Source organism: Trachinotus anak, unplaced genomic scaffold, assembly GCF_046630095.1.
Source record: "Trachinotus anak isolate AG129_WGS33_773 ecotype Australia unplaced genomic scaffold, CSIRO_AGI_Tana_v1 ptg000010l, whole genome shotgun sequence".
In the NCBI taxonomy this organism is placed as follows: Eukaryota; Metazoa; Chordata; class Actinopteri; order Carangiformes; family Carangidae; genus Trachinotus; species Trachinotus anak.
The window spans coordinates 23,974,867-24,046,955 of NW_027273861.1; the positions used below are offsets into that span (position 1 = coordinate 23,974,867).

A 72,089-nucleotide genomic window follows, 5' to 3' on the forward strand; every position below is an offset into this window, starting at 1 on the left:
AGTTCACGTAGATTGAAACATTAACCATGAAGAGCCTCATTAAGTCTTCTCCTAACTACGTGTAGTGTTGAGATTTTGATTTGCTCATCCATCCATCCATTAGCTGTATCCCTTATTCTTTGTGGGTTGCAGCGGGGGGGGGGCTCTTAGGGGGGCTCACCCTGGACAGGTCGTCAGTCTATCACAGGGATGACATATAGACACAAGCAATCATTCATGCTCACAATTTAGAATCACTACTTAACCTAACCTGCATGTCTTCGGATGTAGCGGGAAGAATGTACGTGGAGAATGGCAGGTTCAATCCCTGTGAGACGGCAGTTCTAACCACTGTACCACCATGCCACCCTGTTTTGTTCAATAATAACTTCTACTTGACTCCTTAAAGAGTTATGAGGCAAAGCGGCAGAATTTGCTTTTGTGATGAGACAAAAGGTTGAATATTCTCTCTGAGCTGTTTAAAAGTTCCTTTTTGTTCGCGAACCTTTTGTCCTGCAGTGATAAGCATATACCATAATAAACAGGGTATGATACTGCTGGCGCCAGCTTCTATTCTAAAACCGAATCTGTAGTGCAGCAATAGATAGAAGGTAACACCAGATAGCTTGAGGTAATCTGTATGAAGTATGAGGTATATTCATCCCCTGCACCAAATAATCCGAGCTGTTTTAAATATAGAGTAGATAACTGTTGGCCTGATGGTATTCTGGAGGAAATGATAGACGGTGAAATGAAGCCAAAATGAATGGGCTCTTAGTTGAACAGACCTAAATTCATTTCACAGGCCCAGTGGAATGAAGTTATCTGAATCAACTGTCCTCCGTGGCTGCCTGAGGGATATTGGAGACGGCTAAGGTCACATTATATGGGGTGGGGGAGGGTTTAGCTTGTGTGAGACTGTGAAGTTCAGAGCCAGCCTGACAGTCAGCAAATGTGCTACAGCACGATCTACTAAGATGGGAAGCAGAATGGGGAGAAAACTGCAAATCCTGTTGTGTATTAAGCTCGCTACATTGCCAAAAATGTAAAAATCAAAGAAGCATGCAAGCGGACCCAAACAGCCGTCCCAAAAAAGGTTACATCTCTGATTCAGGAATGAGTCACCATCAATGTGGACGTGAACTCCCTTTTTGAACAGAACGCTGGCATTAGAAAATGAAGAATGACAGCGAAAAAGGCCAAATATCACACGTGACACCCCTCTTCCTATTGGAGAGACATTTCCTGCGCCTGTCCAGACAGTCACAGAGCTAAAATGAATGTGATGCTCTCCAGACACTCCCAGGTCTTCTAATGAGACTGTGCTTAAGGTGTAAATTAGTTACACAGCCTTGCTCATCACAGACACTGGAGCAGCAAATCCACTGGGTTGCTCCAGTTCCACCAGACATGATGGAGACCCATTTCATGAACATCACTCATTAATATGCTAATGGCAGTCATTAATGGTTGATAGCGAAATTAATGGAATTACAGTACTTAGCGGGTCATGGCCGAGAAGAAAGGGACACTGTATCCGACAGTCATTCCAGGAAGCAAAAAAAAAAAAAAAGTATTTCTGGTGAAATGTTAAGTGTTACAAAACACAATCAAATAAAGTGGTTAGCAATTATTATGTTTTGTGCGCTGTTAAATAAAGGGGAGCACTCTTGGTAATATTTGCTAATATAAATATACTAATCACTTATTAAGTTGTTTTTAAATTAAAGGAAAACCTTGATTGCTCCAACCGGTGTGATGATTATTCAGCACCATGGACAGCGCCCATCCATGAACATATATCAAAACAAAGACAAGATGCACTATGATGGGAACAACACAGTAATTTTTTTATTTTTTTTTCCCTAAAGTAGCAAACAGATGGATGAATACACTTAAGGAAACAGTTAAAGTTAATGACATTTCTCAAACAAGTTGCCACTTTTTGCGGCACCATCCGGAATCGGAATTGACATTTTGTAGGAATATGAAACGGGACTCTGTGTCACACTGAATCTGGCACAAATGTCTGCAGGGAACGCGACATAAATCAACTTCAGGACCATGGACAGCTCCGGCACAGCACAGCATACTAAATGGACACTAAAATACACGGGGAACTGGGTTAATTAGCACCACACTGAGGCTGCTGTGCCTGTAGAATTCAAAGAGCTGATTGCTTTCACAGACTCATTTCTGCTGTTTCTAGGTAGATTTGGTGTCTTTTCTTTTAATCCCAGTAGGATCATGAGCTAACAAAAGACCCCCAGACACCACCCACATTGTGTTGTATAAGATACAGCAACCTTACATGTCACATTCATTAATACTAATCTTCTGCAAACAGGAAACAAGAATTGCAACAATTACTGCAGTTTGATACTTTAATGTTCATACTAACTATTTAGGATTCACTTTGAGCCCTCATGGGGTTAATTCCTACTTGTCCAAATCATTGAGGGATTCAATTTGAATTTCAGGTGAAGTTCAGATAAAAATACCCTCTTTTTCTCACTGCATATTAATTATTCCTTCCAGAGCAGTAAGAGCCAAGAAAAGACAACAGGATCTGCCTTCCTGACTGATTCACATCCTACACACTCTGGCGCTGGTTTTGATCAATGCAATCTGAAATGAAATCAGGTGCCTGGGCATACAGTTTAAACAGTGGCTGATCCCTGTTGCAATAATGTGTGCTGTCATAGTCATTATGAAAACGCCAGCATCTATTCCTTCACTCTGTAGCTATGGTCTCTGCTGCATGGTGATTTTTTTTATTTTTTTTTTATCTATTTTTTTTTTTTTTTTAGCAGAGCTGCCTCTTGCAGTGCCACTTAATGACTCATGGTTCATGCATAGGCATGCTCCACAAGACAGAACCAAAGAGGATTAGGCATTATGCTGATAGCAAACTAATGTGACACCTCAGACAGATAAGGACTTAAATGCTGACGTCCTCTCTTGAGGTGCTTTTTTTTTTTTTTTTTTTTTTTTTGGAGTGGACCAGCCAAGCAGTGATGGGGAATTTTCAATTACTTCCACTGCCAATGTCTTTATAAATAACTGATTAAAAGAACTATATTAGGGCGTAAAGTTAACGACAGGAGTGTCATTTCCCTTCACTTTTTTTTTTTTTTTTTTTTTTTTTAATTTAAAACGAGAAGGAGAGAGGGAGGCTGTTAACAAAACGCTTGTTATCATTCTCGCCACGTCGCCTACCTTAGCCTACCGTCCTTTGGCAGCTATTACAGAGGGCTACTTGTGTCTTAAACATGTGACTAAGTGAGAGAGGGGGCACAGGGGAGAGCTGAAGCGCCCATGCCTGTTATCTGCAAGCTGGGCGCCTGCCTACAGTTTCTACAGGATCTGGGCTCCACCGTTCCTGCGCTCCTCCACACAGCGATGCGGAGTAGGCGGGTCAAGTAAGGGAGAAAAAAAAAAAAAAAACACGGCGCTGTAGGGTGGAATTCATAACGGGATATTTAACCGTCTTCCGTGGAGCGGGTGTCCGCGTCCCGGTAGCCGCATTCCGTCGCATCTGTCCGACGCTGGACCCCCGCACTGGCTCCTGGCTGAAACAAATGCGCAAACGCGTCTTTTTTTAATCGTCTAATCGACAGCCCCTTTGCGCTCCTTGAGTCTCTCTCCTCCTCCTCCCTCCTCCTCCTCCTCTACTCGTCTCTCCTCTTGACTACATCTCCTGCTGGATGATTTCATTTTGTAAAGTCATTATCCCCAGAAAAGGTCAAAGCCTCTGCTTCTAGGAACGCTGAATTACACTGGGATAACACAGATTTCACCCCCAGCGCGCCGCGGCTTGCTCTCTCAAAGTTTCTCACTGGTGTAGAACCGTGCGACGGATTTTGTCCGGAGCAGCCTTCCTCACACAGCACTTTCACCTCTTTTTTCGGATCCCTGAGTATTTTTTTTTCTTTTTCTTTTTTTTTTTTCCTTTTTATTTGAGTGTTGTTTTTTTCCCGTGGAGTTACTGTTGAACCCTTACAAACTGTGAAATGAGTTCATCTACAATTCCGGCAGTTGAGAGCCACCGAGATTCAGCAGGAGAATGGGAAAGACTGAGTTAAACTTTACCTGCAGTTCCAAACCACGGTGAGTTCTTGTAATGATGCAATTATTCGTTTCCCCCTCTTAGAGGATGTGTGAATGTGAAGTAGACTTCCTCAACATCTGAACAACCTACCTGTGGATGTTTTCTGTTTTGTGCTTGACCTGGATAGGATTGTAAAATCTGCTGTGCTGTGACATGTGTGAAATGTTACCTGAGGCATGATCACAGTGCAACCACAAACTCCCACGGAAACACAAATAGGCACACACGCACATGCACATGCGCATATATATATATATATATATATATATATATATGCTGCTTTCAGGAAAGCATACACAATATTGCTTTTCATGCCTTGTCAGTAAATACATGAGTACAATCATACTCATCTCTTTCCCTTTCTCACTGTTTGCTTCCTCCCCACCTCTCCACCCCCTCTTACCCACCGCCTTTATCTGCCTTTCCAACAAACATCTCTAATCTATATTCCTTAGGGTGTATTGGAATTCTCGCCTGTAGAGGATCAGATCTCTGACATTGATGTGTGCACAGTATACACGGTCTGCCAAGCACCAGCGAGGCAGAAAACCCAGCTCGCTCTCAGCCTGAGAAGAGAGAGAGAAAAAAAAAAGAAAAATGGGAAAAAAAGGGAAAAAAGTCCCACTGATTTCATAATTATACATTTCACCCTTAAGCATCACCCTCAAAGAAGGCACATGAGTCAGGGCAGCCTGATAGGATCCTCAGTGGAGGCTCTGATAATGAGCCAAATGCCCTGGAAGAAAACAAATAACATTTTAAATGCAATCATACTGGCCTAGGGGCAGACTGGCAAAGGTGCTATTAGTGGTATTTTAATTTTGACTTCATATTAAACCAGTATCTTAGAGTAAAAAAAAAAAAAAAAAAACACTCCAGTGGCAGGAAGATAGTTTTGTAGCCAAGCTTCATGGTGAAAAAAAACAGTGAATCACTGCTGTAATTCTCATTGCCACTTGCCAGTGTTAGGCAGAAGTGCCAAAGCCTCAGACTGTTTATAGGGCCACAACAGGGCCACTGTTCAGCAGTGTCCTCATCTATCCTGGGAGACTGGTGAACCCAACCGTGTCTAGGCCTGAAAGGCACACTGTCTCCTCCCATGAAAAGAGAGATTTCTCTCCCGGTAGTGGTCCCCTGCCCCGCAAAAAGATTAGAAGTTAACAGCTCGACACAGATTCCAGATTCTACAATTTCTCACTGTTGGGATGTCTGGCCAGGCTTAGATGTTTATATGTGTCTAATTTTCTGTGTGTGTTTCCTGATGTGCGTGGATGATGGGACCAGCTGCCTTGTGATGGACGAATACTTGAGAGGAGGCAAATTTGAGCTTGAAAAACTTTTTTTTTTTTTTTTAAACATGGCAACTGTGATGGAGCAGGGAGCCATCTATAGGCCTCTAATGCCAACAGGAGGAATTACATGTCTGAGAGGGCGTCATGTTCTTACAGTTTAGTGTTGAGTGGCTCATGAGACTGGATGAGGCATCATCTGTAGGTGTGAAGGCTGGGAATAGACGAGGGAGGAAATGAAAGGATCCCTGCAACCCTCCTCCCACAGCCACTGTAAACACGCCACAAGGGAATGAAAAGACTCTGTGGAGTAAATACAGTTTCAGTACCATGCAAAATGGCTTTCCATCACATAGTTTTGTGGGGTATGGGGGGGGGGGGGGGGGGGGTTGCTAACAAGTGTTCGACTTAATGAATGAGAATGAGGGCCCTTGCTGTGTGAAATGCCACTGCAGTATATTAGATCATGACTGCTGTTTGCTGGGGAGTGGGAGTTGGAGGAGTGAGGTAAAATCAAGTCTGAAGTGAGACGAGAAGGGAAAGCAAGAAAGAAAGGAAGGAGGATAAAGAGAAGAAGATTGACTGTGCAGTTTTTGGTGGTATTTCAGGGTCAAGTTTTGCCAGGTTCTGCTCAATATCCACAGCCCATTATTTTATGATAATGAGCAAACCGGGGAGTTTGACTTCAATGTAAAATGATGGAGAAGCGCGGCTGGAGGGAGAGTGGGGGAAAAGTGGGAGAGATGAGAGGATGAGAACAAAAGCAAAAATGGAGACAATCATTAAAAAAAAAAAAAAGAGGAAAAAATGTCTCATTGAGGGATTTGTGACTGAATACAGCGTTAAAACAGAATCTTTCAGATTAAGAACGACTGGGGCATGAAACCGAAAATCTCTCTCTGAGGCAACTGGTAATTAAATGTTGAGTGTGAACATATTCTGTAAAGGCACACATAGAAACGGACAGACACCAAGCTGCTCTTAGAGCAAATTTGCAGTCAGCCAGAAATAATAACATACTCATTTTCACATTTGTTTTGCAAATCAAGTGCAGATTTCTTACTGAAACAGGCAGGCGCCAGACCACGTCTCAGCGTGTCCAGAACAACTTGCCATGCAAACGTACCTCAGATAACTTATTCCTAATATCAGCAGCAGGGTTGGTTTATGACTGTTACATTAGGGTGGTCAAAATGAGCAGTAGGTAGCCCAGAGGTTAAAGAAGCAGACTAGCCTGAAGGTCTACGAGCAGTATATCAGTCATATATTAATTTCTTTCTATAGATCTACAGTATCTATGTTAAGTTTGTTTTAAATACGAATGCATAAAGTTTTGAACATGCTATGGATTTGTTAAACAGAAGTAAGACATTTATCGTAATCGATAAAGTTGTAGTCATCTTTACCTAAAATCTTCTTAGTGTTTTGATTATCAGCTCCATAAGTGTTAAATAAAACATACTGTAGTTTTAAGTGATGACAAGTTACACTAAAGAGTGAAACTTGTTATCGAAAGGAATTCAAGGAATTGAATTTTACACTACAAGGGATTAGTTTTTAGTTAGTTTTAACTCCTGGAAAGGGTTAAAAGAAAATTTGCGGGAACATTTTCTATCATTAATGCAGAAAATATGATTTCCTCAACTGAGTGATCGTCTCAGCTTTCTGTCACATCGTCCATCGTGGACCTCCTACCTGTAACCTCCATCACGCTAAGCAGAGGCCCTACACAATACGCCAGAGAGTCAAACACAGATCGATAAGTCCCTGTAGAGTTTATTCAACACCAAACAGCACTTATTTATATTTTTGCAGTGTTTATTTAACACCTTATGATGCTAAAACCAGGAGAATTTTGTCCTTCCACTCCCCCTCCAACAGACACAGTGGACGGGTCTACTTTAGCGGCCTGTGCCCGAACACAAAAAGAAGAGTGGGTGGGCAGTGGGTGACATTGGGGGCGGGCTGTATGCTGCCTATCCAATCAGAAGTTAACACACCAGTGCCTTTTCTATTCTTCCATTTTTTTTGTCTTAACTTTTTAGGAGCCCACCCCTGCCCACAGCTACACCCAGCCTGGTTGTAAGGTTGTATTTTTGCCATCAAGCAAACATGGTGAAAACACCACTGCTATGTGACCGATTATACAAACAGGTGACTTCCTTGTTCTCTTTCAGAATATGGCTAATCATTTCGTGTTTTCTACATTTTAGGGATATGCTAATAAACAAGACAGGAATGGAAAACTAAATGAAGTAATTTTAAAAATCCAAGGTTTGAGCATTTTTTAAAACATCAACATTCTTTGCAACTCCTGAACTCTGCTCTTGCAGAAAATTCTAATTTATAAAGTTGTGAATATGACCTCAGATCATATTTAGATAGCTTCATTTGATGAATAAGGTTTTCAGTACTCATCAAGACATCAGAAGTTACAACCAGTTTGAAGTTGGTGTACAAGACCATGGTATTTTATCCTGCAGTACAAAAAGTTGACCTTCAAATAGCTTGACATGAAAACTACCATTTGAATATGCTTCATACTTTCTTTATCCTCTAGCCTGTCACTAATATAGTGAAAGGAAGTGATGTTTAGGTTGAAAATGTAACATCTAATGTGTTCCATTCACGGCATTCAAGATGTCGACCGCACAAACAAAATAAATAAAAGGCCAGAGCGAGGGAGTGAGAAAGGAAACAGTCCATTTAATTTAAGAGCAACCTTTGCCGCTGTTTGTACAAGGCCACCAGCAGAGGAGGTCTATTTGTGTTTTACTGTGATTTATAGAAGCTCAACTCTCAGTATTTTCTCGGCCACTTGGTGATACGTGGCCATATAAAACGTGCAAGTGAGAAGTTTACAGTCTGGGAAGCAATCATTAAGGTGACTTTTCCCCTGTTTGCTTTCAGCTTTGCCTTTTTATGTAGCTTAAAATGATTTACATCAGCCTTGCAGAAGGACCCTTGCACACTTGCACACTCAGTTTTGAGTTGCTGAAACCTGAAATGTATAAACACATACAAACAGACAATGATAGAGACCACCACCAGAGTAATTGATTGAATCTGCCTAAATAATTAATGTACTATTTCTGTCCCAGGCCACCAATGACAATATAATAGTGTGACAATTATATATATACATACACACACACACACACACACACACACACACACACACACACACACACACACACACACACACACACACACACACTTCCTGCCTGTACTAACATAATTATATTTATAATCAACACTCAAAAATCAAGGTTTGTTGTGAATTGATTTTAACGAGGGGCATCTTTTTTTTTTTTTTTTTTTTTTTTTTTTGGATAATTTTTTTTCATCTTTGCATAATGATGTGAATTTTTGATGGCAGTGCGTGAGGTGACCGGGGTTATTGGTATCCATAATGAATTGTCAGCGTAATAAAAGAGCACGGTTTGCTGTGTTTTTTATCAGTTTATTGCTGCCTTCGCCTCACAATAGCAAGATAAAAATTTGGCTGAAGGATTTGTTGGCATGATCCGTTTCCGTGCTGGCCTAGAAGATGTCTGCTTTGGAGTTCCTCCACCTTAATAAGCGTCTGTCTTCTTTTGTAACAGTGGTAGAAAGATTAAATTGGATTTTACAAAGACACTGATTCTGATTTGATGTGTGCTTGTGCTCCTTTAAATACAACAATACACTGTAGCACTGTAAACTCCCACGGTGTATTTGTTGCAATAAAACTGGCTGGCTTATTGGTTTATCTGCTATCTGGCTCCCCTGTTGATCAGCTGCTGATCTCGTATGGAGAACAGAGTAATTTTGGACTGGTTGGATTTCTGTCCAACAGTAGCAACCATATCATTGCAAACGGATCCTTTAGCACATAACCCAGAACCATTGCTTGTACCCTAATGTCTTGTGTGGGCTCCTGGAGAGCCTAGAAACAGCTCTAAAAAGATGCTCAACATAGTTTTATATTTGATGACTTTTCATTTCCTCCAACCTGAACAACCATATAAGTCCTTTTTTTCAAGCCCCTGTTATGATCAATAACAGCCTCTCCTGAAATAATGCCCATATGTTGGCAGGCATACTGGACCTTCATTGGCGTGGTTATGATAATAAATGGTCACAGCTTGGTTAGGTTTGGGAAAAGATGGCGATTTGGGTTAAAATAAACATTTCCTTAACATTTAACAATCTTTGTTGTCATGGTTACAATAATAACAATGTGGATCTAAAGGTCATAGACAGATGAAACAACACAAACTATATTCACATGGGAATTGAACACTGCTCTCCTGTCTCATTCCTGTGTTTTATACACATACACTAGTGGGGAAGTAAAGCCAAATTAAACAAAATACAACAGTTAATAAAGCTGCAGTTGTGTTGTCTCTATCTTCAGATATTTCTAAATATACCTCCTTATACAGTAGTCTGCAGGATTGTAGCAGCAGACTATGTAAATAACAAATGTAAATAAGTTGTTTATTTTTTTTTTGTTTAACTTCCCTAAAACTCATTTACATACAAAGAGGATTATAAAAGATAAAGAATATTGCAACTAAAATGCAAAACATCGCACTTGAAGTCCAACTTTACAGTGATAAAACCAGGAGTTATTAAAAAAAAACTGATTTAATGTGCATAAAATTATGGTTTATAGTCTTCACTTCTTTAATCTGAATTTGGACTTGCAGACCAAAGTGCTGGATTTTTTTTAAGGAAATATGTCTTGGGAGATAGTAGGGAGAGGCAAGTTTTTGTTCGTGAACCTTCCATCACTAAATTATATCCACAACATCTCCAGGAGGCTCAAAAGTGAATTCAGGAATCCACAGAACAACACCTACACAGCAGTTTGTTCAGAAAAACATACCCTCACCCTGAACTCTACACCTTCATTTGACCGGCCCAGCAGTAACCGAGTGCTGCTGTTCATGTATTATCTCTGAGTCTTCATTCCGGACGTTTATATATGCATGTTTGTGGATCTCTACATGCATGTTTTCATGAGCGCTTACATACTGACATTTTTTTGTCTTTGATGTCTTCTTCCCAGGACACCATGGGAGCTCATCCTTTGTATTTGTTTGCAAGACAGCCGGATGAGTGCAACTGGCAGTCATATTATAATTTCACAAAGGCTGTGTTTTACCCCTGGCGCTAGTATGAGAGGTATTGTTGACAGTTGTAGGAGGCAAGATAACTGGGTTAATTAGGGCCAAAAACCTCATTAGTCAGCACGGAGGGGAAGATGTAAAGTTTATCAGTTCCTGTTTCCGTACTTTGAGGATGGTTTTGGGGTTGGCTCGCAGACAAGTTACAAAGTGGATCCTGTTGAAGAAATTCTAATGAAATGTTTTAATCAAATCCTCCCCCCTGCAAAGCGTGCCCCTCCCTGCCATCTCTTTTTTCTTCCATAGTTTTCCTTCAAATGTGTTCAAAGTCTGAGATATCACAAAAAGAGACTCATTTCAATTTGCATACACTCAGTGCCAGCAAAGAGGATCTGCTCTGGTGACTGTTCCAATCCCGGATGCGGACACACACTGCAAGAAACCATACACACAAACATGCATCTACACACACACACACACATACACAAGCACAAAGCTCAGGTAGGTGACAGCTACAGCTTTGGCATTCTACAATAAGCGAACAGATGTTTAGGGGCCGGATGCTCTGTTTTGTCCTCGTCTCCAATGAAAACGGCTGCTGAAATTCTCAGAAAAGATTAGGCTTGGGAGTTCCCACATCTCATCAGGCTTACTGTATCCTCCAAAAGACAAGGGTGAGAGTCGAGATCCAACACTGCCTTCAGTGGGCTTCTACCTCTGGAGGAAACATGCATTTCTGGCTGTTACGCAAAGTTACAGAAAGTGCTGCAGTACATGTCTGAAAGACTCGCTCCAAAATTCTGTACAGACAAAATGAGCCCATTCATGAAAAATGTAGATTGGCAGGGAAGACCAATGAATGAGATTGTTTTTGATGTTCTCTTTAATAAAGGCTACACCAGGCCCACACTGTGCAAATACCCTAATGTAACTACCAGTAGTGCTTGTAATGAAAAATACCTTTCACTCACTGTTTCATCATTTCATTGACTTTTTTTAAACATTTTGCCTCAGGGAAGACCATTTTAAGAAAGAGTAGGTTATGAGCATGTTTTCCTTTTTGTTTGAGTGGTGGACCTCCAATATGACTCCCTTTATCTTTTCAAACAGAAGTTATGTTTGCTCTGACTCCCTGAATGAACATATTGTGGGGAGTGCTGTGTGACCTGTTCTAATTGAGATTAGTCTCAAGCACAATGCCAGCTAACATAGTCCACGGAATTTCAGTCAAACTACATTCATATGATTAAATGGATATATTTATCTTGGGCTTGCAACAATTTAAGTAACAAATGTCGCAAATAAGAGCTATTTGTAAGTTTTGTTATTGCTACATAGCCAGTGTTAGCATTAACAGCTGTTTACTCACCAGTCTTGACAAGAGCTGCAGTCATTGTTGTGTTCACAAGATGAGGTAATAATATGCCCTCCGAGCAGTGATAGTTGTTCAGCGCAGACTGGACGCTACAGTGACTCGGTATCAGAAAGTGTCAAGATTGTACGACCACGCCGGGATAGCATGCTATCTTCAGTAGAAGAAACAGATGATAGAAATAGAAGCGCAACAAGAGGGTTGCTTTCTTTCACTGGAGACGGCTCTTGGTGAGTAAATCAATGAAGTTTGAGTCTGAACCTTCTCTAATGTAGCAGAGTAGAAAGTAAGGTTATGGAGTCTGAAGTGGTGGATGGGTGTGTAACCTATCAGGCATTTGTGCTGGATATCAGAAACTAGAACCATCTCTTTTTTTTTTTTCTTTACCTTAAGATACGTGAGCTTAACCATAGTTCATTTGTCACAGGCACAGTCTTTCCTTACTTTTCTTACCTGAACCATGCTGTAGCTGCCACGCACAGATGTGATGGAGAGATTTTTGAAACACTCGTATTGAATATTAAAAGACATTGGCACTGAATGTAATCCATGGTTTTGCAGAATCATCTGACATCAGCATTCTAGCTTGGTGAAAATGCCTACCTGAATGTCTTCAACCTTGCTCTTTGCTAATGAAAAAAAAATAAAAAGAGAGAGGAAAAATAAAGATGTGAGAGTAGAGGCTGCTGCACTCAGTTGGTAAAAAAACACCTTGATTTGTTAGGCTCTGAGAATCGCATCCAAAATGAAATAAACTATCAAGATGCAACTCCTGTGAGTCCGACACTTATCTTGTTTATTTAGTTCTGTGGTGTTGTCTTTGCTGATAGTTTGTATTTGCTGAAAATGTTCAAAACTCACTTTCATTTTAACATTATTTGGCGAATATACAGTAAAGTCAGTTAAAAAGTGAGTAGCATGAGAAAAAACCAGAAGGCAAACACAGCACTCTTTGTTCACCCATTGATCTGCTGAGCTTTTTGGTCAAGTAATGACAAGATAGGAAACCTTGTATACAATGGGAGTCATCACAGGCAACTCGTTAAGTATTTTTTGCTGCTGAAGTGCTTGATATTCAGTGGTGCTTACTGAATAAAGCCTGTCATTATGACAGGCAGTGGGCGTAAAAGTGTTGTAAATTTTGATCCACTGTTGGCTGTGCTTCACTGGACTGCCCATTTGTTTAACATCCCCTCTCTCCATCGAACTGGCAGAACAAAAAAAAAACAAACAAACAAAAAAAAAAAGACTCCCAAATGGATATTTTCTTCCCTGCAGAAATAAACAGGACCTTGTCATAGGTGTCGTTTCAAAGATAAATTGCAATCCCTGTGATTTCTATCTACTCGGAGAAACGTCATGTTTCCAGCACAAATGTTTCCGAAATATATGAAAGAAAAATTGTGCGTCATGTGACAAGGCTGAAGTGATTGTGCACAGGGGCACACGCTGACTGTCAATTCCACCAGAGAGCTCTTTCTAACCTTGAAGGTCCCATACCAGGTTGTTTCAAAAGCAGGAAAAATGCTTATGGAAGCTCATAAGATTTTTAATTGAACTTAAAATTATGATTACCTTGGTGCTCAGAGAATATATCTGGCAATGTTTACAATAATTTTTGCATTAGATTCCACAGACCAACACTCACTTGATAGCTAAAAATCAACATGGGAAATTGGTAATGGGCTGGAGCTGCTTATATGATGACCCATCTGTCCTTTCACTGATATTGGCCTTGGCATTTGCCTATTCAAGGAACCAAGTCTGCATTATATTCATCATTTGCACTCTCCTCACAATTCCATTGAGAGGACCTCACAGGAACAAACACCGCTTTCATTTTATACATAGGTTCCAAACAGCCTCAGGTTATCGCTGGCCCACGTTGTACAAAATCATATTTGAGTGGATCCACTGGAGCCCTGGTGCTTGCCCACTGCTTGAATTGAAAATTCCTTCCTGTTGTATCACTCAACATTTGATTTGTTCTTTCTAGATTATGCGAGGGCTTCCTGCCTGAAGGAGGAGTGTTTTTTATCATTGTTTTATGAAAAGCGGTGTTTGCATAAGGTTGGAAATGTGACATAACGCCCTGGTAAAGTGAATGGCACGTATCTGATATCACCCAGGCAGCTGATAACAAAGGCTTAGTGGATTGCTTTGTTTGGGTGATAATGTGATTATAAGGCTGGTGCAGACCTGTCTGAAAACAATGAATGTTTGCAGACAGGACTGTCACAGCAAGTGTGCTAAAAAAACATAGAGGATGTGAGTCAAAAGTGGGTTTTTAGAGGTATTTGTGAATGCAGAGGAGGAGGAGAGTGGGTTGTTTGAGGAAGGAGAGACAAAAGAAAAAAGACAACAGAGTGTGAGAGGAAGGCAAAGTGAGCAACAGAGAGAGAAGCCAGTGTTCTCCTGCATCAGCTTTTTGGATAGCTGCCTGTTGGATGATAGGATTAAAGAGTCTTTTAATTTGACCTCTATGCTCTATTTTGATATTAACATGCCACACACTCCCCTCTGAGCAAGGTCACTCTATACACTACATGCACCATGTAAGGCAGAGCACCTGGGTTTAAACTATAATATTTAGTCTGTTAGGCTAAGAGTACTTTTGGATTCAGCAACAAAACATGCAAAGCTGGTCTGAGGCCAGTTTTACTGCAGCATAGACACATTGTCATGCATTATCACACAGAAACCTATTCTCAAATTTGCTACTATATGATAGTAAGTCAAAACTCAGCCGCAACTCAGGAGTCCCGTTCTGTCGAAACACACACAAAGTGGGACTCTGCTGGAGCAATAGTGAGTGAGAAAGAAAAGTGCAGCGCTCGAGCTCGAACAGAGAGCATGGGAAAAGATAACAGCAAAGCTGGGAAGACAGAGATCTCTCTGTCTCAGTGCCAATAAACTATTCAACACTGCTGGAATAAGAGCAGAAATTGCTAAAGGACTCGTTCACAGTTTAACTGCATCAACAACAAAAGAAGTTAAAACAGAATTCCGGAGAGTTTGCGCCGTTTCACTGTTGGGTAACTTTATTCCTGTCCCTATTTCACCATTTGTCGCAGTGCTGTGCTGTGTAGTACCACATTTAAGCCTGCATCCAAATTCATGCTATACATGAGATCAAGTGTAATGTGTAAATATTAAAACTGCAGACTGAGCCAGACATTAAGGGAAGGACACACATCGCGATTATAGTGTTGATTATGATTTGGCATCGTGACTGATTGGACCAAGTTGGACTGAGCCTGTCACAGTCTGGCCCAGTTGGTGCTGACAGTTGGGATGTAACATAATACATTGTGCAATTATAATTATTGTCCTTCTGATCAAGTCTCATACTCATACTTAAAAGGATAATTTTTAAATTTGATTTTTTTTTTTACAACTGGAATCAACACCAACCAAATAAAAAGCGAATGGTAAAGCAGTGTGGTACTACGAGTAGAAATTATTTTTTAATCCACTTCATCAGGTTTCATTGCATCGTTTCATTCTCATAAAGCTCTCTGTCCCCCAGCTGTCTCTGAAGAGTCCTGTTTCCCAAATTTACTGTGCCTGTCCCCCATCTCATCTAAATCCTTTCCGTTGTTTCTGTGCTTTATCATCGCAAAAATTAGCAAGACAAACTTTTCTTGATGTATGTACATTTCTGTCTTGATACAGGAACAACGGATTGTCAGGCTTTCCCAGCTCTAAACATTATATACTTGTGGTCAAATGAATGTGGGAATAGCTATGTTCTTTGTAGGTTTTAATAATTTTAAGGTATGTTGACTGCTCTGGACTAAATTCAAACTTTTAGACCATGTAAAAACCTTAAACAAGTTTGAAAGAAAAACATTCAGATATTATGAAACGTCCCAAATCCAATTGGTTCAAGACTTGAATTGAGGATTTGGGACTTGACTTGAAACCTGACTGGAAACTTAACATGGGCTTTTCCAAACAGGCTCATGTTTTATTAAAAAAATTAGAATTTTTAAAAATAATTTTAAAGATGGGGTGCTTTAAAAAAAAAAACAATAATAAAAACTGAGCATTAGAATCCAGTAGGGTTGTGAACGATAAACCGATGCGACTGGATATCTGGTTCAACAAGTGAGAGATACGGCTGCATCGGTAGCAGCCTCCTCAATCGATACGGATTATCAATGAATTCCTAGATGAATCGGTTATAGAGTCATGAATCGGGTATCGCGAGACTTTGAATCGGTTGGCGGCATTACACACGCACCAGGTCTCTAAAACAATGCGAGAGCTGAGGCTGCCCGCGAAACGCTGTAGCTGCCTGGCTGGTATTAGCATGAGTGATAAACAAGGGACGACATGGAAAATGGAGGAGGTGGAGAACGAAAGCGTCAGCCTGACCGAAGGTGATAATGCACCGAGCAAGATTTTCAACGCATCGGGGAAACAAAAATCCAAGGTGTGGGCTGTTTTTGGGTTTTATAAGAAGGAAGGGAAGCTCGAACAAAGTTTGTTGTTACTATTCTGTGCTACTTTTAACTCTGGAGTTCCCAACCAATGATTCAGCCAGACTTTTTTTTTGGTCCATGTCTAAAAATAAATACATTGTGATTTTGTTGTTCCGTTTTTTTTTTTTTTTTGCCATTGACAGTCTTTTACATATTTAAAAAGAAACTATTGTACTGTCACTTTCATAGACTTGGCTTCTTTATTATATAAAATATCTACGACAAATATTAACCATAGAATCAAATCGTATCGTTCTTACACTGTATGGAATCGATTCGTATCGAACACACACAGTCTGTAATAAAAGGATATCGTTTTTGAATCGAATCGTAACCTGTGTATCTAGATGCATATCGAATCGTTTATCACAGAGAGATGTGCAACCCTAGAATCCAGTCATCTTCAGCTGCACACAAACATATAAAACTATGATACATGTACATGCATGCACACTCCTACACACACTGGGTTTAGACAGGCCAAAGCTGGGGGGCAATGACAGTGATGTCAAACTGAAATCAATCTCCAAATTGCCTGCACGTCTCATCTTATTAAAACCACTAAATTCTGTCTGCATGCTTAACTCTCATTAATTAACCCTTATGTCTGCGTCTTTGTGTGGACGAGTGGATTGCAGTATTTAACATTTTCTATCTGCTTTGGCTCTCCGTCCACCTCCAGCTGTTGCGTTCTCTTCCCCATTCCGTCGACCGTGTTGTCTGAGAGTAATGATTTTTTGAAACCCACACACATGCGCATACACCCACACACACAGTCATATGGCTGAGTTAACTTGACAGATTGTCATCACAATACTGTAATGGGACTCAAACTCCCTACACTTCAACACACACACACATATGCACACACAGCAAAGCAGCATGTCACCGCGGGGGGAATATGATTGACAGGGCTCACGATGGTGATGGAGACTAATGTGAGCCCTGGACAGCAGTCTGAACAGCAGGTAGTCTGATAAAACACAGCAACTGAGACGTTTTTTGTTAGCAACTGAAGTCTCTGTGTGTATGTGTGTGTTTGAGGGCATCTCTCCCTTGATTTGCATGTGAGTATAATGGTTAAAGGCCCTGTAAACGATCGTCACTGCCACCAGAGACTACCGGCATCTCAGACCAAAACGAATGCTTTCTCGGCCACATCTCCGGCCTCCATTTGGCCCCAACCCCCCTCCCCTCCTTTCACATTCTCAGTTAGCAAGTTGTTATGAAGCCCACTGAAGGTGCCCATTAAACACACAACAAAAAGCACAACTAAATAAAATTACCGTGTGCACTAGAGCCACTAAAAAAAACAATCTAACGACAACCATTAGCCCACGCTAGCATTGTTGTGATATGCTAAAGAGCAATGCTGACAGTTAGCCTTTGAGCGATAGCACCTTTAGCCGAACAAATTCATAATAAGGGTAACAGCAAGTTAGCTAATATTATTATGCTTACTCTTACTGGACACCAATAAAACAGACATTTTGTAGCATCATCTTACACATGGAGGAGAAGAAAAGCCAGTTCTGAGTCAAGCTGTAGCCCAGCATTGGCTCCGTGGTTGGACTGGGAAAGAAGTTCAGCGGTGGACTTATCAGGACTGGCAGCACAAATGACACTGACAGAGCTGGTAAAGACACTGAAGGAGCTGGTAAAAACATTTTGGATGTTTTGATGGTCCACTGGCCAACCGAGATTGGAGCCGGTAGTCCCCTTGGCCAGTCTGTCTGTACTCACGTCGTGCCATCTCAAATGTGGGCAGTGCCTGTATGTTTTTAAACATGGGGAGGAAACGTGACTTCTTTTTCTACTCAGGATGCTATGACTGCACTATATCTTTACATAGTTGTGTTCTGCTATATTACTGTTTAAAATTGTGTGAACTGAATCTTTAATAGATCTGTTGCAGTGTTACAGTAAAGAAAGAAGGTATGATGAGTACACTTTTGAAAACAGCAGCATAGCAATAATTCATTGAGTTAAAGGGATGAATTCACAATTAGAGCCATAAGTCCTACCAGTCTGGAAGCACTTGTCATATGAAAGACTTTTATATCAAAATATCTCTGTAAATCTCAAAGTGAGGCTGCAATAAAAATGTGTAACATTACTGACCAAGCCAGCAAAACTTTTATCTTTTAATCCAAATTAAGTTTCTCTGTGAAATATGAAAATCCCACTTGCATGAAGAGATGAATAAGAACAAAAGGGAAATTTTGTCTGTCTGGCTAAATTGTTCAGTCTCTCCAAAGAAAGATCACAGTGCATTTAACTTAAAAGTGCAGTGAATTTCTTTTTAACAGTGGGGTGGCTCATTAAATCAGAGTGTGTGGCTTTAACTATTGATCATCTATTAATCACTGATTATTCTTTCATTAAGTTTTACAAATCAATAGTCTATAAAATGTCTAAAATTAGTGAAACCTGAGTCTATTCAGTTTACATTTCGTAATTCCAATGGTCTAAAACCACTTTTCCCTTGTAGTGTAAAATGTATTATTGAAGGGTTATTCTTGTTTAGATTAAATTAACCTAATAACAAAGAGCAGATAACAACAATTCAGCTGGAGTCAATGTGATCGTAGTTTGTATTGAATTTTTTTTTTTTGCCACATCCCATGTGTGTAGGGAACCCTCCCAGAATGCACCTGGGCATCAAACTCAAATATATGTCTGATTGTGTTGTGTTACTGTTGTTGTTCATTATTTCCTATAATATTTCTGCACATCCTTTTTTTTGTCAGGCAGTTAGTTATTGTCAGTGAACGAGACTGAGAAGTTGTGCACATGATTATTTACTTATCCACTTAATGTCTTTGAGCAGAGACCAGTTTTTGCATAGCATGGTAACATGATGATACCATGCTATAATATTGTACATGATCACAAACGAAACAGTGGATGGCAAATTTCAGAAAGTCAGTGATATTTACCAGAACAGCAGAAAATCCTCACATTTGAGAAGCTGCGGCGAGTTAATGTTTTTCTTTGATAAATTGCATAAATGATCAATTAATTATCAACATCGTTTTGTTTTCCTGTCGCTAGACAGTTAATTAATGGATGAATAACTTCATCTCAAGAAAGTGTGTAGTTTACTGGTCATGTCACATCATTTCTATTCAGTGAAGTCCCTTCAGGCCCATCTATATCTTTCTGCCACATGGAGCTGTTAAAGTTTGAAATATTATAATAAATAATATTATTTATTTATTCATTATTTTATTTATTGTCTGTATTTGCGGTTGTCTGTCATTTATGCTGGATATGCGTGTTTGTTCATGTACCTAAGCTGTGTGTTTGTGTTTTTCTTTAGGTGTTCGGGGGGCGTTCAGGTGATGCAGGTCCCCCGGTCATCCCAGTGGAGGAGCCAGCTAATGACGAGTGGCTTTGGCCACTGAACGCCCCCCAACCACCACCACCCACATCCCTCCCTCGCGCCCTCCATCTCTGATGGCTCTATGGGGCGTCGTCAGCCTCAGCCTTCACTGCTGGGTGTGTTTATGGTCCCCAATAACAGCAGCAGCAGCAGCAACAGCCAGCCTCCCCAATGACAAGCCTGGGGGCCCTCTGGACTGGCTCCTGTCTGATAAGGGGCCCTTCCACCACTCCCCAGAGTACACTGACTTTGTGGAGAAGAACCGGCAAGGCTTCTCCACCAGATACAAAATATACAGGTAAGTCATGACTGCAGGATGAAGAGGCACTTTAACCCGAATTTACTACTGCTTTACCATTACCTCTATTATATGCATGACAAATCTCCCAGCAGGCACATCAAACACTCTCCATGGTTGTCCTGAGAAAGACTGGCTGTGTGGAAATAAAGACCACATATGATTATGTTCATGTGTTTACATACTGTATTTAGATTAGTATAACTCACAGAGTCGCAGTGTTTTGTCGTTAACCACAGTCTACTCTCAAAAGCACTTAGAGCTGTATTGTGAGAATCAGCTCATTTACCAATGAACAAACACTTTATTGTTGACTTTAAGCTTTAGCTAAGACTTCAAGTGTTCCAGTGAAGTCGCTGGTAACTCTGGCTTCTTCACTTTAGGTACATGAGCGAGCATGCTAGGTAGATGACCATGTTCTTGCTATTACTGACACTACAATCAGAAACTGGTTAGCTGAACCAATGGTTAAATCATAAATCTACAGTAATGCACAGAAGTGACCCATGCCATCTGTGTAAATATGCTAATTTCTTTTCTTGCCAAGCATGAGATGAGTTCATTTGATAGCTTAGCTTGGCATAAAGACTGGAAACCACAGAACAGATAGCGTGATTTTGTCCAAAGCTAATAAAATCCACTTAAGCACCTGCTCTAAAGCACACTAAATAAAGTTATTTCTTGTTCTTTCATCCATAATAGAAATAGTTTTGCAAACAACCCTACATGACACAACAGAATTTTTTTATTTTACACTTCAATTTTTGCAAAAATTAAACAAACTATTCCTATTGACTTTGGGCTGTGTGCATTTCTCTGTGGACTAAGCGCTTTGATACTTTCACAGTATTAATATAGAACCTAGACCTGCTTTATAATAAAGTAAAAGATATGGAAATTTCACTTCATAAAATATGAGACCTTTAATTTCATTAGCATTGCATTCATTGTGTGATCCATATGTTGGTTTTTAGAGGGAAATAATATATGTAAAGAGATTTTTGATAATGAAAATGAAGATTCAACATCATTCTGTAATGTGGAAAGAGAGAAATCCTATGTTTTCTAATAATTATTCATACTATATACATACAGCATACCATTTGAGATGTGTAATAGAGAAAAATATAGATTTGGAGAAGTGTTCTCCATAATTAATGCAAACCATGAATTTCAACCTGAAAGCCACACCAAAATTTTTAAAAATCCTTCCCTGACCCTTGTTAAAGCGCTTTCGTGAAAATTATATTGCTGCAATGAAATGTACAGCAGTTAAATCAGGTGAAGTTGAATTAAATGATAAAGATGAGGAAGGAAAGGTAGTTAACTTTCATCTGCCTTGGCTGAATTAACTTGCAAGTGTACATCTGTTGTGATACATTGGTTTAGTAACAGATTATAGTTGAGGAAAAGGTCATTGTAAGGACATTTTTCATAATGTAATAAGGTTATCTGTGTCTATTACCAGCAAAATGATGTAAGGGAGAAAATGCAACACAACGATATATAGCTGATATTTAGTGCACACGTTGGACAGTATGCTTTATGAAAACCACATTCATGGATATTTAGTGGGCAGACTGCATTATTTGGCCTGTGTTGTCATGCAGAAAGGTTTCTCACAGCCAGTGTTCGCGGGATATCTGGCACATGCTTCGACAGAATCGTGATGTATTACATGCAGACATGTTGCTATCACCCTGCTGTATATCACATTCTGCTGCCGTCAAAGGCCTCAGGGAGTCACCTGATGGGGTGGTCAAGTGAAATATGCTGATTAGCACAGGGAAAAAATGATGATTTGTCATGACAGCAACACAGTCTGAGGTATTGGCATGTGACCGAATTAGTGAAGGCTGTGTCATGAATCATATCCATCGTCATTTAGGAGGATGTTGTCCAGGCTTCTGGAAATAGACGGACAGGGTTCCTGACATCTATAGATCGGTACAAGGATGCTTTATGGTTTTAGTGATCAGTTGCCGCGTTAGAGCTTTTTAATATTTCCTTCTCTGGCAAAAGGCAGTGGTCTGTTGGAGCTGAGCTACACGGGCAGCAAGATTAATAGTCTTATCATGTGGCCAAGTGATTAGTGAGCTCTTAGTACTTATTACTCTGCATTATCACAGAATCCCCTGAGAGGTTTCTGTCAGCCGCAAGGTTGTGTTTGAGGCCCTCTAGATTACCACAATGCGGCATTGATTAATAGTGATGATATTAAAAGGAAAAACTAACCTAAAAAGTAAATAGCCTGTAAATCTTCCTAAATTGAATTCACTTGGATTCCGTCCCATTCGATTTTAGAAAAGGAATCTGATGAGGACAGGAAAGGATGCCGCTTCTGTTTTTCTGTTTTGGCAAATAATAGCTCTCATTCAGTACTGTTGCTGGTGGTGGTGGTGGTGGTGGGTGGGGGGGGGGGGTAATTTTGGGAACAAACACCTGGAGCTGGCTCATAAAAAATTCAGTAAGCTTGTTTTATTAAAGAAAGTGGGCCCCTGCAATATTCTCTCTAGGGGGCCAAACTTCGCAGCTATGCTCCTGCTGTGTGTTATTCTGAAACAGACATCCTTAAATTTCCTAATCAAGCTGTAACCCTCATGTCCCAGAAAAGGAAGTCAAGCTCCATGGCAGTGATTCCCAACTGCCCCGGCTTATAACAGGCAAAGTGTGCCTCTTTGCCACTCCTCACTGCAGGATGAAAATACAACTGAGCAGCTCAGCCTTTTCAGCCTGATTCTTTTGAATAATGGCAGTAACAGATTTGGAGCTCAGTACTGGACTTTAAGGTTGATATGTAATACCATTTATAACAAGAAAATATGACAAACCTGGCAAACTGTACAGGGCCTAAATAAGATACAGGGTTTTCTGATTATTTTTTTTTTAAAAGCATAATGTCAGGTAATAAATACACAAGACTAAATATCTGGTCAAGCATTCAATACCAATGGAATTGTTGATGGTTTCTCATTCTTAATGCTGCAGAAACTTCTAGTATTGATTTGTCTGCTCACACAGCGAAAATATTGAGCTTCGATAATAAGCTCTGAAGTGATAAAACATTCAGCATATGTGTTTCACCAGGAAAAAAAAAACAAAAAAACAAAACAAATAAAATAACTGATGGATTAAAGAAAAGTTAGAAGAAATAAGTTAAGATTTGTGTTGCATAAACATGTTTCCTGTCCCACATATTATTTCATTACCTCTGATTTGTTTCGTGACCCTTTTTAAGGTGTTTTTCTGGAACTACTGTTCTGTTGAGTTGTAGCTCCAGTCAACCTGCACGACCTTTACACTTGTATGAATTTGAAGGATTTTTTTTTTGTTTGCTTTTGTTAACCTAAAATTAGCATACTGTTGGTTAGAAATGAATATCAAGGACTTATCTAACATGAACCTAAATCTACCACATCCAGATTTAACAAGGAGAGTTCAGTTGAATCCAATATTCTTGTGTATTTACCTAAATGATTGTCAATTTATGTCTGAATTTCTAGATAGAAAATGACAACTGAATCATTAGCAAACATATCTAATAGTATATGTTTATGCTAAACTGACTTTTATAAGATAGCTCCATTATTGTCACAAATAAGTGTTTGCATCCCATCACTATACTGGAATGATTTAAAAATCAAATTATGAGATATAAAAAATGCTGCTAATACTTAAAAAATCTGAAGCAAATATTCATAAAAATAGAACTGTTAGTTATGATCATTTTAAGCATTTTCTTAAACAGAAATGCACAGAAATTAAAGTGGATGTGATAAAATAAGCAAAGTGATAAAATTTAAAGCAAGGTCATGAAAAATCTAAAGAATGTAAAGTAATAGGCTTTAAATTAATTGAAACTGACCAAAGCTGCTGTTCTGTGGTCAGCTATGAATAATCACATTTCAAGTCAATGTGGTATTACAATTATTTGGGAGGAATATAATTTTCAGGTCAGTTATCAAATAATTCACAAAGTTGCTTAAAATTAAAATGAGATTTAAAGGTGCAACACATAAGTTTTTGCTACATCGCCAAAATTATCAGGTGTTTCCAGTCAAGAAGAAAAGTTTAGCATCAGACTTCACTGGGCTGTCTCCAGTGGTGGAAAGCAATGCCAATTTTAACTAATTTTTCTTCTATTATTATCACTGCTCTTGTTCAACTGGAATTACATGCTTACTAGCTACCTGTGGCCCATCCCCAATCGTAACACTACTTTGTGATATTGAGTCACTGCAGTGTCCAGTCTGCTCTCAATTCAGCATGAGATGATGAATCTCTTGTGTTGAAAGTGTCACGATGGCTGAAGCTCTTGGCAAGTAGCCGTTATCACCGCCACCTGCTCCTGGCAAGAAACCATGTTCCTCAGCATAGAAAAATTACATATAGCACTTTTAAAGTGCAAAAACAAGATTAGAAGTACGGAATCAAACCTGAATAGCAATGTTCCTGAAGCTGGTGTGAAGATAGTAATCGCTGGTTACCATTTTAAAATACTTCAGAAAAGAATCCTGGGTGTTCATAAAGTTGTAAAGTACAGTACAGATAGTGTCAGTTAGCGCCACTGTGCATCAGCAAAACGTGAACTAAAACAACAGGACTGTAATAATTATGTATAATTAATTTGTTCTACAAACTGGAGCATGAAGGAAATGCCCACCCTTTGAGTTTAACTTGATCAAAAGAAAACAGCCTAATGTTTCATATAGGAGCTACTTCAAATACAATGAACAACAGCAGATTTCTTTAAACCACAGGGGAGTCTGCAGGTGTTCTGAAGACAGTGAGGGTGAGTGTTTTAGAGCAGACTCCCTCAGTACTGCTTCTCAACCTCCCCTGCTAGATTCTTACTGATGCTCTTTGTCTCATCTCCTCTTCTGAAAATCCCTCAGAGGTTTCAGCAGCTCCATGTTGCTCCTCGTGGTAAATGGGCTGGTTGAAATAACAGTAATGAAAAGTAGTTTTTCAATTTTAAATGCTTTTCCAGAGTTGTAACTCCAAATATCAAAAACAAAAAAAAAGTGTTGGTCTCTTTGCACTTCCTGACTTTCATAAGAGACACCATTAGACATTCTACCCATAAGCCTGCTTCATTAATTGCTCAATTTTACTTTAGTTCTCTTTTTTATTCAATTTGTTAACGCTGCAGGCAACTCCCCAGTTGAGCTGTCTTGCTAAAGTTTGATTCAATAAAGATCATAAAAGTGTAAAAAGAGGTGATGATTCCAGTGTAAATGGAGGAAAGCCTCATTACGGTTTCCCTTCCTATCCTCACTTCAGCCATACTAGCAGCGTGGATGGATGGCAACATTAGTCTGTCAGTGGCCACTTTGGTCTAAACAACCAATGAATGTATTGTCATGAAATTCTTTACTGACATCCATGGACCTCCAGAGAATAAATCCTACTGACTTTGCATATAGTAACACCTGCTAACATCTGGTTGTCTCAGCAGTTTCTGTGCTGAATACAACAAGTTGTGTTTCTGATAATGTGAGGAGCTTTACATCGTTAAGTGCCTTTGACCACTGAGTAGACCCAACAGTAGTGCGGACAAATACATCTTGAGTTTGTGTTTGTTGTAAAAGATAATTTTTGACAGTCCCATTTTGGGTTGAGAGGCACATCACTTGTTCAGAATGAAGGGCAGAGGTGATTGAAAGTGACAATATTATTTTCTGGTCTGGTCTTCCTCATGTGCAGTCCAGATTTCTGCTAAATCCTAATAAATGCTCAATGACAGGAGAAGATGAATTACCAGAATTGCTTCTTCGAGTTTGCAGTGTTTGAGCTACCTCAGCAATGATGGAGTAATGAATTCACACCACGTTACCCCGCTACTCAATTTCCTGCCTTTCTTACTGATTGAATTTGAAAGAATTTTTAACAAGTCCTCTGAAGGAAATGAAGGAGGGTTTGTTGTTTCTGTGTATGTGTGTATGAGTGCGTGTCTTTTGGGAATTACGAGAGCATACCCATTGCTTCAAATGCAAACACAATGTGGGCCTTCCGCCCTAGCCACCTGTCCACAGCGAGCATTGCCAAGGGAAAGCTGCCATATTCACCAGGGTGAAGGCAGTGGTGTTGACATGTATTTGGCCGTCTTCTGAACATATTGCCTTTGGATAATGCATGTGATTATTTTTTATGGGATGAGATTTCATTAGAAATATTATTATAAAAAATTAAACTATGGTAAATTCACTATGCTCATGAAATCTTATTAAAATGCTTAAATATTAGGCCAGCAAATAAATGTGGATACAAGAAATATTAAAAGCACAATAGCAAAATTAACATTAATTTCCTTAAGTAAAGTATGCAACCATTACACCCTTCTAAAAGTATTCCAACCAAAACATTATTTCAATTCAATTCAAAATACGATTCAAAATTTAAAGTCCTTTTTTCTGCAGAAAGAAAGTTGTGGTTTACTGTTGTAGCTGTTTGAGGTGTAGCTTTTTTAACTAATTTATATTCAGTCAGGTGTGATGGAGTGGTTCCCAACATAGGGGTTTGGACAACCTCCAAAGGGCCACAAGATAAATCTGGGGGGTTGTGAGATGATTAATGGAGTAGGAAGAAAAAAAAAGGCAAAACAAAGATTGTGGTCCTTTCACTAGCCTTTGCTTTTTTGGCATATATTAGATAATGTTACGTCTTTGGTCATTAACAGTTAAAGGTAACCATCTGAGAAGGGGTAAACATTCTTTGAAACTCATTTTGACAAGTGATCTTTACCCACCAGGGGTCACAAGCCAAAAAAGTGGAGTTGTGAATTGTAACAACACATTGTATTTTATAAGCTCATAATGTTGTTTTAATCCAGTAACAATGGCTGTCAAATAAATATAGTGGAGTAAAAAGTAGTAAAAAGTACAATGAATGCCCTCTAATCTGGAGTAGAAATAAAAAGTAAAGAAGTGTCTTTAAATTGTATTTAAGTGCAGCAACTGCCTGTTTTTCCACCAGTGCAGATGCATAAATGATGAACTGGCTAAGAAAGCTTCTTTGAATTCAGAGAAAATCTCTAACAACAACTCTAACAACATGGCTGTGATAGCATCCACAGAGTTGAACTGATGAAACTGATGTACCTTGGCGAAAAGGTGCAATGAAACAGATAATAATAATGACTTAGCTGGTTGTCGGGAGGATTCAGCCCCTCAAATCAACTCCATGGTGAAACCCATTTCATTTCCTCCTCTCCCAGCAGGATGAACCATTTGGCCTATCGGGGGTTTAAGATAAGACGGGGCTAGCTTATCGCAGTCAACGATAACTGAAAAAAACCAACGACAGTGGGGATTTGCGAATGCTCTTTCTATACCTGTTCTCCGCACCGTCTCCCTCCCTCCTGTTCTTGTGTATTCCTCTTTTTCCACAGGATGTGCGAAATGCTTTCACACTGCAAAGTGGAACTCAAGAGACACAGTGTCCCATTTGAAGAGGTCATTTATTTGTAAGGCATGAAAAGAGGTGAAGATTAATAGCTACACTAGATGTATCTGAGCAAGAGATTAGTCAAAGGCTTTGTCTGAATACTACAGTGTCAGCAAAAAGGTCAGCGAGTACCACATATCCATTTAACATCATTATGTTTACTTCCCACACTCTGCCTACAGTTTCTGCTTTGTATTGTTTGAATATGTGTCTCATTTCATGATTGTGTGACTGAAAATGAAATCTATGTGCATGGCAAATCTTTGCCATCAGCTTGTTCTAACGTTTGTGTGCAGCAGTTGGAATTCATGGCAATTTACACTTTGTATCATTCAAACATCTGGGTGTTCAAGCTTTCCTCATTACTCCTGGTTTAATGTGATATATACCCTTTCAAAAGGCCAAACTCCCCCCATCCATCATCAGCGGCCAAGGTTGTTCAACCCCATTCTGATTACAGCAGTCAAGCTTTTAGTTTGGAGAGAGTGCAACAGTGCAACATTTGACTGGCTGGACAAGGCAGTTCGCATAAATTCACTGCATGTTATTTCCTGCCACATGAAAAAGTCTGAAAAAAATTATCTGCCTGTCAAGACAATCATATTAATTTCTACATGGCTTCTTAACGATTTTGATGTTCAAATATGAAGGGTTTTTTATTGCTTTCTGAAAAGCAGAAAGCATGTAGCTCCTCAAAAAAGAGGCAGGCAGCTCTTTGAGGAACATTTTTCCTGATACTTTCTTCTCATGTAAGCATGATTATGTGAGCAAATTGGGGGTAATGCCAGGCGGATAGCAAAAATTGGCACTGCACTCCTGTAGCCTCCCCGAGAAATTTCAAAGTAATCACAACCGATCTGTTATAATTACAGCTGTGATACTTGTCTGTGACTTCATAACTGTCTCTTTATAAATTCATTGCCATGCAGATTTGTGTTGAGGAAGGGGAATGCTTGCAAAAGTAAATATAGTCTCGCCTCTGGCCTAATATCACAGTTGTACTCTTTTTTTAAAAAATAGTTCTGGTCTTCAAACAGTAACTTATTCTTAAGCGATTAGTTCCAGTTAAAATATGTTATTTCTCTGTACGTGCCTTGCTTCATGTCCAGCTGATTTTCTTTTTAACACCGGCCCAAACATAATTAAAATTTAAGCTTTCTTGCTTTATCTCACTGTTGATGAAAAAGTAAATGGGCAGAGTTGCTTCACTGACTATGTTCATAAATTATATGAGGCAACACCCCATTTGCTAACAAAAGATTTTGTGGAGAGCAGTGCCATTTCTTACTTTGTTGACACACAGTAGAAACAAACCACTTTTTGGGAGTCAAATAAACTGAAAACCTTAAAGCAAATCATGCCATGGGTTTATATGTCCTTTATGGCTCCGTATATGAAATGTCAAAGTGTTACTGTGTGCCTTTTACATTTTACACAACAAATAAACAGAACTCATTATAAACTTTGTAGGAAATATAATGTTTATAGTAACATCAATGAAGGCAGGTTTAATGGATGAAAATAATTAAATTCTATATCCTTGCCTTATAAAGATAAAGGATGAGGTACAAATACCAAAGGGTATGGAAGTAAAGGTTGTATTACTTTCACTAAGGTAATGAAAATGTGAATTTTTAGCATTGGAATTCATGTGGAGTCTCTTTTAATTTATCCTCTTTTCATTTCTTTGAGGTTATGGCCTTTTCATTAAGTGTCTGTTGGCCACAGTGAATTCTGAAAAGAAGACAGGAATAGAGTCAGTAAAGTTTAAAATGTTAATATTATACAACTGACTGTGTAGAACTTATTTCCTTCTTACAGCGTTCCAGATCTTAAGTATGTCCTTTGCCCTTTAAATAGTTGCACTAAATAATCAACAGTCAAAGATATATTTGAACAAAAATTAATTTCCTGCCACTTTCTGAGTCGTGTAGTAGAGGCTCAGCAAGGTAGACCAGATGCTCCACTCCCCAACAACATTTTCCAGCTCCTCCTTGGGGATGCAGTGATGTTCCCAGGTCAGATGAGATATACAGTATAATCTCTCCAGCATGTTATGGGTCTTCCCTGGGGTCTCCTACCAGTTAGTACCCTTATCAGATGCCTGACTTACCTTGACTGGGTTCTTTTGACATGAAGGAGCACCAACTCGCAGGGCTCTCTCTGGATGTCCAAGCCCACCTACTCCACAGAAAATCATTTTGGCCATCTGCAGTCTCATTCTTTCAGTCACTACCAAAGCTCATGACCAGAGGTGAGGGTAGGAACATAGACCAACTGGTAAATCAAAAGCTTTGCCCTATGGCTCAGATCCCTCTTTACCATGATGGTCTGGTACAGTGCTGACATTACTGCAGATGCAGCACCAATCTGTCTGTCAATCTCAGGCTCCAACTACCCTCACTTGTGAACCCAACCTGTTGGGAGTAATTCACAATCTTTTGGCAGGTCATGCCCTCGGAGGTGCTAGCTCTCAGCAAACCATCCCAGCTCTACTGCCATCTGATCCAACTCACCACCAGATGGTGATTACTTGACAGCTCTGCTCCTCTATTCAACAATGTTTCCAAGACATATTGCTGTAAAGCTGATGTTATGACCACAAAGTTGATCACCAATCTTTGGTCTAAGGTCCTCTGTTACACTTATGAATCACCTAAGCTCAAACATCGTGTTTGTTGTGGCTGATTCATGACTAGCTCATGAGTCCATGGACAAAGCAAAGTTCAGATCATTCCTCCCACTCACCCCCTCCAGGCTTCTCCATGGTTGCCCACATGAGCATTGAACACCCCTAACAGAACCCCCATCTAAAGACTCCAAGAAGGCCAGATTCTTCTTTCAACTTCGGCCCAGTCTGTAGGCACAAACAACAGTCAGAGCCTTAATCTCAGTGACTCGCAGGCACATTGAATTGACCCTTTCGATCTCCACAGAGTCTCAACACAGTGGTACTCAGCTGGGGCTTGTGTGTTAACACATTAATACTTAACTTATCATTATTAATTCATGACTTTAGCAATTACTGCATGGTTGTCATTGTCAGATTTGACTGAGGTGTTTCCCTGGAAACATAAGCAAACAACCTAATAAATAAGATTCAATGTAACCTTGGAGACAAATTTGCTTTTTTTTTTTTTTTTTTTACAAGGACTTTAAGGACGTTTACACCGTGCAAGTTTAATATATAATGTTAATTCTGATTAGCAGGTGGAGTATGACATCACCTTTTTCCAAGAGGTAGGACCAGCAAGAGCCACAGAAAAAACACAAATACAGAAATCTATCTTGAAATAACCTGAACTGTTCTAACTCTGGCAGGTAGGGCATCTGTGTAGAATCAGGCAGTGTTTAATAAAAAAGTAGGTTCAGAAAATAGATGTTTTTTATGGCCTTTAAACTCAAAGTAAAGGTACATACTTGGAATTCCAGGAGCTTTTATGAGCATATTTTCTGTAAAGCAAGCTGTTTTGACCTTGTATTTTTGATCTTTTGCTACCTTAGTCATATGGAGTTTGCCCATTGGTTCTTTTATCCAATTTGTTATGACAGCAGGCAAGCAGTGGTCAGAGTACAACTTGTATCCTCTCCTGCCCGGGGCAAGTGGCAGCAATTTCATCAGAATTAGTTGAATCTTTTATAGAAAGGTTCAGAGCTACACAACCTGGCATTGCAATTTTACTAGGAGTATGCACGCACCACTACTGGCAATCATGTGTGTTCCAGAAGTTGCTGATTTAGTTTTGTCTTTGTTTCTTTGGTGATTAACTTCACACTCATGAGACTTCTCCAAAGCTTTGCAGTGATTAGTATCTTGGATCAAAACTAAAATGATAAAATGAGTTGCTTTCTGCTGTCAACATTCTCATATTGACTGCAGACATACTTTGTATTAAATTTCCAGCTCTCATAAATGCAACATTATATTTACCAGAAAGAAATAAATAGTGGTTGACCATTTTAATGTCTTTTTCCCATATCAAAACTACACATAAGGAGGTAGGTTGTTTCATTTCAGCATTTCAGCATGATATTGTTTATGATGACGAATTATTTATTTGATTAGTCAGATAAAGGATGCCTTGCACATCTCTCCTCTCGAAGCACAGCAGTCAGAGTAAAATTTGCAGTATTTTGCCAAATGTCAGACAGACAAAACAGGAAGAAGGCAAATTTTAATTCATAGTGTGCTCTTCTGTTAAGCTGAATGTGGAACTGCAGAAAGAGTGTGCAAAAAGTATCTGTATTGGATACTTCACACGGAAATCTTCCACCAAACACCTTGAATTTTTTTGGGAGAAGAATAACTTTATAGTCAAAGCACTGCCAAGTGCAATATCAGCTCAAAGAGCTGCGCCTTGGGCAAATGTTCTACAAACATACTGGGAAGAATGCATGCAGGATGCCAGCTTGGTATTTATTGATTGAACATCTGTATTCTTTAGTTCCTCAGGTTTTACTGCAGTTCAGCTTACCATGCTGCCTTTGACATCTATTTGTTCCTCTTATAATATATGTGTTAGGTTTTTACATGAAAGTATAAAGTCACAGTATCTTAAAAGCTGTAAGAGGGAGATAGGGAGGAAGAAAAGTCTTCCTCTTTTACAGTATTCAAAGCTTTATTAGAGCTCTTCATTTCTGCTCCCTACCTGCTGCCTAACATTGTCTTATCATCTTAAAGCTGTCAGATGCAATCACTTATGAACTTGTCCAGACATATTGTAATGAATAAAGCACTAAGGATTCATATAAATACAGCTTGTAAGCTGCACTCGCGGTCGAGGTTAGCTCATATCAGCTGTCATAGGGAAACAGAAGAACATGAAGAGGCAACAAAGGCTGACAGAGTCTTTTGTTCGCCCTGCCTTCACCGTTTTTATAACATTTTTGCCACCACTTTGTTTTGTCTCTCATTTTGAAACACATTCTCCATTTGAGCAATGGGGTTATTTCTTGCACCACCTTGTACTTTATTCATTTCGATGTATATGTCTGTCATGATGGGGCTATTAAGGAAAACATCTGTCAGCTGTGTAGTAGGAACACATACCCATCCCAGGTGACAATCATGGTTTCAAATGATACCGAGTTTTTGTCTGGATGGGTTTTTTTCTGTATTCTCACTGGCTTTCTCTCCTATTCTCACTGTTTATTTCTTCGTCAATTCACTTTCACTTCCATTCAGGCTGTGTCGGCATGGTCGAGGGATTTCTTATGTTGCAGAAGCACAGAGTGACAAGAATTAAATTTGCTGTCTGTCTCTCTCTCTCTCTCAGTCTTTACCTCTGTCTCTGTCTCTCTCTTCTAGTCATTTATTCCACTTAGTGAGCTTTAGGGAAATGATGTGCCAGTATGGTGTGTGATGTGCAGAGAAGGTGATTTTGCTGCTGCAGCCTCATATCCTCCACCATAGGGCTGCTGCAGTGATTACTTTCATTATGAATTAATATGTTGATAGTTTTTTGACTATTTCATTAATCTATTTGTTTCGCTTGTTTCTTTTTTTTTATTTTTTTTTATTTGGATATTCTGGAAAAAAAAAAAAACGACCATCAAAATTTGCCATAGCACAAGATGTTGTTTTTAACCAACAGTCCAAATCCAAAGATGTTTCATTTGAAATACAAATCTGCAATAAATACATCTGTAAACATTTCTGTGAATACACAATCATAACCAGCAAATGTTTGGCACTTCTGCCACATTAATGAGTTAAAAGAGATCATTAAAATTTTCTGTTGATTGGCTACTGCACTATTAGTATAATGCATTTTTACTAATCACCACTTCTGTTGTTGTTGTTGTTTTTTATGTGCAGGGAGTTCGGGAGATGGAAGGTGAACAACTTGGCTGTAGAAAGGAGAGATTTCTTGGAGTCTCCGTTACCTCTGACACCTGAGTTCATAAGGAACATCCGACTCCTGGGCCGCAGGCCAACCACCCAGATGATCACTGACAACCTGATCAGGAAGTATGGGACTCACTTCCTGTTGTCAGCTACACTGGGAGGTAAAAAAAAAAGGAATCAAAAATTGTGTTATTGTATAAAGGTTGATTACATTGTTTAGATAGTTTTGTGGTGGCATAAATAAACACTTATACATGTGCTATTTGCTTGTTTACTAAAACCCACACACCTTAGTTTTTCATTTCAAGCTTTGCATTCAAGCTCAGCATGTATCCAGTTTGCAAATGCATTGGTTTTTGGAACAGTAAATCCTTTATTTCACAGAGATGTAGACAAAAGGAGACTTCATATTTTTTTTACAAAGCAACCATAATTTTTTGCCAGGTGAAACGGTATCTGTTGCTTGTAGATTTTCTCAACTGTAGTCAGTCAGATAATTAGGATGAATTCTATAACTTTAATGGTAACCTATGCATTTAAATATTTCAACTAACTTGACTGAAAAGAAGCCTGCAAAAAGGTATACATAGATGATATAGCATTGATGCAAGAATAAAATGAAGCTTATTAAGTCAAAATTCTTAGCTGCACATGATCCATGCAGATTACACCGAAATTAAGGAGCAGTATTGTTCTTGTATCCCACGGTAGAGCTAGTTTTCACAAGTATTATAGCACAGTGAGAGGAAAATATGCTTTAAGAAATTGCATCTCTCCCCAATGATATAGGCTTTACATTGATAAAAGCTTTTAGAATATACTCTCCCAGGCGTCATGTGGAAAACAGATGGACATGGCACAATAACTTGGTCATAGTAAGTAAATAAATAACAATCACAGCAGAATATTATGCCACTGGTAGAACAGAAATCACTCCAAAGAGATGTATAAATACACGTAAAAGCCTGTGCACTGTAAACCTGTCACTCTAGCTCCCAATCACACTCACCTGGTTTTTGGTTTTCTGCAGTGTGATGAATGGACAAGCATTAATGGTCCTCTGAGTGAAGAAAAAAAAAAAGAAGAAAAACTAATTTAAGATGCCGGAGAGGCCCGGTTGGGTTTTGCAAAGCAGATTTGCTTTTACAGGGCAACACTTGTCAACTACTTTAGACCTCTCTCCTAGGCTAGAGGTCTGAATGCTGTTGTGAATGGCTGCATATAATGCAACCCTACCAGCTGCCTGAGTTGATGCAGCCCCGCACTCTGGCTCCCTGCCAGTACTTAGTGGTATGAAGAGAGGAGAATGAGGAGTTTGCCTTGGATTGTTGCCAGAGATATGCCTCTGTGGTTCTGAATGGATTGCCTCTGTGTTCAGAAACATATGGACTTAATGAAATTAATAAATAGATTGTGATATTAAGAGGGTGCCCTTCAGCAACTGAGGAAGAAAGGCGGTAGGCAGAAAAAAAAATGGCCCTGAAGCATTAACACTGCATTATGTTGAGAAATATGAGGTGTAGTGTCTTGGAGACTCTGAAGGCACAGAGAATGTGCTGCTGCTGCACCATGGCCCCTAGGCTTATGAGGTGCTGATTGCTATGATCAGTGGCTACTGATACAGGGTGATGTGGCTTATCCTAATTGAGGTCAACTATCTTTGTGCTTCGGAGGCTCTGGTTTCGCTGTGCTCTTTCCACCTGGAGTTCAGTGAATGTGTCTTCTGCAGCAGAACAGGTGGCAGGCTGTAAAATTATGGCAACATGATAAATTGTAGATTAATTGGAGTAAATTCAAAACAAAAAAAGGGGCACCATTAGCAATGTGACTCTGTGAAAAGAGTGCCAAATGCTTCATTAACAGCAAATCCAAGTGGAAAGCTCTGACACGAATTGGCACACCTTTTGATTGACAAGTGATTTGTTGAGAGTGCAGCGCATAGACACCTCAGCGATGAGTGCTTAGCACCAAAGATGGAGACAAACACCAAAAAAAATCACTTAAAACACTTAAGATATTAACGCTTTGATTTTATGTCAGAGAAGCGCAGCTCGGCTCAGCCTTCGAGAGGCTGAGAGGGAGATTATACTTGGAAGCCCTTAACGACGGCAGATGATGCGACTGCACTTTGGCTTTTTTTTTTTCAAAATTAATTAAATGTTATGTCTCCGTGCAGGAGAAGAGGCCTTAACGATATTTGTGGACAAGAGGAAACTGAGTAAGAAAGCAGAGGTGAGCGATTACTCGGGCAACTCCTCCACTGTGACTCTGGAAGCTCTGCACCAGCTGGCCGCTTCCTACTTCATCGACAGGGAGAGCACCCTGCGCAAGCTGCACCACATCCAGATCGCCTCCACTGCCATCAAGGTACCACCTTTGCATCTCCATTGCACAGTGCTTGGGGCACATTCACAACTTAATGCACTGACTTTTTAAAGATTCTGTTTACCCTCATCTTCCACAAGTCATCCATCAAGTCAAACTCATTACATCATGACAATAAAGTAAAAAGAAAACTTCAAACTCCTTAAAGCTAAAGGCTGGTAGTCATGGCAGATAAGTGTCTTTTACTCTTGTTTCCCTGTGTTGCTATTCTTCCTTTGAAAATGATTTTGTTTCGCTATTGCAAAGCCAATTGCATCATTTATTTATATGAGAGGCAGGTAAATCTACAGTAACCACAAGAGACAAATTGACAATTCACTTTGAAAATAGTGGGCTGTTCATGATTTTGATTTTGACAGGCATTAAATAAGCAAAGCAGCTAAGCCAGACAAAGTCTAGACGCAATAGAGCAAATGATAGAGTATTTGTCCAAATCGAACTGGTATCTCATGACAAATATTAACAAATCATCTTCACCATAAGTGCAAACCTCTCAGAACAACAGTACAGAGGGTGAGTGTACTGTTCCAGCAGGCCTGGAAATACAAACATCAGACCTTCTGCTCCTGTTTCTTTGTATCTCGCTGGCTTTGATTGTAAACTGTGATTGCAGCACACAGTAACGGTACATGATTTTTGGGTTTTCTGGGATTTGCGTCTCACTGCCATCTGGAAATGCTGGTATGGGATTCTGCCCAGAGAAGCCTCTATGAAAGCGTCTATGAAAGCCTTCTTTGAATGGAAGAAAACCATAATAACCGTATAGCTGGAAGCGATATGATGTGATATTCTGTTCTTTACCATCAGTATGACAAACAAAATACATGATGCCTTTTGAACTGTCACCACTTCTTTATAGTAGGAGATTCATCTGTAACCAAAACAATACATACAATACTTGAGACATTCACCCATTCACTCACACATTCATACATCACATCCATACACTGATGGAACAGCCAACAGGGGCAATCTGGGAGACTGTCTTCCTGTAAAAAAAACAAGCATATAGGTTGTTTTTGCAGCAGATTATTATTTTTTGTTGTTTCTGAGTAGTAATTATGACAGGATCAAAGGGAAAAGTGCAGTGAGGGAGTGTATAGAGCGACAAAGTCCAGGTCACAAGGTGGTTTTGGTGGATGGATGGGTAAACAAAACACAGGAATATAACACAGGAGAGCGGTGTTCGATTCCCATGTGAAAGCAGCAGTTATATATAGCAGTAGTTTCTGTTATCCGTGACCATTTGACAAGTTCACTATGTTGTTATTATTGTAACCATGACAACAAAGATCATCTGATGTTGAGGAAGTACATTATTTTGACCTGAATCACCATCTTTTCCTAAACCTAACCTAGTAGTTTTTGCACCTTAACCTAACCAAGCCATGACCATTATTACAGTAACCATGGCAATGAAGGTAGGTACACCACCGTCTGTACAGTCATGCCTCCATAGGAGCGCTATTTCAGCAGACATTCCTATTGGTCGTGTGAGAGAGTTGAAAAAATGACCTTTACGGTTATTCAGGTTGAAGGAGTGGTTGCAATTTGGGGTTTAGTATCTTCACCGACCTCCTGATTAGTGGACAATCGGCTCTAACTCCAGAGCCACAGCCACACTACAATATACCGGTACAATATATTGTGTCACTGTGAGAGCTTTATTGCCATTGTCTGACCACAAAAATCCAGTTAGTAATCCAAGCAGGTGCCAAGTCATCAAGAAATAACAAAAATATCAAATGTAACAAAATGCATAATTATATAATGTAACAAGAAGGAAAACTAATGAATCGAGATGTGATATGAATATCCATAAAACACCACAGCTAAGAAATAGAGTCACTGTGAAGGTGTGAAATTATGTAAACTCATTGCACTTGGTTTCTCTCACCTTGATGTGCATTTCACAGATTTCAATTTTAATTTCATCTTCAAAGTTTAAATCTGTCTGTTGCTTCCAGGTGTCATTTGCAGTGAAGAAAACTGCCTTTTTTTTTCTTTTTTTTTTTTTTTGCATGTGTTATTGCCATGGTTAACAATTTCCTTGTTATAACACAATGATAACGGCAATGAAAATAAAGTGGAAGATGATGCTTTTTATCAGCGAGCTTGTGATGAGATATGATCTTCAGCCGCCGTGAGCACATTGAGTCTGGAGGAAGCGCTGTGATGAGCACATATGGCGAGGGGAAGATAAATGAATCTTGTGAAAACACAGCTCGTTCCTGCCTCCGGTTGTCACCTTCAGGTAGCATGGGGTTAATAGGGTGACAGAGGGGAGGATGACCCTGCTTTCGGCCTTTTTCATTCCTCAGGAACACGGCGGTAGTCAGCCTCTGAAGTGTGGCTTTCTCTGCTTCTCTGCCGTGGCAGAACATGAATCAGACTCCCTGTACTTATATCAAAGCTTCATACTCTCACTACATTGTGTTCAGGGAGGGTTTTTCTTTTGTATCTAAGGTGAGCACATCTGAGGTACAGAGGCAGATGCTTTTGTCTGTTTCATTTCTTTGGGAATTAGTTTTTTGTTTTTTTTTAGTAGCTATAGAGAGGGAGGGAAGAAGAGAGAGCGTGCTTTCATGCTCCAAAGGTAGTCATCTGGCGTAACTGACAGGTGCGAAGAGGAGCGATTCACCTCCATCACTGGTAGAAAGTGAGTCAAAGGCGCGATAGATTCCTCCACACTTGTGCATAATTTCCACAGGGCGTTGCCCCCACATGGTAGCAGAACAGAGACAGCCAGACGGTCCTCTGCATGAATTTGAAATCAAACAAGTTGTTGAATGAAGACCACAACCCCCCCACCCCACGCTGGCTCCATGCAATGGGGAAATTGAAGCTTATTTTGGAGGCAAAAGCCTGTTGCAGGGATTGACTGTGGAAATCTGGTCTCTCTTAAAGAAGTCACGGCACATACCAGCTTGTTTGTTCAATGAGTAATGACACCAGTTGTTCGAGAGCAGCGGGGATCATTTTTGTTACCATCTGAGAATTTCCTTGACTGAATCAATGGCAATATCCCCACCTGACTTGGGCCATATTTGCCAGCCTGTCTGCACACACTGATGAACAAGGCGACAGAGACAGCAGGAATTTCTGGTTTCATATTTTCCTCTCATGGACAACCGCTGGATTGTGTTGTGTTCTCATTATGGCAGAGAAATACATTTTTTGTGTTTCCAGACTCAAGACTGAATCGATTGTTGTCTGGACTACTGTAGAGTACATTGACGGCTAACTTGATCATCCATTATGGCACTCAAACCTTTACTTTTACAACATGTTTCTGGCGTTAGAATATTGCAGCCATTAGATTACTCATCTGCTGTATGTGGCAGTGATCAAAATTGCCTGCTCTCTGTGCTCGTCTTGCTCCCGCTGCTGTTTGACAGAGCCAGTTCACTACTTCCAGCACTGTAGCACCAGGACTAAAAGTTCACATCATGAGGAAGAAAAATATACCATCTAAAGACACAAATCGTTTATAGCTCTTCAGCCTTTGCTTCATTCCCTCATCCAGCCGTGTGCTAAGATACAGGTGGCCAATAATGTCCTATTAAGTATTTTTTAATATACCAGAATGTATCTATAGTGAATAGCAGCTGCTTTGCAAAGCGGAAATTGAATGTTCTGCTCATCAGTCAATATTTTGCCATATGGCATATCATATGGCATATCAAATAATTCCTTGTATGGATTCAGTATTCATGTGGTCTCATGCCCAGGGTTGTATCTCATTTCCTCACATTCATATCAGCGTTAAAATCCCTCATGAGGGAAACAAGGGATATAATGTGATATAAATATTATAGCTGTAGAATCGCACTCAAATTATCTTCATTTTCCCTTTCCTCCCATTCACAGAGGATATTTATTCTTCCTCTTTCCACCGGATTAGGCTTTTGATTAAAGAGCCCTGCACTGAGTTTTCACTTCCCCGCAGCACCGGCCTCATATGAGTTCCCCCAAGCCTTTCAGCCCCCTCTGACTGTGTTACTGATCGACTGACCCTCATTGTCTCGCCTCATCCATCTGTCACTTTGCAACCAACTGTCCTCTGACAAGCCTGACCAGGACAAATCGCAGAACAAAATATGGTGCCCCACGACCACAAAGAGAGAAAAATGAGAAACAGTTAGGTGCTCCCTGCCGTGTCACTGCAAGAGAAAGGAAAGCACTGAAATAAGATCTTCTCTTGCAAATGAAGTGTAAAAGAATGCTTTGCTGGAGCTGCTTTGTGGCAAAGGTCAATCGAAACGTCTTCAATCAGTGACTAGACAAAAAAATAGAAACTGTGTGGAGCTCTAGCAGAAAAATGAGTGCCACAAAGCACTCTTGCAGCAATTTAGAAGAATCTAAATAAGCTTACTCTAGTTTTCTTTTGACATTCACAAGTACAATTGATTGTGTAGAAACTACTTAATTAACGCAGAACAGACAAAGCCCTTTATGTTGCACAAGACACTTTTCTTTGTTGGCTTCACTCAAACCAGTTTTGAATCAAGTTTAGGAGTAAAAGTAAATATATTTCTTTGTGTAAAGACATATAATTTAACCACACACTTGTTCTGAAATGGATGCTGTGGAGAACTTACAAATGAGCTTTTTATTTGTCGCCAGGTGACAGAGACCCGCACAGGTCCTCTTGGATGCAGTAACTATGACAACCTTGATTCTGTTAGCTCTGTGCTGGTCCAGAGCCCTGAAAATAAAGTCCAGCTACAAGGTTTGTCTGACTTTTTTACTACTTTTATTGTGATTGTCATGATATTTTTTTAAAGATGAAGTATATGCACATGGGATAAAAAATCAGTGACAGTTTGGCATACAAATATATAGATTTATAGATTTTATTAGATAAGTTATAAGCTCGGGCAATAGTATGTATTGCCATTACACTTTCATTGTCACTCCCCGACTTCACAGTTTGATGATGGCACTAAACCCAGCTCGGTTTTACAGGCTTGCAAGTGATCCTCCCAGACTACTTGAGAGAAAGTTTTGTGCAGGCTGCTCTGAGCTACATTGCCTGCAATGGAGAGGGCGAATTTGTCTGCAAGGACAACGACTGCTGGTGCAACTGTGACCCCAAATTCCCAGAGTGCAACTGCCCCTATATGGACATTCAAGCCATGGAGGAGAGCCTGGAGAGGATCACAGAGACATGGGGGATGCTCTATAAAGAATTTGAGGAATCAGGTATGGAAGCCCTCTGGAAATGAATGGATTTTTGCTTTTTTTCACATTGCATGCATGCATCATCCTTGCTGCAGGAAAATCAAACTTTTAGGGTATAAATCATTCATATGAAAGGGAGTGAGGATGAATTCAAGTGTTTTATCTCCACTGTTAAATCTGAGTGAGGATCCTATATGTATGTTCCTCCCTACTCTATGATTTATAGGTCAACTATAATAGCTGGTTGTCAATCCCGGGTCCTGGCTCACTGTCTGCATATAGAAAATTAACAACGCGACAGAACTGGATTAAAAAAAATAAACAGCTTTCGGCTCAGGTAGTTTACAATATGTATGGAGCAGATTAATCAGCTATAAAAACCCATTTATTGCCAGTCTGGGTTTTCATATCACCAGGGAGACAGAGTTTGAATGGAAGCTCTTAGCATAATGTTTGGTTATTATTGCTGTGCTCGGTCACCCTGCCTTGGTGGTTATTACTCAGGTGAAATCAAAATGGATGTTTTTTTTTTTTTTCCACTCTTCAGATTTGGCTGAAATATCCCTAAGTGCAATTACTTTCAAAGTTTATGTTTTAATAGCTGGGTGTAAAATGAGGGCAAGAGTGTGCCCGGAATGCAGATACCTGCAAGAGTCATAAATGTGCCCTTCAGTGTGGAATATCACAGATTTCAAGCTCGCTGCCTTATCAGCAGAAGAACAACTGACACTAAAGAGATCAAGAGATAGCTATTCCTGCCTTGTAGCTATGACATTTTTATCCTTAAACCAAATGGTGACACAAAAGGAAATAACAGAATCGGAAATGCGTTTCCCTTTAAAAGGTCCCATATTGTGCAAAATGAGATTTCCATGTCTTTTTAGATTATAAAGCAGGCCTAGGTTCTATATTGATACTGTGAAAGTATCAAAGTGCTCAGTCCACAGAGAAAGTAAAACTAAATCTGTGTTAATTAAGAGTGTCATGTCCGTTCATCCTTAAAGAGATAATCACAACATTGATACTTATTAGTAGTAGTAGTAGTAGTACAAATACAGTAGCTGCAGTAGTAACACTGTATCAGTGATGTTATATTTAGCAATTAAACATATATACATCAAATATTAAAAATAAATAATTATGATACCTTTGCATTGTTTACTCTAGTTCTGTTAGTATTTGTCTAATTTCAGACGATAGTTCCCATAAGCCAATTTGCTTCCTGCAACATGGTGGTCTCTCTGTCATACCTTACCCTCTTAAGTGACACTCAGGATGCCTTTGGTTTTCTTTTTGCTTTACTGAATATGATCAAAATGTCAGAAGTGACTTTTCAAAGCACCACTTGTCAGATGCTGTGTCCCAATTGAGATACTACAAGGTCCACGTTTCTGGTCCAAATAGATCAGGCTGCCAAGGTCTGTCCAAATTCAAAGGCTCCTTGAAATGTGACTGAGAGATTCAGCCGTCTGTTTCCGATATTTGGCGGGCGCAACTGCTGTGTTCTCTTGGGTTCTATACCATCGGACAGTCCAATGTGCACCTGTCAATTGGTTAATGGAGCACTGAGATGATCCTTGTCAAGGCTCTCGTTTTCAGTTGGTCATCACTGACTTGAACTGGAACCATGAAAATGCCACTGCAGGATATAAACACAGGAGAGAAAAATCAAAGTTGGCACATGGTACACTACCTGCAAATTTTCCATGATGTGTTGAAGTAAAATGACACAACTCATAATGCACTTCAGTACCATTAAACTTGGTTAAGCAAAGTTATTTATTTTTAAGGAGCTTGGAAAATTGGTACAACCTATAAATGACCTAAACTAAAAGAGAAAATAAGGCAAATTGATGCTGTTTAAAACAAAGACCAAATATAACCAAAGTTCTCTTCACACAAAAGTGGATTAGACACTTTAGACGGGGGGTGTAACATTTAGATTTACACTGTTTGTTTTTAAACCCAGTAAATAGGAGTAGCACAATTGTACATCATTACATGTTGATGCAAGGCTATTCAGAAACAACATCAATAAAACATCTGCTTATGAATTCTAGCCCACGATGTATCTAATCAATGTTTCAATCCCAGTTGGATCACTGTTTAAAAAGTGAATTATTAATTATTTTAAGATGCTTATCACCATTGGCAGGTTAGATCTTAGAGCCCATCAACCTACTGGTATAGCATAGGTGTTTTATGTGTCATGTCTGTTGTAACAGATGAATTCAAGGCGTTCTTTGCAAGGCTGCCCCAGAACTATTTCCTCAACGTGTCAACCATCCAACACTTGTGGACACTAGACAGCTTGTTCCAGTGGCGATATGAGCAGCTGGAGAACAGTATGCGGGTCCTCTCCAAACGAGCCCAGAGGGTCATCTTCAAGCTCTTCAGTCTGAGTAAAAGATGTCACCGACAGCCCCAAGTCCGCCTACCAAGAGAACGGTAAGCAAAGGCCCTGAAAACATACGTTTTGATGTGAATCTTATCTATCTTATCTTTTTATTTTTACAATTTGACAGTTTAAAAATGTTTCGTCAAGCATACGTTTGTGTCTTTTTATGTTAAAGCTTTTTCAATGTATGTTTTTGTACATTCCTTCCTTTTGTGTTACATTCCTGTATACACCCATTGGAGATGGGGTCACAGCCTGCAGCTCTCTCTGTAGATTAGTCCGGCAATGTAGTAAACAATTGCTGATGTGACATTTCAGTTGTATACCCTGGCAATAAACCTTTAGTCTATGTGTAGGATTTCCTTTAGAGTGTCCTTAATGTGGAATGCATTCATTGAGCTAGGCATCTGTTTTAGCAGACACACATTGTCACTTGCAGATTAGATCACAATAACCTGGCTTTCCTTGGTGCTATAACAGTAAACAAAACACTTGTGGTCCCTGATTCGACAAGTCTCTGGTCCATTAAATCTTTATGAAGCTTCATGAAATTTTCACAAAATCATGAAATCTTAATTCCATCTCATTGGACTTCATCTCCATGAAATCCTCAGAAATCCCTCTGAAAATAGATTCCCTACACTGGCTACAAAGGGGGAAATTCCATTTTTACAAATTACATATAATGCAGTATTATCAAATTTATATATATGATGAAATTTGCCCATTTGTAGCCTAATTATGAATTAATACTGCATAACACGTTCACCCCCATCCTTTCAAGTCTTACATTAGGTTTGTTCTTTAAATTTATGTCATAACCAGTTTCAGACTAGTGTTTAAAGACTGAATTACACAATGAATGTGAAAATGTCTTGAGCTTGTGTTAACCACAGACCTTATATCAGCCATTTAACCTAAAACCCATTCAAAAAAGTCCACAGATTTTGGTAAGAAGGAACCAAAGTGCTAAAATACTAACTAATTTCTGGGTTTTAGGACTCTATCCACTCCTCCATGACTTTTTGGGGTGTTACTGCCTTTACTGCTGAGGACAGTTTTTATTCATTTTCATTTCACCAAGTGATAACTTGTTAATATAAGAAAGAGACTAATAAAAAGAAAGGACATTCCCTTAGTAAAGGTGACAACTCAAGGTAGGACTTACCCAACATGAGAACATCCACTAACATTACAATCTATATCATCTTCACACACTGTGGAAAATACAGTCTTTGTATGTAGCGTACCAGGCTAAGTTATGAGTACAGTCTGAGGACTGGTAGTCTAGAATTTAGCTCCGTTGATTATGAGTCAGGTTACATATTGACAAGACAATGAATGATATAATAAATGAACAGAGCTGATTAATAAAATAATTCAACTGAGATACATTAGTCCATAAATGTGGTTATTATTAATAGTAACATTTTAAAGAAATAAACTTGATCATGCTAGTCTACGAGGTAGTCTATGTAAATTAGTGTTACATGTGAAAACTAACATTTTACTGACATATTTTACTTTGTAGCATTCATCCTTTTAACATTAGGAAAGTTAATTGTGGTCACAAAGAGCAATGGCCAAAACCTGCCACAGTAACCAATGCACAGTAGAAGACAGTGTTAGAAGTTATGTTGCCAGTCAAGTAAAGTGGACACTGACCAGTTTTTTCAGAGGCCCAGCTGTTGTTTCACTTCTTTCAATTGTGTTATGATTGGACCAAGGATTATTTGCTGTTTGTCACTACTTTTTTTGGTCTGTTGACCCTCTGCCAGTCTTACTGTTATCTTCTTACTTTTAAAACCCAATTGCCCAGTGAATTTCTATAGGAAATAATTCACCATTTGTACCTTAAGGTTTTTCTGGTGAATTTGTGTTTTTGGACTGAATGAAATCCACATTTGTATTGGATACCTTCAATGGTATCCTATCCTACAGTAAGTCAAAGGGGCCGATTGCCGAAGGTGATGAATCCAATCACTGTCAGTCACACTGCGTTAAGTTCGACTGAGCCACCACAGTAATGGTGGTTATGGTACAGAGCACAACACATAAATCAGCTGCCAGATGAATCTATACAGTGCACTCTGTTCAATGTCCAGTCCATCTCTCTGTTTCTTTCTTTTCTCTGTCTCAGTTTACCCCCCTCCCTAATCTGTCTCGCTCTCTCCACCACATTGGCAAAACACACATTAATCACTGATCTTTGCAGCTGATATTACCACCCACTTGCCTGGAAAAAGGAGTGTCATCGCCCTCATCTAGGCAGTGTTTATCTATGTTATTACCATTGCATCAACTGTGAAGCTTTGCCTTTGTTTTCACTCTTCATAGAAGTCTTCATACTCAGTGGGAAGAGACTGACAACGGGATGCCTGTCAGTTTGTCTGGGAGAGAAGCGAAATCGCGTGAAAAACCTCTCACTCTCCCTTTACCATCCCGTTCATGGCACTTGAGATAGATGAGAGATATGTGATTCGTTCTGCTTCCTGGGGGCTACTTTTCCTCTGTGCTGACAATTATGAGCGTATAAGACATTGGAAGCAGCAGTCAGCTTGGCTTTTATTAGGCGGGTAATGATAAAACTGCACAGTATACTTTGTGTTGGAACTTTTGCCATTAGGCATAATGATGCACATTGTCATTCAGTGGATGTATTCAGTACTTCTGCTTTAATCAGCTTAGAAAATGCCTTTTCTTATTCATAGGCTTCGCACTAAAAAAAGGTGTCAGATTTTTTTTTTTTTTCACGTACATCAAGGTCTTGAATGCATCTCAGAACGAGTCCTCTCAACTGTGCTTGACTACCAAGAGAGCGCAATTATGATTTGAGTCTAAAAATGTTGAATAGGTTTTTAATTAACTTGTCAAGGCATTCAGTCCAATTTAATCTATACAGCCTCACGCTGTGTTAGTCATTATTTCCTACAAAGGAAAAGAAGGCCAGAAGGTGCGATTATTGCATATCATGACACTAATTTGTCTTTCTTTAGATTATTCATATAGATTTATTTTGCTTCCTTGCTTTAGTATAGATTGGCTGATTGAATGATTTGACAGATTTGTATTAATACCATATATTAATGTACTGTATTGGTGGATCACAGACGCCATCCTAACTGGACCTGGATGTATAACCTATAAATGATTGAGAATCATTAATTTTGACAAAGGCTTCTATTTTATCTGGGGCAGCTTTTCTAGCCTTTACGGCACTGGTCATGTAACACTATTCAGCCAATCTTAGCTTCTCAAGTAAGACCAATGTTCAAGACCTTTCCCTGTGAAAAATCAACAACTTTTGAATTTTAATTGAATACCTCTGGTACAGAGTGTGCGTCCAACTTTGTGGGAACTGTTTAGAGAAGGGCCGTGGGCCAGATTATCCCAGTTTGTCGCTAAGGATGTTCACTGATCTGCGCAGATACCTGACCTCAGCTCCATATAACAATCTTGGGATAAACTAGAGTTGTAATTGCGAGCCAGGCGGGATCATCGAATCGGTCCCAAACTCATTAATGCTCTTGTGGCTGTATGGGAGCAAATCTCTACAGTTAGGTTTCAAAATCTTGTTGAAGGCTTCAGAGGAGTGTGGGCTGTTATAGTAGCAAATTAATGCCTGTGGACTGAGGATGATGTGTTCAAACATCAGATGTAGTGTATAATATTTCAGTGTCCATATTGTTGTAGTGCACATCACTTCAGTCAAAGCTTTCTAATTTAAAGTAGATACTGGTCTTCTGTCAAGGAATCCATTGTTGGTTTAATTTTAAAGTCCACAAGTCCTCACCAAGACAAAGTACCTGGCTTTGACTGTATTTTTGGTTTATTTAAATTTCATTTTTTTCTGCTCCTCGAACACAGAAGTTAGAGGACACTGATTTGCAGCAGTGGTTTGGAAGAATACTTGCAGGGGAGCAGGAAGGCTGTACATAATCACACCAGGGAACTAACAGCACAACTGCAGCCTTGTCTTGGCGACTGCTTTCCCTGCTGACGCTGTCGGAGGTGAAATGCTGTGCCCACAGGTAGCGATTGATGGAAAGAAAGAGCGCTTTCGGTTCATTTCCCATGACCGCTTTTTCCATTAGGGGGGTTATGATATTTAAATCGGTGATTTTCTGAACAGAGACTTGATTCCCAATGCCAAGCACACAATAAGATGGGGATACAGAGGAAGGATGCCCCAAATGTAATCCACCAAACATTTTCAGATTAGCATAAAGTTTACCACAATACACCCTCATCAAAGAAAAAGCTTTTTTTTTTTTTCTAAAAGGAAAGCCAACGGTACTGTGCATTTCCTCTCATCAGCGAGCAAAGAGGATAAGAGGCATAAAGGGATCACAGTCAAGAAAGTGCTACAGACGGGAATCAAACTCCAGCCCACATGGGAGAATTATACGTATGTCTGAGAGTAAGTTACCCTACGGCTGCGGCGCACTTCTAATATTTATGTCACAAACTGATCAAAGACAACTTCCTCTCTCTTTTTCCTGTCTCTCTCTGTCTCTTCCTTTTGAAATACCAATGTTTGTGCCCATATTCTTTGCAAGTGTAACCTACACTCATCAAACATTTAAGGACAACAAAAACATGGGTACTGGAAACACTCTGCAAGAATCTCAAGCAAGGTTGACTCAATAATATGTAGGTATTCCTGCAAACACTTCCGAATAATCCTAAAGATTGTTCGTTGTGGAACAATCTTGGGATCATTATCCTGGTGGAAAAATTTAACTGAAAAAAGGTAGATTGTGAATTTAAAAGTTTTTGCTATAAAAAAATGGCACACACACAGTAATGTATGTAAATCCTAACTGTTAGAAGGGTGGAAAATTTGAGATGCTGAAACAAACTGTGTCCGATAACAGCAATTGCACCATTAAAACACACATTTTCCAGTCAAGCAGGAATAGGTCACATGGATCACTGATTTGGTTAAAAGACATTTAAGAGGTTTAGGTTTAAACTGAGCCAAATCTGAGCTTGAATGAGGAAATTGTGCAGAGCTTCAATGACGATCAATCATCGGTCACATCTTATGACCTTCATTAGTGGATGGCGTTTGCTCACTTGTCATGAAGACAATCCAGTTGTTATCGTGTCACCGAAGTATTTTGGTGAAAAGTGTCTTTTGAACATCTTATGTTATACACAATATTTTACTGTGTATCAAGCCTAAAGTGTGAAATAGAATACTGTTGAGATGCTGTTGAAATAATAGTTATGTAACAGAGGTACCACAGAGACCTGCAAATTACCTAAACCATGCTCACTGGAATCCTCTCGGGCCTGTTTGCATGTTTTACCGTATGTGGATTATGCTTTTTATTTTTAACGAGCAAGCTGTCTGCAGACCCAGACAGGTGCCCTGGACCTCATAAAGCTTCTACCTATTAAACTAGTTCAGCCTATAAGTCCTGTTCAATAACTACCCCTCTCTCTTCTCTTGTTTTCCCTGGTCTAGGCCTCAGTCGTACTGGCTGAGTCATTTCCAGTCTCTCCTGTATTGCTCAGAGAACAACCAGCTTGGTGCATTCTCTGAGGAGCTTCACAGCTGCAGCTGCCGATACGAACACAGCCCCTGTCAGCTGCCTCCGCCCTGCGCTGTTGGGGAAGGCTCGGCCTGTGCTGCATGCGCACAAGACAACCACACCCGCTGTGGGAGCTGCAACCTGGGCTTTGCCCTGACACAAGGGGCCTGCAGGCCCATGGTGGCAGACTCTACTGAGAACTATCTGGGATTCGAGACGGACCTCCAGGATTTGGAACTGGGCTACCTACTACAGAGAGCTGACCGTAGGCTAGAGGTATTTTTCTTTTAGCCTTTGTTTAATCATGTCAGGCTGACTGAGAGCAGAGCTGTCTTTTACAGCTGTAGCCTGGGGAGAATACATTTACTCACGGGAGAGACTCAGCATTACAAAGCCCTGCCCTTCTGGCTACTGAGGAACTTTATAGTTTCTCCGTGTATTTGTTGTTCTATGTTTTAGATGTGTAGACGTGTGCTGTGTACCAATGCTGTCTGTGTTTTTCTGTTAGGTCCATGCCATCTTCATCAGCAATGACATGCGACTCAACAGCTGGTTTGACCCATCGTGGAGAAAGAGGATGTTGCTAACGCTGAAGAGCAACAAGTACAAGTCAAACATGGTCCACATGCTGCTGGGAATATCCCTCCAGATCTGCCTTACAAAGAACAGCACCCTGGAGCCTGTCCTTACGCTCTATATCAACCCCTTTGGAGGGAGCCATTCAGAGAGCTGGTACATCCCTGTCAATGAGAATGGTTTTCCAGACTGGCAGGCCACCAAGCTGGACCTTCCCTTCGAGTGCTATAACTGGACACTGACATTGGGCAACAAATGGAAGACATTCTTTGAAACCATTCATATCTACCTTCGGAGCAGGATAAAGACTCATGATGGATTGAATGACAGTGTTTATTACGAGCCTTTAGAAGTGACAGATCCTGCCCGGAACCTGGGCTACATGAAGATCAACAGCATCCAGGTGTTTGGGTACAGCATGCACTTCGACCCAGAGGCGATCCGCGACTTGATCCTGCAGCTGGACTACCCGTACACTCAAGGTTCCCAGGACACAGCCATGCTTCAACTCCTGGAGATACGAGACAGAGTGAACCGGCTCTCCCCTCCGGGTCAACAGAGGTTGGACCTATTTGCCTGTCTCCTCCGGCATCGACTCAAACTGACTGCCAGTGAGGTGGTTCGCATTCATGCCTCCTTACAGGCCTTCAGCTCCCGTCTGCCCAATTCAATGGATTACGAGACCACCAAGCTGTGCAGTTAACAGCTACTTGAAGGGAGATCTGGCCTGTAGACGCCCTCAAGGACAGGAGACATGTGCCCATAGTGGCTTAAAGTTGTGCTCTGTCTCTTTGGATAACCAAACTGTTTGGTTGATCAGGAGAGGACCAGCTCTGGACAGCTGAAGAATGTACTCATCTGGTTGTTTTGGTTTCTGTTTTGTGGCAACTAACTTCAGTGCTAAATTATAAAAAAAACATGAGGTGGATCTGCAAGAAAATGCACAACGGTTGTTTCCCAAGAACAAACTCTTTAACAAAAGAATTCTCCAGTAGAAATTCAGATAACGCTACATAAAGTTGAACCATCCTGTTTCAATATGATTCTGCTCATTTATACTGTAAGTACCAATGCCAGAATCAATGGACATTTTATGGTCAAACTGGTACAGTCTGTTTGTTTGTAATTTTTATATGTTCCTTTGCTTCAGTGACAGTGCACTTTCCATGAAGACCAGAATACAGTGGTGTCAGTAAAGATTTTGTAGATAAATTGATATTAAAACATCATGTTATAACACATTCCAGCTGTTAGGGTTATTATTTTGATGATACTTTTAACCAGCTTTCCTCTTGTTTTAAAACCCCCTTGAAAAGTTTCGACAAATTAGAGTCAGGGTAAATCAACTGAATCTAAGTGATTATAACAGTCACGCAGTTAATTGTTTTTCTGCAATTACCTCCATATGTCTCAACATTTTCTGATCACTTCTGTTTACAGAAGTTCACCCGGGGAGTTTTCTTACAAGCACAAACAACCCGAAACCCAAAGAGAAGAGGAACATGTTGCACATCTGGTTACATGAGTTCTCACACCAGCAGCTTAAACAAACAAATAAGTTTTTTTCAAACATCAATCTGTAAACTGCCACTTGTATAAAAAGTAAGACCATGATGGAGGCGATTAGAGGCCTCTATTTTACTCCAGATTTAATAGATTTAACAATATAAATGCAAACCTATTTGTTGTCCCCCTCTCTAAGAACAAACAAGTTAAACAGTGAAATCCAATCAGGCAAGCTAGTGTGAAATTGAAACAATGCTCTGTTTGTATAGTAGAAAAAAAAAAGTGTATTATTCACAATTTTAATTGCTTTCAGCTTTACACACATACACTGTAAAGTCATCAAGTTAATTTCCTGCATAGAGAGCGCTTTCCACGACTGGGGTATTGATATATGGTTTTACTGCAAGAGTTGTAGGAAATAGGTCTGTCTGCTGCTTTCTGCCTCTGTCTCTCAGTTTTTCTCTCTCTGAAATGTGTTGGAAGTAACTAGATGTGTTTTAGCCCATTCTTTCCAGGCCTTTGTTTGATGTAACAGAAACAGTGCACTGCATTTCAACTATTGCAGCTGGCTACAGCAGCTGTGTATAGGCATGTGTCTCACTCACACTCACACACATAGACTATGTTAACTGTGACCTAAAGCCTTTGTCAACACTTTCAGCACTCTCGCTTATCACATCCACCAACAGATATGCTCGTGAATCGGGCTGTGAGGTCTTGAGTGCACAGCAGTGTTGTGGCTGAACAGTTTCAGCATAGACACTGACAGTGGACAGCCTCTGCTGCTATTGTGGTGCTGACGCACTGCTTCCGCTGCGTGGCCAGTTTAGACAAGGTGATGGCAGAAATACCAATTAAGCTCAGGCAGCACACAGCACTTTCTGTCCATCTCGAGTGTGCAGCAGCTCAACAAACTATGGTTAAACGGTGCTTCTAAGGCAGTTTGTGTGCATGTATCAGTGATGCTGAGGTACTCCAAAGAAGACAAAGCAAACAAGACCTTTATTTTTATCGTCACACGCCATCTTGTATGGATATTGTGTTGTTTTTGTTTCTCTAATATTTAATGATCACAATCTTTTCCTAAACCTCAGCCAATTGTTTTAGTTGTGCAACCCAAATGACTCTGTGGAATACCATAACTACCAGATCTACCAGTTTGCTTGCAATGCCCCAAAGCCTTCACCATACTGTAGCTGCTGTGCACTCATATTTCAGGATAATCAATGACAGAGGTGCATAAATCCTCAGAACAATCCCACAGTGCAGTGCACAGGCACGTCATCATCCAATCTTGTCCATTCAATAAGAATTTCCCATTTTTATCAGATATATCAGAACGGTTAGCGTAGTTAGCATCTCTTATTAGTGTATGTCGTTTGTTAGCTTGTAACTTGCAATGGCTGACACAGTGTTAGTGGTTGTGCTAATGCAAACTCTCGCTCTGTGTACTGACAAGGTTTCTTGTTTATTTTTCCAGCCCACCATCCCCACAAGTTGATAGGATTGGTTCCTTAGGTTATGGAATCCCTGGCTGTCTGAATCTGGTTTTATGAGACTGTCATTGGTTCACTACAATTATAAGGTGGTAATACGCAGTCATGGCGTTGACTGTGTTAACAAAGTTTGATTGATTTTCATATACTAATGTCTCTAGATTGCTTTTTTTTTTTTTTTTTAGATATTTAAATTTATTTTGTAACTTTATTTGATATGAAAAAACAAACCACTAATCACTTGGTCACTAGGTCACCCATGTCTCCAGATTAATAGTGATTATTGCTATTAAACAAATACACACATATATTGACTTTTAGTTCAGTGACTGATCAAACTCTGTTGTGTTTTTGTACTTTAGGTGGAAAGATTCTTTCTGTATTATTGATGTCAGGTACGAGATGGCGCCTCTAATGTGTTAACATACACGCGCCTTAGTGACACTGCAGACCAAAGGTCAAGTCAACCACCTGTGAAGGTTAACAGTCATCCCCTCAATTTGTCTGCCCCTCTTGTCGACTCCAACTCGCATCAAAAGCGACACTGAATGAGGGCCGCACATGGATGAGTAGTGTCCGATGAGATATGGGAGTGGTGGAATGTGTTATCAAATGTCAGCATGTCTTTTCCTAGATACAGTCATGTCAATTACGTGGAGGAAATGAGTGCTTCACCGCAGCATGAAAAGAGCAGCTCTGACACAGTGGGAGACAGCAGCTCTGGTTGTGTTTGTGAGTTTATGGTGACCATGCTTCAACTTTGAGGTCACTAAATTCCTGATAATGGTCTTTCACAGATGGCAAAACCTTAAGTAGTCAAACCCTTATATAACCCACTGCACAGATGAGAAAGGGATCACAAAACAGGAAACTGCAGGGGCAGACACTAATACATTTTACTCTCCTTCACCAAAAATACCTTAAATACCTTCAGACTGAGTAATTAGAGATATGGATGGTTTTTCAAAGTAAAATGGAGATGGAGGACTGAAAAATAATTCTCCCCTTCTATAGCACGTGTTTCTTCTCCAGCAAAATAAAAAAGATCCCAAGGTAATATACCTATAATTATGATGTTTAACAGCACTCTGCTCATTGTGCAATTACCAGACCAGTTTCAAAAAACCTGTCCTGCAGAGGCAGCTAGTCATAATTCATTCCTGTTAGCTTGTAAATAGCTCAGGTTTTTATTCCGCCAGTGACTCTAGAGCTGCCTCCCATATGGCAGATGGAGTGGGTGAGTTTTGATTAGAGAAGCTCTGACCTTTTAGTAGTCTGTCAGTCAAAGGTATGACAGGCAGGAAAAGCCCATTTGATTTACTGTAAATCTGCTTGATTAAATTCTCTGTGTGTGATTTAGTGACTGTGATTTCCCTTACTTGGTTTTTTGTTCTGCTTTGACTGAACCTGAAGGAGAATTGTACCAAAAGGCAGAATATTCATTCATACTGATGATGATCTCAGACAGCTTATATCAGGAAAATGAACAGTTCTCATTCAAAGCTAAAAAGCATACAGTCAAACTAGTTCATTTATACAACATTTTCTACAGCTGGCTCCAATAAAAATGGAGAAGAAGTGAAAAAAAAGATGTCTTCAAAGCATTGTTACCTTGTTCATACATAATTCGGTCAAAGTCAGAGAGACCCTCTCTTCTCAAAGGTCTGCTATGTGGGGCTTTTTTCATTTCTTATTTTAAAAAATGACAGACTGAAACCCAGACAGAGATCTGAGAACTGGATTGATTCGACCTTGGTTAGAGACACAGAAACATTCTGCATGTGCCAGTGCTGTCTTAGTTTTATTTATTTTTCTTTTCCTTTTTTTGACAAAAAAAAAAAAAAAAAACACCTGAGGAATACTCATTACTAGAGAAAAAAAGTTGTGGATTAGTTTTCAAGAAACTGGTTTGGACTTTACGAATCTTCATATGTACTGAAGTGGTAATAAGTGGATTTTGTTATTGTCTTGATGTCATTTATCATAAAATTTAGGTCTGAATCCATGATGAGACTGGGTTTCACTTTTCATCTTAACAAAGAGCTAAGATGACTAATTTACATGTTTGTATCACTAGCACAAAAATCACTTATTTAGTTTTTATCATCAAATAAGAAACATCTTTCCTAAATAAAGTGACTACAGGTAGGTCTATGCATGTCCAGTGCGATTCCAGGGGAACCATACTGTGTTTCTCAATATTTTGCACATCCAGTCACTGCTTTTATTTTTGTTTCTCTCAGTGAAACTCCAGGGCTGCACGCTGTATTGATTCAGAGTACATATGAAGATTGCATGAGTATGAAGGAAGTAATTTGGTAATATGAAGTGGATATGTAAATGTGAAAGGCTTATTTAAAATGCCATCTTAAAACAGGAAACAAATGCTGTTCAAAATGTGCATAGACTGCCAGCCTGTGCTATTTGTCTCGTGCATGCGATGTCTAGCTGAGTCAGGTTGCTTTCTGCTCTCACATCTGCCACTTTGTTTCCTGCATTAATTCCTGCTCACATTTACACAATTATGGCTGCTCACACTTATTATGACAACTGGAGGAGGCCGTTTATCCCTGAGTGGAGATTAGCAGTGGAGATCAGAAAATCAACCAACATATTTGTACACAATGACAAAGCCCTCAGTCCTGACCAATACCCATTCCAGAAAAATTCTACTTGTCCAGATCAATACCTCTTGCATTGTATTTTCGCATGGAAAAGTGTAGGGCTTCAGGTCCCGAATAGACCAAACTTTTCCTCCCCGGGGACCCAACAGTGGAACGAAACAGAGAACAGGAGGAGGAGGCAAAAGGTAACTGTCGCCCGCCAATAAATCAATATGCTGCTTTATTACTTCAGAGAACAAAAGGCTCTGCACTGAGATCGATTGCACCGCCGTGGAGCCTCCAATAAGAAAAAAAAATATATAAATAAGGTTCTCCTGGCATTTGGCTGCTCTGTCCCCTCGGCAGGGGGGGGGCGGAGGGATCAGCATCAATTTATTACAGATGTGATGGTTTCCGCCTGATGTGTTTTTGTATAAGCACAAATCAATCCTGAGTTTATTAGCCACTATGATGCATTATAAAATGACATTATTCAGGGTGCCAGATGAATGCCATTTATTAGGAAGGAAGGTTGCATCAACTGTGGATGTGCCAAGACTAAAAGTGAGACTGTGAAAGACGTGTTGGAAGAATAGTGTGTCGGTGGAACTTCGTTTTATTCGATTAATTGATTGATTACTGGGGTATTTTTCAAAATTTAGTACAAGATATATTGCAATTATGGTATAGATAGATAGATAGATAGATAGATAGATAGATAGATACGTTATGAAGTTGCAAATCATAACACATCTTTTGTTATATTCTGACTATTTTATCATATCATATTTCACCTAGCCTGCTTCTTCAAACAGGGCAGATATGTCAGAGGAGATTAACATATATATGACTATACAAGTTGTAGTTTGTAATTTCATTTGTTTTTTTTTTATTATATTGAACTATCTATGATTTTAAGTCAATTAAAATCTTTATGAACCACTAGATAAACCTACTTATGAATACTGCAAACATGGTAAAACAGGGCAGTGCAACAAAACTGATTTGCAGATAACTTAATGACGACTATTCAAGTAGGCTACTGATTAAAAATCAGAGGTAAAAACAGGGCTCCCACACCTTCTTAAACATCAACTTCAAGGACTTTTCAAGGACCGTCTAAACCCAACTCCTTCAAATTCAAGGACCCATCTAGTTTGAGACACGGATTGAGGTTAATTACTATTACACTAAGAATTTTACTAACAAGTAAACTAACAAGTTTAACACAAGACCACAGACAAGAATTTAAAAGAGAGAGAGGCTTGAGTGTTGTGAACACTTCTCAACTGTGATGTGTTACACTGACAGCAGACTATATGGTCTCACACCCTCTCTAACAAAACTATATAGGCTGGGTGATAGACACAGATACTTATTTAAGAGATGGTTAGGGTTGTCTGCATGCATGACTGTAGCACATAACTTATTTGCTAATGTTATGTGGGGGAAAAAAAAAATAATAATAATAATAATAATAATATATAAATATAATATAATATATATATGAGAGAGAGAAAGAGAGAGAGAGAGAGAGAGAAAGAAAGAGAGAGAGAGATTGAAATTATCTTTGCACAAAATACATAAATTCAAGCACTTTCAATAACCCATGTCAATTTGAGTCTATTTTAAAAAAACTTTCAAGGCCCTCCTTTTGTCTCTTTTCAAAATAGCTCCTAATTCTCTTCAGCTCTGTTTATTCTTTTTTTTTTTTCTAAAGTGAGCAGAGCATGCGTATAATAAGGTGTCCTTGTAAGTCAAGCCACACAGAGTGGAGGAAACAGCATGAAATCATCAGCATGGAGGATGAGCGACCGACTTGGACTCTGCCTCTGCTTTCATCGTTGAATTTCATTATGCTATTCTCTCAAACATCACACATGCAACACTGAAGGAATAACACTGTTCACACACTCCAACATAACACAAATGTACCATGCTTCAGTTGAAATGTTGCTCACAAGGCATCAAAAGTACATTGTGGGTTCATTTTAGAGCATTACTGTAATTGTCAGATAACTACTGCATATGTTACTGACAGTGCTATGTTCAGGGCCCACTGGGTTTAGCACTGCTGGGCAGCTGCGCGCTTATTGAACTCAATGCTACATTCGTAATGTATAACACAGGGTTTGCATGTGGTATATTATGTGCAATGCGTCATGATCTGTAATACTGCACAGCGCGCTAATATTAGCCTTGCTTATATAGTAACGCTCATGCAGTGCCTCTGAATGCTTTGAGAAATTATAAGGTTGCACACAATACAGATAGTCCGCATCTGCTACAAAGACGGAGAGTCAAGAGATCTGATTAGACTGGATGAACCCTGTCAGATAGAGGAGTAAGTGGAACACCAGGACATTTGCACTGAGTCCCCAGAGTCCAAATGGCAGTGGATACAGAAAATAAAACAATGAGGAAGAATGAGGGAGTTAAAAAGAGGAGATTCTTTTTTTTTCCCACCGTGTTCGTCCTCATAAATTATAAATTGCATTCAGTACTCTGGAATAGACTACAGCAGCTTGTCTGTGTTTGTTTTCACCGCTGTTCATCAACGCTAGTGATGGTCAGTGATCAGGCTTTAATATTAATGCACAGACCAAACATGCACTTAGTGATGAGACGAGAGACACGTGACAGGACAAGCAAGAATGCAATCTGGCCTAATGGGATAACTGGATGTGATGTCATTCCTACCTGGTCGGAGAGAGAGGCGCGGCTAGACAGCAACAAAAAAAAAAAAAAAAAAAACACAAAAAAAACAACAACCCAATCAGCCTTGTCCACTGAGAGCCATTTTATGCTGCAACATCAATTACAATAGAATTGCTTTAGGGATCCTCTGGCCAGGCTTTCCAATGCATCACTTATTAGACAATCCTTTGCTGTGACATGTACTCATCAGAGGACTGAGGCACCGGTGCTAGGCAAGGTCATTTATGAATTGTTTGGATTTGTGTCACATTTCTACAAATACACCACTCAACAGTCAATGTCTGAGTCTGTCTGTGTGTTAGGGGAGTGGAGTGTGAAGTCAACACTATTTCTTCTCTGGATAACTGATAACATGCAGTGCTGTGATGCCTGAATACAGCACAACTTACATACTTAATGCTCATCAAACTTCAGACTTACCCATAGGTAATGGCAATCCTGCCTAAATGTGGTAATTTATATGATTATATGATATTTCATGAAGGTGGATAGGAATACTATATACTGTGCATAGAAGTGGAAATCAGCTGTGAATAGACTTTGATGAGATTGAAATGGCTATTAATTTTTGAAAGTATTTATAGATATGTATCCTAACACAGTTTGTTCCTGATGTCACAGCTGTTACTGTATGATGGCGGTTATTTTTCTTGCTATGTTAATGATGGGAGCTCACATGCTTTACTAAAGCAAAAGCAGAAATACTAGGGCTTGATTAATGAGCTAGTGGGCCCCAAGGCAAAAGAGAGCCCCATCCCTGCTTACTGATATGAGCAATACGACAGTGTGAGAGGTCTGTGAATAGCTAATTCAGGAATGTTTCTTGTTACTTGTTTTCATTGTTGCAATATTGAATTTCAGTGCTAAATACTGTTGTTTAATATGTGATAATTCATAGTTGTGATTTCAATCATATCACATGGTCTTCCTCGGCAGGAAGAGATCATTGTCATGAGCTTTTAATGAATCTCACCCATGTTGGCCCTGAAAGTTGAGATTTAAATTTTATCATGACCTCGAGAACAGCAGCAGTCAAAACATCTCACCGCAAACTATCATTTCTTGTAAATAAGGTGATCGTTTGTTTTCCATGTAAAATGTTAATTCGTAAAAAGTTACAAGTGAATATTAATGTCAGACAAATGTAGTGAATTAAAAACCACACTATGGAAGAAACCTTTGCTCCAAAACTTTCCTCTGAAAGTATATATAGGCACAAAATGGAAACACTTGATTCAAGTACTGTTCCTCAACATTTTAAGTGTTTTCTTCAAGTTTCTTTTTCAGATTTACACTTCCTGCCACTGTATGTTTCCCACTCCTGTGATTGTTGACCCTGCCCCTAATGTGTTGCACCTGTGTCCAATTGTCTTTCCTTCTTCTAGTCTATTTAGTCTGCGTGTTCCCTGTCGTCTGTGCCAGTCTTCGTTCTCCGGGACAAGCAGTCCAGCACTCTCTTCGTGTTAGCCTCTAGTGTGTGTATGACCAGTGACTTCAAAGCATCAAAGTTAAAATATACCGGCTTTTCATGCGAAGCATTTGTGTATGCCTGTGAATAAGCAGAGATACTAATTATTTAAATGATAGGATAGAAAAGAGGTAGTTTTATCGCTTCAGAGCCAAACAGAGTTTAACATCCTTGAGAATGATTTTTCAAGAATAGCTAAGTTCAAGAAAAAGCCATACTTGTGGAAAAAGCAATGCTTGTGTGTTTGTTGAAAAAGCCTCCATTCCAGTGACACATACACTCCAAATCAAATCCCAAGCAGCATCGAGTGTCGGGAAATGATCATTAGGAGCCTCAGTGGCACTTGAGACACTGCTGTTGACGCGTGCAGGATGTTGCTCCTCGCAACCTTGTGGTGATATGCGTCAGCAGTCAGAGGGAGAGGATGCGCACCAAACAGCCGGGATAATTAAGGTTGAACCAACAAACATAATCAACGCCCAATCAGTGCTCTATTGTGGCAAATCACTCTGCCTGAAGAAGCCCGTTTTAATTTTCTGTGTCCACGTAAAGTGGATGGGGTGAGAAAATGAGTTGCCTTCACTGGAAAGAACATCTTGCACTAGAGAAACCTCACGGACTACATGACTATATGTAAGTTTTGATAGCTGTGTCCATGTTCCATATAACATTCCATTCTAAGCAGGTATTGTGTATGTATTGTGTTCACACCAGAAATGTGACATAATTAAGTACACACCACCTGTTGCCCCATTTGTGACACCACACATGGTCATGTTACTACAACCACCTGTTATGATGTGACCCAAGTTCAACAACTACACAACCTTAAGGGGTGGGGTGGAGGGGAGCTCTGGTGAAAGCTAGTGAGTGGATTTTATTTTATTTTTACTGTTATAGGTCAGAACAAATTTTCTCAGTTAACATTGTGCGTAATTACTGAGCATATTTCAGAGTGTGCATAATGCTGTGGGACAACAATGTCTATCAACAGTACAAAGGAGTTGGAGGAGGTATTAATAGATGTGAAAAGGTAAACTGTGGTAAATTCTGGATTGTGGGGAAACAGATTGATAAAGATCTTGGACGACGAGGACAACGACAACGACGTTGTTAGCAGTGTAATTCCAAAATCATAGTTTGAGTTACATCTATTTGTGCACATGTTGGATTATCATCAAGTACAAAATGCAACTGCAAACCACCTCCTGCTCCCATGATCCAGCTTATATAAATGTGAAACACATCAAAGGGACTAAAAGTGAAACTAACTTGAAACACATTGCTGTTGTGAGTCTGTAGGTCACCTCGACAATATTCTAAGCAAAAATGGATAATCCGGTGAAGCTGAACCCTCACTGCCCAAGACTCCACTTGGCTGCCAAAAGGAGTGTTAAATTACCTGACAGCCTTCTATATATCATCTCATAGACTGCGCTGTCCCCTCCCAACCCTGCACTGATGGAAAAAAAAAAAGGCCAGTCCAGCTAAGAGAAAAATACAGACCCATAGGTTAGACAACACATTTATCTCAGATGTCAGAATGAATCCACAGCAGAATTAAACCACAAACATTTTGATGCAACGAAGTGAGTTTCCTCCTACTCCTAATCTTTATTTATATTTTTTTGCCTTAATTACTTTTTTCTCTCTCTCTTGCAGGGGCATGAAATTCAGTAAAATAACGATGAGGCGGGGAGGCCTCGTCTTTAATTAAGGAATGCTATCATTGTAATCATTTTTATTCATAAATAAGAGTTAAAAGCTGTAAAAGATGCTTTAGAGAGAGGGATATATTATTGATTGAAGGGAGAGATTAGAAATTAATGACCCATGTGTCCCAGATTGAATAATCAATTTCAATTAATATCAATTTCACAGTGCAGCTGCTCGGTAGCAGATCCTCAGATCGGCTTTGGTGCCGTTCATTTTTCAACCTCTCGGGAGGAACACACCCATAGAGGGAGTGCAGGGACCGTGCAGGGTGGAATCAGAACCTCCCAGGGGCAGATGGCACAGTTAAATCTTTGATGCTGTTCTCCCACAGGTAGTTAATGTGAGTCCCACTGACCCCCAAACTCAAACCGCCATTGTTTTATTTCCAAATAAGGAAAATATCAACACTGCATCTTGACGCCACTCCTCCTGGCAAAGCAAAGAACAAGAAATTGCAGGAGCTGGGTGAGAGAACTCAGTGTTCCTATTTAGCCTTGAATGTGTCGCAAAACCATCCATCATTTAAGTCCTATTCGAGATGACAGTGATTGGGTGTCTCCGATATGTGTGTATGCACGCATCTGTGCATGTACCTGCATGCTATGGAGAAGTAACAATCTCCCCTGAGGAGTGCAAGTGATATTTTGAATCCAAATTGAATGGATGGGGTGATTGCTCTGCAAGAACAGAATAGTGACATCTCAATAGGCATGCCCTTATCAGGAAAATAATAAGGCTATTTTCATGACCAAAATTAGATGTGCAGACTGTCGGAGGACAGGGTAATAACAAAAAAAAAAAAAAAGAAAAGGCCTGAACCAATTGAACCAAAGAAGATGCTTATTAGAGAGGTTCAATTTGCATATATTGCATGTCAGACATATTGGCAAAAATGTCAAAAACTAAATCAAAAAAGCCTTTCTAGTGTATCTGCTGAAATTGCTCCTTGATCAGAGTGAATGGATTTGACAGAATAGTGATGTTATGGGTGTCTGGAAGAAATAAATCATCGCTGAGACATTTATCAGGCAATGTAGTTCAGGTGTCTCTTCCAGACTGGTTGGATCAGAAGTGGAGTCAGTGAAAGGGGTTGCACTTCAATGCAATTTACATCAGTTTCTATTTTCCTAAAACCACTTCGGACACATAAAATTCTTGAAATTATATGGTACAGGAAATATGCAGAGTTGGATAATTCTAGATCTATAAGGCTCATAAGAAAAAGAGCTTCACACAGAATCAGTTCAAGTGCTTCTCTGCCTCCTGCTATCCTCCACCCCGCCACTTAACTAGCTTTGGATAAATTGCTAAATGGGCCAAAGCCCATCAAGCTGCAGTACTCAGTGAATAATCTGCTCATCTTCTGGTTCCAGCATGCTGCAGCCCAGCTTCACTTTTTTTAGGTTTTTGTTGAGGTTTATTCTCAAACCACAGGTCCAGTTTCTCTGAAAATCATTTCAGTGGTTAACTTTCAAAGTGCACGAAGAAGCGACATTTGACAGATCAGCGCTGTCTCAGACGACTTCAAATCGCCTGGCAGATCCCTGTCAGCCTCAGTTTGAGATGTGAGCCGGAGGGGGGCCCCGTAATGTCAAGTGCTTTTGACACTTAAGACAAATGACGCTCTAAGCCCACGTTTGAGAATATTACAACGCCACAGATGGATGTACGGCAGACTGGTGCCTGCACAGACAGATAGGAATCTAAATGGAGCTGTCATCATCATCATCATCATCATCATCATCTTCATCATCACCATCAACAACATCATCATCATCATCATCCATTCACTGATTCCAAAAAGCGAGGGCAGGGGGGCAGTGCCTTATCGTCCACGCAGGCACTGGAGCCTTTCACAACTTACAAGCATTAATTAAGAATCCATTATGAGTCTAAATCCATCAGAAATGTGGACATTATGCAGAGTGACAACCCATTATTTGATGCTACTTCGTGTTTTGTATGCATGAGTTGTAACAATTTCTTTTGGGTTTGTGTGAAAAGAGCAGCAAAGCCATCTGTTCGTTGCAGTTCAGGATGCAGTGAATGTTGATAAGGATGCCAGTGTTCTCGGTAATGTGTCAGCTCGCAGCTCCATCAGATAAGCCCGAGCAGCAGGGGTATCATGTAACTTATGTCATAACTATCAATCTGACACAAACAGGTAAAGCATTCGTCTCTCCGCTGGGAATCCCACAGATCCTGACATGACAAATCCAGCTAGATTACGGCCTTTATGCTCTAAAGAGCCGCATTTTCACAAGCAGTTATGGCTGGAATTTCCATGCAAGGTTACTGCTGCCCTCACAATGTAATGTTAACAGACAATATTGATTTTCCGATACCTGTGGGTCAAGGCATTCAACATTCAGGTGTTCGTCAGTGAGAGATGCAAGTCAAAATGTGAATTCAAGCTTCAAATATCCATTTTTTAATTTATTTATTTTTTTTTTAGCAGGGTGAATCACGGGCTCGCCTCCAGCTCTGACTCTTATATAATCAAGTCTGGTCTCAAAAGAGTGAGATTATTTTGATTTTGTGTGTGAGCTGGTCTCAAATTTGGAATTTTCAGGTTTTCTAAAGGTGATGCTTTCATTTCAAGGTGACATCATTGCTGTGTCAGACAGCATCTCAGTCAGACCTTTTTATAGGGTTTTGTTGCAGAGGGACAAGTTAATTTAGACTGCTTATAGATACATCACCTTTTGAATCTGACTAGTTCCAGGGTTAGATTGAATCATAAATAAATCAGCTGAGAGGTCAAATGAAAGGCACATGGCTCCGGGATAGTCACAACACATCCTTTTAAGGTTGCAGCACTCTGTCTAATCTTCATCTTCAGCCTTCATAGCAAAATCAAACAGGGAGCAGAACAGGATAGAGAAACAAGATTCATCTCAAATCCCTCTAAGCCTTTATCGAATTAATGCTCACTCACAATGAACCCAGCACACTGGAACAGATGTAAACAAGGACTTCACACATCTCTCTCTCTCTCTCTCTCTCTCTCTCTCTCTCTCTCTCTCTCTCTCTCTCTCTCTCTCTCTCTCTCTCACCTGAAATGCAGCCCTGCAGATGTTTATCATAGTTCATTACAGGGCTGCAAATTCTCATTGTTTATTTTCAGATTATCTTATTATTTAATGTTTCATTTCCTGAAGACCATCACTGGTCACTTTAAGGTTACGTCATGGACAGCTGTCATTTCATTGGTTGCACATTGAAAGTTGGATCAATGTTCAGAGTTTTCAAAAGCCTTGCATTCTACAATATCTGTGCATGGCAACAACACTATGGTGAATGATGAAATCAACTCCTACATGAGGATTTAACGACAAGTCCTCCAACCTGAACAACCACGAGGGTGTTTTCTCTTTTTTTTTTTTTTCTTTCTTTTTTTTATTTATTTATTTATTTATTTATTTATTTTTTTTTTTTTTCAACACTTGGATACAACTCATAGAAGTGTCTCCTGAAATTGCGCCCCTACAGCAGGACGCATACCAGACCTTGGTTGTCATTGTTACAGTAATAAACATGCAAACTGTACTGAGAGCAGTGTACTTACCGCTCTCCTGTGTCGTATTCATGTGTTTTGTTGACCCATCCATCTACACCAACCTCCTCCTGACATGGACTTGCTGCACAACCTATGGGCTCATTATTTTTTTTTTTTAACAGGAGGACAGTCTTTGATTTATCATGCTACATGCTAATCCACCACCCTCACTCCATTTCTTCTTATTGGTCCTGAGTGCATTAGATACAAGGTGCAAAATCATCCAGTATATTTCCTAGGACACTGGGCTCAAAAGTCTCTCTGCCTTGAACTACCAACTGAAACAATTCAAAAGTCAAATGAGCATTTACAAATAAGGGATCACTGGACATTTAGGCTAATTGTAGAGATGATTATCATAGGAAAAAAAAACATACTGAAGAGACAAGCAAGGTGTCAAGTCTACATTTAATGGCAACAAATCAGGAGTATTGCGATTGCTTTTGGAATTACTGACCCTGCTAAAGCCTGATTAAAGTTAACTGCTCCCCAGTGTACTGTGACCAAGCATGACAAATTGCATGGCTACATACATTCACATTCACACCCACATATCCAAGTGTGAATGAATACCTCCTTTGAGTGCTACCAAGGCGGACTGCAGACGAGGGCTTCTGCAAAAACTATCCATCATGTTTTAATTACTATATTCTTGAGAGGTATTCATTGGGAACTGATGATAAAACCCACATAATCTCCTCTTGAGCCTGGAAGCATTACAGTGTTTTTGTTGATAGTACAGAGATCATTTCATGTCGGAGAATGATTACCTAAAAATGCGTGTGATAGGTCGTAGTAGGTGTTTGGGTTTTTTTTGTTTGTTTGTTTTTTTTTTTGTTTTTTTTTTTTTTAATTCTTGCTTTCACCCACATCTCTCACACACAAAGATCCAATTACTTCTTAGTTGACTCGAACGCATTCTCGTCTGGGCTCTGAGGATTCATATATGCGAGACCCCCCCCCCCCCCCCCCACACACACACACACACACACACACACACACACACACACACACTTGCATAACAGAAATGCATTATGCACAAACAGTGTGAAGTGCAAATCTGATCATTTGATTAGGCTGGGCTAATGTACTGATCATTAAATATTCAGAGACTGTGTCTTCAAATCTCAGCTCTATATTCATGTGAAAATTCTTACCACAGTGTTAGGTCTCATACAATAATGTCCACTCAAACAAAATGCACTACTGATTTTCTTTTTTTTTTTTTTTTTTTTTTTTTTAATTATTCTGCACAATCTGTAATAGCAGCTACAGGGCTGACAACACATTAAACATAGCTGAGATCAGTATATCTGGGGACCATGGCCTCATCACAAATGATGTATTTGCCTTTTAAATTATTTTATTTCATCAATTCATGGTGTTGTTTTGATACATTTTGAGTTATTTTCTTTCTTGGAGGTGAATGATATTACATTTGTAAATTGAACACTTGCCTCTGATGTAGCATTTCGTAAACAACAAAGACAACGCACTCTCCAACTTGCAAAGAATTAGGAAAAACAAAGAAATTCAGTCGGAGGTAAATGGTTCCTCAAGGGGAACAAAACCCAGCCACAGTGAAGCCTTTGCTGGCTTTACAAGATAATGAAGAAGAATACAGCTGCATTGCTCATAAGCTGCTCAGAGGTTTTTTTTATTTTATTTTAATTATTCTTCCCTCATATCTGTCATTGTCCCTAAAAGCACAATTCTCCCCTGCGTGACTTAAATGTTTTGATCAGAGGCTGACTGATTTTTAGAGTTTATATTTCCAGGAAGTTACTGCCAGTTTTGAAATAGGGTCACAAACTGAATGTGATACTGCACTATCAGCAGCTTAGGGTAGCAGTGTATGACTTCTGAATTACAAATTCTGTGCCACACTTTACAGGCTGAACAATAGTCACGTCGAGTCTGACCTGACTGTATAAGAGAGAGAGAGAGAGAAATGTCTGCTGTCACCAGCTATGAGGAAACAAAGGCAACGCTTTCTGTGTAGGCAGCTGCAGGTTAGCTACAGCACTGTGTGGCATAATTAACAGTCATTATAAGCTGTTAGACTATCGGCAGAAACAGAAGTGACATACAGTAGATAAAAAAATAAACCTTTCAACCTTAAAGGAGCTATTTGTAGGTTTCACTATTGCTACATATCCAGCGTCACCAGAGTCTAGAGAAAACATTTTAGTGTACTATACCAGACGAAATTAGCATGTACATTTGTGTGTATTTGTAATAGCCACAGTACAAGCAGCAGTTAGCTGCCAGCTAATTACAAAGTTGCTGGTAGGATTGTGCCGGTTTTGAAAGGCACCCTGTTTCTGTATATTTAGAATCAGAATCAGAATCAGTTTTATTGCCAAGTATGTTTTCACATACGAGGAATTTTTTCTGGTGATTGGTGCAATTGAGGATCAGGGGGATCAGCAACAGTGGGGCTCTCTAGCCTTGTTTTAGTTACTTTCTTTTGTCATGAGCAAATTATATGTCTCTCCACCATTTTAGAAAATGTGTAATTTTACTTAACTTAGTGTTAAAAAAGCTTTTTGCAAGTTTTGCTATTGCAGTATAGTAAGCTTTAGCATTAACAGCTGACTTACCAGTCTAGCAGAAAAGTTGTTGAGTTCAGCCTCAAACGTCATTCCTTCAAGAGCTGTCTCCTACTGAAGTTAGCATGCTAACCAGCTAGCCCCAGCCCCTCTCGTCAGTTTCTGATACCGAATCACTGTAGGGTCCAGCTTCTTCTTCTTCTTCCTTGAAGAAGAGGTTGTATTAAAACCTCCTGTATTGTATGCACAACAATGGCTGAAGCACTTGCCAAGACTGGTAAGCATGCAGCTGTTAATGCTAAAGCTGGCTATTAAGTGATAGCAAAACTTACAAATAGCTAATTTAAGTAGTTGTTAGAAGAAATATGAACAAGAATAATGATAGTAACAATTTTATTATAAGATATTTTATTACTCAATCTGTCTTCCTCTTCAAAGCTAAAAGATTTTTCACACACACACACACACACACACACACACACACACACACTTGAATTTACATTTTGAGGCAATCTGATGTTCTCATTAATGTCTCGTAGACTGAAAGCTTGGTCTAACAAATGTAAATTGCACCAGTCTCCACTGAGTGAGTGATAGTCATTGTGAATTAACTGTGAATTTCCCCTGCACCTAGTCTCCCTTCTCTCAGTTAGATGAGTGCTACACTCTTTAATTACATATGGGAGAGAAATGGCTAAATGTGTGTTCATGATGAACTCTTCAGCAATTCACTTCCACCAAACAATGTCATTGCGCTTTGTATATTAACAACAGCAAGTTGTTTCTTATTCTCTGTCTGTCCTTTTTATGGTGTCTTTGTTCGTGCACAACTCAAGTGTGGGGCATCAGAGTCCCATAGTGAAGAAGGTAGCTCTCTTTCAACTGTATAGGACCTTGAAATATCCTTAAGCAAGACAGTGAATCTCTTAACCAGCTCCTGGGTGGGTTTTCTGTAGATGACCTCGACCTCTGGCCGCCATGTGGAAGGGGACAAGAAAAAGGAGAATTTCCCTGCAAGAGACAACACTTTATCCCGTTCATCTCATGCAGCCTCTCCATCAATTCCTATTGGAATATTACCTCCTACCTACAGGTTAGTCAACAGGATATAGGCTGAGGAGTTTTGGTGCCAAAATGATAGTAAAAGCAATTACAGCTCATAGGAAAAAGGGGAAAAATACACAAGGTTACTGCAAAATATTATTTTCAGTCAAAAATTGGGTGGTTGGAATTACAGTAGGTAAAACATTTTAAATATACTGACCCCCTGACATAGTGTATGTGTGCTTCTACGAGATGGTACTAATTATCTATATAACCCTGTTCATTAAACTGCATTGCATTGCAGAAGAACCCACACAGAATGTACTGCAAAACAGTGTTGGATATACAGTCTCTAACACCTAAAATACACCTCAATTTAATGAGGAATCTCTGACACAGTTGAAATGAATGACAGCATTAATTGTTCACTGATGTCAAGTGAAACATAGAGATGTTGTTGATGGTGAACACAAATTAGGATAATGGAAAAACAATGTTACTAGAAGTAATGTGAAAAGTGTGAATTTCTAAAATCTATATTTTGGCTCAATGTTAAAGCTATTACATTAAGTTCAACTATGTTTTTTTTAATTTTTTTTTCTTCCCTTTCTGGCAGGTTGTCTACTTTTAGTGGTTCTGACATGTGTCTTGTGTTGTGAGTTGTCCCAGATGCTACAACTAGTTTTCAAAGATGACTGAGCTCGTGCAGTGAAAAACAAGATGTAGTTGTGGTTGGAGCTCCTTGAAATGCAAATGTTTGAGAACATAGATGCTAGAGATGCCAGAGCAGGGGAATTAGGTAGACAGTGGACACACTCACACAAAAAGACCCCTCTTGTTCATTTTGTACTATTGCCCTGCCAATAAAACTGCTTTAATGTCACTTGTAGACACTTGTAACAATGCCTCTGACAAGGGCAGGTCTTTTTTCTTCACGCACTGGATCCTTCTTTACTCCCAAAATATCAATATGAATTATGAGCTCAGGCAACCACTCAATCTTTTGAATCTTTTGTGGCAAAAGCAATAATTCATACCACACAAACACACAGTGTTGTGATCTTAGTCAACAGCAGCACAGTGTCTCTTCCTCCCCTCTTGTGCCTTATGCATGTAAGCAGGTTGGATACCATAGCAGAGCCAGAAGGGAAAACAAGGAGGAGCTTTAAAATTATTATTATTATTATTATTATTATTATTATTATTATTATTATTATTATTATTATTATTATTATATTATATTATTATAAGTGAGATGTGAGTTTCTATAGTGTTTTCAGAGGTTACTTTTCTCTTGTATAGAACCAAACAGGTATCAGAAGTACAGTTTTTCATATTTAGTAAGTTCTAATTTGCATGCAGGAGTTATAAATTAAATTTACATGTATAAGTAACTCATTTGGTGGCACACATTAGTAATACATACACTCTATTATGTCATTCAGGCCCATAAATTGATGTAATGAATAGCATCAGGATATTATAGCAGTAGGAACTGGCCTAACAGGCTGTTAAGGCTCTTGAATGCCGTTGGTGTCATTTCCAAGTTGTTGTGGCGTTTCTGAATCACTGTTGCACTCATTTGCTAGTCAAACACCGTGGACCTGTTACTTTAAATTTCCAAGGTTTCTTTATTGCAGTGTGGATGTCTAACATGAGGTATCTCATATAGCTACACAGTGCAATGATGATGCATACAAGTGGTAAAGAACTTGTGCTTTTGTTATAATCCAACATGGCAAGAAGTGCTTCCCACTTTTGAAATGGTCAGAATATTTTACATAAAATTCTCTCATGCAGCTTTAGTCTGAAGCTTTAATAAAAATGTTTAGCATTGTCAATCAGAATGGGAGCCTGTTATTATTGTACCAGACACGTGTTCAGCTGTTCTTTGTTAGGAGCATTCAGGCTGCAGGTTCTCTCTAGAAAGCTTTGCTGTGTTCAGCACTTACTCCTTAACAATCTAGGTGGAATTTCTCAGATATCCTGGTGCCTTGAAAATAGCATTCCATTATAATGCATGAATCATAACCAGGCACACCTGCATAGAAAATAATGAGGGACAGAGCGAGCAGTATTTATATGTACTGCTTTGTACTCAGTGCTTTTTAGAGGGCTGTCACTGAAATAAATGCCCTCCATTGAAATTCCTCTAAACATATTAATTGCTGGATCAGATTAGACCTACATTCAAACGCTGGACCAGCTTATTAAAACAGTGCACATCCACTGTTATAGTGACCATACTGATGCTCCCATGGAAGCATCCTGCCTGGCTGCATTTTCTGAGTCATTAATGCTGTGCCCCTGCAGAGCAGATCGCCATTTCTCAACAGTGGGGTCAACCAGGAACAAAGGGAATGCAGCTATTCTCAGCCACTGGTATGAATAGAAATACTGTAAGCTTTTTTTGTTTGTTTGTTTTCATCCTTTCGCTTCTTTATCATCCTGTCTTCATGCAGAAAAGTTGTTTTTCCGTTATAGTCTGAATCATCAGATGTGAACCACTGCAATGCGTTGGTTTCTACACTACAGTGTGGCCGACCTGCTTGGTTAATTCTGTACACTACCCTGGAGATATGCATAGAATTTTGTTGTTGTTGTTTTTAATGTGAAAAAGAGAGACCCTGAAATGTTTGCTGACTGCTTATGGTTAGTGTTTAATTATGCATGTGCAAATCGTTGCACAATAACATTGGCTTAGTGCAATTAATGCCGGTCTGCCAACACTGTTTTCCCCAATTACAGCCCGAGCCAGTTTTGCCAGACATTTCTCCTGTCCTAAGCAACGATAATGACATATGCTCAAGCTAAAATTGTACATGCTAATGATGGAGGTTTGAATTGTGCAGCAGTAGGCCTGGGTGGTCTCCCCTCAGGATGGATTTTAATAAGTTGGTGATCCTTTACCTTTTCATCTAGCACCATCATCAGGTCAAAATTATTCTGATGATGGAAAACGTCCAGTCCAGATTGTGCATTAGTGGTCCTGATTAAGTAAATCTGTGTGTTATATCCAGGAGATAACAGTTTAAACAGTTGGATACTAAAAGGGATGAACTGCAGAGCAGTTATAACAATGAACAGCACAATCTGCAGTGAGGACATGATGAAAAACACAAACATATAGCCTGAAAATGCTAAAGAGTCTGTCTTGTCCCCCAAAATGTTCAACATAATTATTTCCCCTTGAATATTTTTTTGCAAGAGCACTAGCAAGTTTAGCATAGTTTACACCAGCCCTTGATAATTCTGATCTCAACGCCTCTCAACCCTGAGTGTTTTCTCACCTTACACAGAATAATAATGAGTTTGGCCGGAGCTTCCCTTCTGTGCTGGCACAGCGCTCCAGAACAGTGGCGGTTGGTCTGGCAATGTGAGACTCTGTTCACCCAGATAAAAAGGGACAAGGGAGAACTGATGTTGCTTCAATGTATGTGTGAAAATGTGATTTATCCAAAAAGATCAGAAAGTCTCTTAAGATTTGTTCATGTAAAAAAAATAAAAAAAAAAAAAAAGAAGCAATTTTCACATACTCTGCCACTGCACAATTACTCATGGGTGATTTGAAGTGAAACACAGTAAAAAGTTATGTTGATTTCTGCAGGCATTAAAAGTGTGACCCAATTATATGCTTTGCCATTAATGTGGCCTGAGTGAGGGCTGGAGGTTTGCACTGAGCAGTCTCGGCATATTTGGGACTAATGCCTGGCGTGGCGGAGTATTGGACACTGGTTCCCTCTGCTCTGAGATATTGCATTGACCTCTGCAGCCCGTATCCCAAGATTACCTTGACATCTGCTGGGTGGGTTTCAAAAAGCTAATTAATCCCTGCTGACCTGAAGTTTGGCTGTCTGTTCTAAAAGCTGCTGCTCTAGTCTCAGGGTAAAGACCCACTATAGGTCAGCCCACAGCTCCCGTATGACTTATTGTTGGAAAGTGGTGTGAAGCTTTTCTTGGACAGCTCTTTGGCATGTCGGAGAAAATTATGTCAAATAATTGAGTGGAATTTTTT

General features: G+C 39.6%; 1 protein-coding gene across 1 annotated transcript; it reads left to right on the forward strand.

Moving 5' to 3' along the window:
* Positions 1-3,351: 3,351 nt before the first annotated feature.
* brinp3a.2 (bone morphogenetic protein/retinoic acid inducible neural-specific 3a, tandem duplicate 2) lies at positions 3,352-50,653 on the forward strand. Its single transcript, XM_071486339.1, has 9 exons — positions 3,352-4,089; positions 19,675-20,035; positions 33,300-33,490; positions 35,506-35,696; positions 40,341-40,446; positions 40,683-40,919; positions 43,124-43,346; positions 48,770-49,112; positions 49,345-50,653. The coding sequence occupies exons 2-9, from the start codon at positions 19,812-19,814 to the stop codon at positions 50,113-50,115; spliced, it is 2,286 nt and encodes a 761-aa protein (XP_071342440.1). The 5' UTR covers positions 3,352-4,089; positions 19,675-19,811; the 3' UTR covers positions 50,116-50,653.
* Positions 50,654-72,089: the final 21,436 nt, after the last annotated feature.

Coding starts and splice junctions, on each gene's coding strand:
- brinp3a.2 (XM_071486339.1), top strand. CDS start 19,812: ATGGCTCTATGGGGCGTCGTCAGCCTCAGCCTTCACTGCTGGGTGTGT. Junction 40,447..40,682: donor AAATAAAGTCCAGCTACAAG/GTTTGTCTGACT, acceptor TCGGTTTTACAG/GCTTGCAAGTGATCCTCCCA. Junction 43,347..48,769: donor GTCCGCCTACCAAGAGAACG/GTAAGCAAAGGC, acceptor TCCCTGGTCTAG/GCCTCAGTCGTACTGGCTGA.